The 72,089-nt window shown below is 36.6% G+C and overlaps 1 protein-coding gene and 2 long non-coding RNA genes across 4 annotated transcripts; 2 read left to right on the top strand and 1 right to left on the bottom strand.

The window, feature by feature from the left end:
* Nucleotides 1-32,025: 32,025 nt before the first annotated feature.
* LOC137406879 (uncharacterized) lies at nucleotides 32,026-58,264 on the bottom strand. The gene is made up of 7 exons (XM_068093482.1): nucleotides 58,216-58,264; nucleotides 42,470-42,613; nucleotides 40,755-40,886; nucleotides 36,912-36,969; nucleotides 33,230-33,446; nucleotides 32,653-32,823; nucleotides 32,026-32,284 (listed from the first exon to the last, which is right to left on the bottom strand). The coding sequence occupies exons 2-7, from the start codon at nucleotides 42,578-42,580 to the stop codon at nucleotides 32,026-32,028; spliced, it is 948 nt and encodes a 315-aa protein (XP_067949583.1). The 5' UTR covers nucleotides 42,581-42,613; nucleotides 58,216-58,264.
* A 9,006-nt stretch (nucleotides 58,265-67,270) lies between these two features.
* Nucleotides 67,271-68,892, top strand: LOC137406357 (uncharacterized). Its single transcript, XR_010979859.1, has 3 exons — nucleotides 67,271-67,967; nucleotides 68,261-68,376; nucleotides 68,859-68,892. It is a non-coding gene; the product is annotated as an uncharacterized lncRNA (long non-coding RNA).
* Nucleotides 68,893-68,951: 59 nt separating this feature from the next.
* Nucleotides 68,952-71,209, top strand: LOC137406356 (uncharacterized). Of its 2 annotated transcripts, none has more exons than XR_010979857.1 (4): nucleotides 68,952-69,004; nucleotides 69,394-69,654; nucleotides 69,906-69,988; nucleotides 70,967-71,209. It is a non-coding gene; the product is annotated as an uncharacterized lncRNA (long non-coding RNA). The 2 variants fall into 2 exon arrangements; XR_010979858.1 differs by having other exon boundaries at nucleotides 69,843-69,988.
* Nucleotides 71,210-72,089: the final 880 nt, after the last annotated feature.

The raw sequence follows: 72,089 nt of genomic DNA, 5'->3' as shown, positions 1-72,089 counted from the left end.
GCAATGATATACAGCCCCGCCCCAAAGACAGGCAACGGACATAAGGTGGGCGAGACTTATGGGAGGCTGTATATCGTTAGTATGGGCAGCGGCGGAACTGTGCTGATACAAAGTCCTTATTCAACATAGTTAGCTTGACAGAATTACCGTAGACCGGTAGAATTGGTAGTCGGTACCAAAATGTTTACACAACATTTGGAAAAAGTGAGTAGAACACATTTTCAATTTTTGTTATTTGATGCCTTTGAAACATTCATAATAATGCATCTATAGCTGGATTTAAAACTTTATTTTAGCCAACATGAGCAAATACAAAATAAGATATATGCCAATAGAACCGCGTAGATTTTATACTAGATTTTTTAGATTTTAGACAAGGACTAGACTTTTATCGCAAATAGCCGATGTGAATACAGGAGATAGAGGCAGGTTGTATAACGCGTGACATCATTTTGGGCAAGCCTGGGCACGTTTTTGTAGCCTGAGCGTTTTTACGGCGATCAAATTTTTTCAATTTTAATCTTCAAATATCTTGGCAATGCGATAGCGTAACACAACAAACAAAATAATGACCGATAGAGAAAAAAAATGCTTTCTTTTAAGATGAACTCAAATTTGACGCAACCACATCTTTAAGGGATTATTATAATTATTTTTAATGAGATAGAATATGAATATTAAACAGTCATGAACATGAGGCATCATTGGCTAATATTTTTAAATAGTTACAAGGTAAATTCATGGTAACAATAGTTACCAGATCTCTGGCCAAGACACTCGTTAGTAAACCCTTACATGGTTATACAACTACTATATTTGTGGTGAATGTGAATGTTAGGCTTTGAGGGTGGGTACACCCTGACCTGTTTTTTTATTACAGCTAGTATACCATCAGTCCCGGGTGCTGTGAGAGATCATCATGTGTAATCACTATGCACACAATTATTCTATGATACTGCAAGGTGGTCCAGTGGGTAGTGTGTCTGGCTGGCAATATGAATATTCTGCCTTGATTTCTATGTAGTACAATTTGTTTTACTAATGTCAATTTGCCTGGCTTTGTACAGACAGAGGCACACGGGTCTTATTATAGTAAATATCAACTTCTATTTCCTCAGTCCATGAAAATTATGTCTTTTAATCAATATTGCAATTAAAAATAATACTCATTAATCAGCATAACTACTTTATGAAGTAAAGAGCAATGACAGGCATTTATTTTCTTATTTCAAATCAAGTGGAATGCTCATCTGAACTCAAGCCAGGCCCGCCCATGGTGCACCCACTCAAGGTGAGTTCGATGGTGGCTCATGTGTAGATAAATTATAACAAGTTCTTATGTGGTACACTTAGTGGTTCATCACCCCTGCCTCACCTTCCAGTTGCCAATGTAACATCAGTATATATCGCATATAATAAAGGTGACATGATAACAAATTTGTACAGTAACAACTTCTTCATTCTTGGACTTATACAAGACCAATGATAGACTTGTATCATCTGGTTTGTTGTGTGATAAAGTGTTGAAACACTGACAACTACACATTCTAATCACTCAGCATGCAATACTTCATATGAGCATTTATTGTGGGAAATTGAAAGGTTTTGCTGTTATCAAAGTTTAGTACAGTTAAAACTAAGCAGTTCTACATGCGCTGTGTCTGTAATGTTTAAATAAATTTAATAATAAAAAAATCCAATTAGGGCCATTATATAATTAATTTTATTGTTTCAGTGGGAAATACAAAATTTTTAGTTTGTTAGGAAACGCCTTTCCCTTTCTGTAGCCTTTTCAATGAATGAATTTCAGGTGCATGAGATGTTCATACAGCAAATGTGAAAGTGAGTCAGTTGCAGGTATGTCTTAACTAGCTGAAGTAACTTTAAGATTGTCTTAGGTGAAAGTAAATCAGTCAACTATATTTATACTAGTGATATTACCAAGAGCTCACTAACTTGATTACAGTTATATGAAATGGTGCTGAAGACTGATAACATTCAATTGTTTCTACCTTTATTAATACATAATATGCACCCTGCTGCTACCTCCACCAGCTGACACTAGTGATATATTACTGATGACTGATTAGAACAAGTGTAGTAGTGTACCAAGTTCACCACAAATCTGTCTTAAATGTATACAATGTACTAGCATATGTTAAAACACCGCTCTTATTATGGTAAAATATTTTTTTGTTTAATATCATTGCAGACGTATAAAAAATTTGTTATTAGTTTTTGCTTGCAGAATAGATTTTGAGCAACAGAGTAAACAAAAAATTGTTGTCAAGGGGCGTTGAAGGTTTGCACTCCCGTAACTTATTGCAAAATTACCAAAATCATAGACTATCAGAGGAATGAAAGTGATAAACCAGGAAAAAGGTTGTCAACACAAACCAAGAATACAGCAGTTGTGATACAGTCAACAAATAAAAAGGCCAAGTATAGCTGTTCCTTTTTAAAAGGCTAAATGAGTGAGTTTGGAAAGATCTTGGAGCAGATTAAGCAATTTACATGTAGTTCATTGTTCGTCTACATAAAATCCCTATAATATAAACATTCCTGAAACGGATTATTTATGTTGTAGGAGAGTCTACTTTACAGAGTTCAGCACAAATCCTTCATTAATGTACCAAATAATTTTTCATATAAGAACATTCCCAAGAAATTAAAGTTTTAGGTCTAGATTATAAGAACATGATTCTTCAATGAACAACATCTTGCAATGAAATCCACTCGGGTAAAAATATTTCTCTAACAGTCATTTTCAAATAAAACCAAACATACTACCTGTACAGTGCACCCTCATTACTCTGATATACAATATTTTTCACCTTACAAAGGGAAGCATGATGATTTTTTGCCTCGCCATACAAATATTTTTTCACCATATGAATTCAACAAAATTTTCATCCCATTTTAAATTTGGCAATCGATTTGCTTATTATGTATTCTAAAATAAAACAACACTATAATGCTGCTCGCCGCAAATACTTTTACAAAAAGACATGATAAACCGAAAGAGACATAATAACCGATTCTTCTCAGTTCAGCGATTCTCGTGTGTAAAATGTAATACTTTCCCTTTAAAACCAATAGCAAAGTTGGGGGTTGCAATTTCTTCAAACAGAAGGTCGGAAAACTTATTTTACATTCCTAACAAAAATTCACTCAATCATGAAAACACCGCCACCTCTATTATGAATAGAGGTGGCGCTCAGTTAGAAGTTTTTTGGTAATTGTGAAAACAGCAACGTTCGGGCTTTCTTGCCGACTTAAGTTTAAAAAAGCCTGCTAAGAGTTATGGTAAAAGTGAAGATCGAAACTGATAAGTGATAATATTTTAGTGAGAAAAAGTTGAAATTCAGTAAAATAGTTCGGAGATGCTCGCATTATATAATTACAGCTATGGTTTCTATACCCCTACATACTATTTTCTCACCATACGATGCCAAGCCTGGAGCAGATAAAAATCGTATACTGGCGGTGCGCTGTGTGGTATTATTAGTTCTAGTCAGCAGTCATCACAGGGTTTAAGAATACCTTTAGTCTTGTTATGTATGAGCCACGACTGGTTTATTTTTGTATTTATGAAACGCAGAAACATAAAGCAGGGTTAGAAGATATATGGTAAGAAGTTTTTAAATAAAATATTAATGACAAAAGAAAACAAGGTTGTGTACCATTAGGAGACTTGATTGGCACTGGGCTTGACAGGGTTGGGCAGGACTTGGGCACAGGACAAAATGTATCCTCAACCCCAAGAAATGGCTCCACCATTTAAAACAAGTCCAACTACCGATTTAAGTGCTGACTTCACTTTTTACTGCAATGAGCAGCTGATTTGGACAAGCTAACATCTAACCAATGCAAGTATTTATTGCTATTACTAGGGGTGTGTAAGTGACAATAATGTTTCCGCCAGTTGTTTTCAGCGCTATACATATAAAAATACATACAAAGTGATTTTACGTGAGAGTTAACAACTTTAAACAAAATATTCCATGTGCAATGAATCAGTCAGGCAACATATAGAGTACCAGCAATAACTACCAACAATCAGGGCTAGTTGAAATGATTTGTGCCCAATAATTGACCCATGAGGTGACAACTTCTAGTTATTGTAACAATCCAAGTATAGCAAATAATAAACAAACAAAAAAGAAACTAGTTTGGTAATGGATGGAAATCAAACAGAACTTTTTATTAAATTTCTTGAGAAAGTTGCTATGAATGATTTTCTGCAGCAGCCAAGCACAGGCCTGTATTTCCTGGGGCGGCTGGTCGGCTGAGCCGCCCCAACTCTTTAAGAACTTTCCGCGGCTGAGTACAGTCAAACTCAGATAACTCGCCCTCGGATAAAATGTCAAATTTCATCTCGAACACGAGGTTATTTCGAACGGAGTTGTTTGGTCCATTCCCACGCAATGATAAATTACTTCAGATAACTCGACCTCAACATCATTTACTCCAACAGTCATTTTCCCAACGGCTATGGAGACGGTATTTATCGCTGTAGAATATCACTTTATTCCAAGCCATAAAAGCAAACATCAACTTTTAGTAGTTCTTAAGCGTCATTATTATCATCAGCGGCAAAATATTCTTGGTAATGACTTTTATAAAGGTTTGCAAAAGGTCAAGTCCTACCAAACATCCGTTTGCCCATGTCGTAGCAAAAGCGTGGAAACCTCCGGACGAACGTAAAGTAAAATCGGGAAGATTGATCTTTGTTAAGACGCTCAAAACAAAAAGACGTCTTGTGTCTGAGTGTTTTAACTGCGGTCAAGTTTTGCCTATTTTAATCTAAAAGCGTCCCGGCAGTCAAATCACCTCAAACAACTTAAATCTCAAAAAATAGAAAAACGTTGATACTTTCAAATAAAATATCTTAAAACTTCACACAAGAGTCCCGGCTGAGGCCCGACATGAGAAAAACCTGTTTGGGGCTTACACCGCCTCCTCCACACCTCCAGGTGTTCATAACTAGTCGCCTAACATTAGCCACCCCAACTTGCTACCAGTGAATACAGGCCTGGCCAAGCAGACTGTTTATAATACATCTCTACAAAAAGAATTTGATTATTAGTCAGTTAAAACATTCATGGACAACTCCAAATAACTTACATTTACATAACTAAGTAGTACAGTAATAACAATCAAAGTGCTTTAAACCACCTGATACTTCTGTTGTAGCATCGTAACATAATTATTTATAAATTTCATTTATTTGAGTGAAAACTTGCAGAAAAGGCTCATATAATATGACTTACGTTGCAGGCAGTCCCGTGAGTTTACAGCTACACAAGTTAAGTGACTCTAATAAGTTGAACTGGCCGACTACTTCTGGTAGACCATCAGAGAAAGAGTTAAGTGATAGATCTAGTTCTTTCAGCCTTGTAAGAGTGTTCAACCTAAAAAGCATATGATCCCATGATACATTTATTTTAAACAGTATGTATCTGTATACGAAACATCAATCAAACCCAAAAACATTAGTTGCTAGATGAATGCCTGACATTGCCCAGATAGTAAAGAATTATTTAGACAAAAAATTAAATTTATTTAACATAAAAAACAATTACTATTGGAACTCTCAAACTTCATATCAAGAGACAAGTGTTTTGTATAGTTCAAACAAATTACCAAAAAACATTTATCAACTGTAAAGGAGTGTAAATGCGAAAGAATTAGCGAGTAAAAGCTAGATAGTCTATTTTGCTACAGTTATAAACGATTTGATACTGATACAATCAATATGAACTGAGAAAACCAACTGAAAATCATGAATATGTTGAATAATAGCATTTAGTAAAGAAAAGCGAGTTTATAAAAAAGGTTACTGTAGCAGCAGAAGTTATCCATCAAAACTTGGAATACGACGATACTGGTACCTCTCAATACTGCGGTTTGAATCTTATGTAGTACAACTTGTTTTCCTAGCGCCACTTGACTTGGCTTCATACAGACAAACGCACACAGGTCTTATTATAGTAAATATTACCTTATATTTCCTCAGGCCTTAAACATTGAGCCCTTTAATCGTGATTACAAGTAAAAAGGATACTTGGTCATCAGAATAACTACTTTATAAAGTAAAGAGCAATGACATGCATATATTTTCTTATTTCAAATCAAGTGGAATGCTCATCTGAACTCAAGCCAAGCCCGCCCATGGTGCACCCACTCAAGGTGAGTCACAAAGTGGCTCATGTATAGAGAGATTACAAGAAGTTCTAATGTAGTACACTCAGTGAATACTCCATCCTGCCTCACCCTCAACTTGACAATGTAACAACAGTGTATATCACTGACACAACAATCAAATAAAGGTGACATCAAAGCTTTAACAGTTTCATAAAATAATCACTTTTTCATGCTTGGACTTATACAAGCCAAATCATGGAATTGTCTCTTCTGGTTTGCTGTGTGATGGACCGTTGAAATGCTGACAACTACACATTCTAATCACTCAGCATGCATTACTTCATATGAACATCTATTGTAAGAAACTGATAAGTTTTGCTGTTTTCATAGTTTTAGTGCAGCTAAAAATAAGCAGCTTCGCATGAGCCGCTTTTGTAATATTTACATACGTTTGATAATGATAAAATTCAACTAGGGCCATTATACATATATTCCCATTGTTGTAGAAGAAAATACAAATTCTTTAGAATTTGTAAGTGCAGGGCTTAGTTAAAATCGGACAGTAACTATAAAATTGATTGAATTTTAAATGTTTAACACACAGGTAACAGCACTTCTGCCCAATTTATTAACCTTTTGAACCCTGGTCGTTTTTGTCAGTGCGTGTCAGTAAACCTAAGCAATCTGCCCAACAATTCGAAGTTTTTAAACTTTTATTAGGTATAATTATAACTAAACATGCTCATAATTAAATGATATTCAGTAAAACATTAGTAAAAAGGTCGAGCAACCCACAACAATTGCCATCAAACAGAACATATGAACATTTATTGTGAGAAATTGAAAAGTTTTGCTGTTTTGATAGTTTTAGTGCAGCTAAATATAAGCAGCTTCGCATGTGCTGCTTTTGTAATATTTAAATACGTTTGATAATGACAAAATTCAACTAGGGCCACTATATAACTAATTTTATTGTTTCAGAGGAAAATACAAAATCTTTAGTTCGTTAGCAAACGCCTTTCCCTTTCTGTAGCCTTTTCCATGAATGAATATCAGGTGCATGAGATGTTCATACAGCAAATATGAAAGTGAGTCAGGTGCAGGTATGTCTTAACTAGCTGAAGTAACTTCAAGAGTGTCAGAGGTGAAAGTAAATCAGTCAACTATATTTATACTAGTGATATTACCAAGAGCTAACTAACTTGATTACAGTTATATGAAATGGTGCTGGAGACTGATTAAGACTTCAATAACTGATAGTAATCAGGGCTGGTTGAAATGATTTGTGCCCAATACTTGACAAATGAGCTGACAACTTCTATTAGTTGTAACAATCCAAGTATAGCAAATAATAAACAAATAAAAAAGAAACCAGTTTGGTAATGGATGGAAATCAAACAGAACTTTTATAAGATTCCTTGAGAAAGTTGCTATGAATGGTTTTCTGTAGTCAAGCAGATTGTTTTAATATATCTGTACAAAAAGATTAGGATTATTATTAGTCAGTTAAAACATCCATGGACAAATCCAAATAACTTTCATTTACATAACTAGGTAGTACAGTGATGACAATCAAAGTACTTAAAACCATCTAATATTTATGTTGTAACATCCTAACATAGGAGGGGCGATCGTAAAGTTCCAGGAATTGTCTCAGTACACAAAAACCGTTAATCGTAATCACTTAATTTAAACTGTCCCCTTCAAAGTATTCGCCTGAGCTTGCTATGCACTTGTCCCATCTGTGTTTCCACTGATCCATGCAATGCTGGAAATCACTTTCCGTAAGGCTTCGGAGTTGTCTCGTCACATTTTCTTGAATAGTTGGTATGTCGTCAAATCTTTCACCTTTCATTGTCAATTTGACTTTGGGGAATAGGTAGAAGTCACATGGTGCTAAATCAGGTGAATAAGGGGGATGGTTAAGCACAGTCACCTTATTTTTTGCCAAATACTGACGTACCATCAATGAGGTGTGAGCTGGAGCATTGTCATGGTGTAGGTACCAGTCACCTGAGAGCCACAAATCTCGACGTTTCCTTCTGATACTGTCTCTAAGTCTTATCAGAATGTCTTTGTACACATGCTGATTCACAGTTTGACCATGTGGCAGAAATTCAGAGTGTACCACACCTCTAATGTCGAAAAATGTTATCAGCAGCGTTTTTACATTTGAGCGAGACATTCTAGCTTTTTTAGGCCTAGGAGAGCCAGGGGATTTCCATTGAGAACTTTGTGATTTGGTCTCTGGGTCATAACCATAGACCCAACTTTCATCCCCAGTCACAACTTTTGAAATAAAGTCAGGATCTTGTGTTAAAGCATCTTTTAGTTCGATACAACAGCTAACTCTTTTTTCTTTTTGGTCGTCAGTGAGCAGTTTGGGTACCATCTTTGCAGAGATTCTTCTCATGCCTAAATCTTCAGTGAGAATAAGATGACATGTACCATAAGAAAGCCCACTTTCTGCTGATATTTCCCGTATAGTCAATCGCCTATCTCCCATCACCTGCTGCCTAACAAGGTCTGTGGCAGTTGTGGTCCTTGAAGTTGCGCGGTCTGCCCATGCGGTCATCATCTTTAGTACTTGTTCTTCCCTCTCTAAATATTTTGTGCCATTCATAACAGGCTGTTTTCTTAAGGGCAGAGTCTTCATAAGCTGTCCGTAACATTTGGAGCGTCTCAGCACCGGACTTTCCAAGTTTTACACAAAATTTTACACAAACGCGTTGCTCTTCTACTTCATTCATTTTCGAAAAATCCGACGAACGATAAAAAATGACCTTGACATTACCTACTATAACTTCATTGCGGGTGCTCTGACAAGCGTAAAACTTTGGCTATGGGAAATCCTGTGCTGCTTAGCAACATGGAACAACCAAAACAACTGCACATGGTCTTATATTTGACTAGGAAAACGATTCCGGGAACTTTATGATCACCCCTCGTATTTATAAATTCAATAGGTTTGACTGAACACTTGCATCAAAAGCCCATATAACATGACTTACGTTGCAGGTAGTCCTGTGAGTCCACAGTCAGTCAATTTAAGTGACTCCAATAAGTTCAGCTGGGTGACTACTTCTGGTAGACCATCAGTGAAAAAGTTATCTGTTAGATGTAGTTCCTTCAGCCTAGTAAGAGTGTTCAACCTGCAAATCATATAATCCCATGATAATTTTATGTTAAACATTATTATATCAATATAAATTAAATTAATATAGCAAATAAAAATCAATTAATGATGTAGTTTACTAGCATTACAACATTAGAAGTTTTTAATATCTGCTCAACAATACTTATATAAAATAGGTTGTGATTAAATAGTTCCATTTATGTTATGAAGACTTGAGATAAACTCACTGGTTTAATTTTGTAATACTAAGCACTTACAAATCCTGTTATAACAATTAAATGCTAAATGCAATAAAGTTACTGTGAGTAACTACATGTATAGTTACCAAAGTTAACATACTATTTTGTTACCAATTTTAGTGTGTATAGCACTAACACAAGATTTTGACGATTTTTACCAGGGGATGTTTCCTTATATAATTACTAGAGCTGCACAATGATTATAAAAATTAGTCACAATTAATAACTGGTCTGAACCAGTTAATCTTGCATTAAACTTGGAATTAACCTAGCAAAAACCTTCATATTCGAAAAAAATACAGCTATATATAAATTAATTATATCTAAGACTAATATTGTTAACATTATTACATGTTATATACAATGTACATAAGTTATAACTATTATTATTACATTAATGTAATAATTATTATGAGTATAAAAATAGTTTATGAAAGTCTACAATTAAGCCAGCCAAGAGATGAAGCAGCGCAGTTTATTCACATTATCCGAGTTAAGAGATGCCCTCTTCCTACATACAGTATTGCCAGCTTTAGAGAATAGCCACTCATAAGGTATAGTAGTGGCAGTGGTGGCAGCAGTCAGTAGTTATTGTCTGTGACAGCTGGGGATTATTTCTGAGTGGTAGGATGAGAATTAGTTAAATGATATCTTAATGATGGTGTGATGTGGTGTTAGGCAAATTCTTTCTAGCATATAATGCACTTCACTTTCTTGTTATGCTTCTAACAACATACAAAAATGCACTACCTAGTACGGAGGACATTTTTCTGCTTTCGTCTTCCAATAAAGTGTCAATCTTATATTACTATCATTTTAAAGCTGAAATATGATTGTGATTTTCTTTTAAAATGAACATAAAAATACATGTATAATTTACTTCAAACACTTTTTTAAATATAAACAAAATATAGGCTATGAAATATTAAATAATACTGAAATCACTTTTGTTGCTATTACCTAGAAACATGTTCAAACAACTAAAAACATGGACGCTCTGTCTATGTTGTTAGTTGTTTGAACAACAACATGTCTTTGTATTGTATAAACAAGTTTTATGTTAGTAACTCACTTAGTGTTTTTATAATTAAGTGCAAAATAATTGTGGTTGTATCTACTTGGTAAAAAATGAGGCTTGTCATAATATTACCTAGTGAGTAAATTGAATGGTAGTAACCTGCTATGTTAATGTTATATTGTGGCGGTCGCCGGGCGATAAATTTGTTTTTTTATATTTTATATACTCGCATATAATTACTTATATATATATATATATATTTTGCATGTTGTGTCCGTCTTTATTATGTGTTTTACTTGCATATAATTACTCTTATAAATATTTTGCATATTATGACTGTCTTTATTATGTGTCTTGTTGCTAATGCTTTGTTAGTTTGGCCATAGTTAATCCAAGGTGTTAGCGAGTCTGTTAATCATTTATTCTTATACGGTTTCTTACCAGGTTCAATTATACGGTCTGGGGAAAACATATACATGTATATATAGGGAGTGCGCTCGCTAGAAGAGCAGAGTAGTCACAGTTCTATGATTAATGGAAATTCCTTCAAAATAAAACGACCAGAAAACCCGATTCTCTTACATTCTATGCAGCATTTACTGCAATCTACATCATGCTTAATAAAAGCCGGCAAATTCCTTTACAACATGTTCAACAATACAAAAGAATCACATCATGATCATCACATCAGTTGCATTTTATTTGAAAATTAATTGGCTCAACTCAGTTAATCGTGTATTTGTGTTGATAGCGTTAATCATTAATCGCGTTAGTTAACATGATCATTGTGCAGCTCTAATGGCTATTATTGTTTCCATCCACCTAAATACAGTTTTTCCCCATACAACGCAACCCCTAGAATGGATAAAAATCGTGTCCTGAAGTTGCACTGTACATACTACAACTTGTTTTCCTAGCGCCACTTAACCTCATACAGACAAACTTAGCTTCATACAGACAAATGCACACGGGTCTTATTATAGTAAAGATTACCTTATATTTCCTCAGGCCTTAAAGATTGAGCCCTTTAATCGTGATTACAAGTAAGAAGGATACTTGGTCATCAGAATAACCACTTTATAAAGTAAAGAGCAATGATATGCATCTATTTTCTTATTTCAAATCAAGTGGAATGCTCATCTGCACTCGAGCCCGGCCCTTCAGTGCTGCACCCACTCAAAGTGAGTCAGATGGTGGCTCATGTGTAGATTACCAGAAGTTCTAACATGGGTACACTTAGTGAATCATAACCCCTGTCTCACCCTCCAGTTGTCAACGTAACAGCAGTATATATCAATAACACAACTATTAAACTAAAGGTGACAAGAGAACTTTAACAACTTTAAACAGTAAACACTTTTTCATGCCTTGATTTATACAAGGTAGCTCATGGAGTTGTCTTCTCTGGTTTACTGTCTTTATGATGGACTGTTGAAATGCTGATAACTACACATTCTAATCACTCAGCATGCAATACAATATATGAACATTTATTGTGAGAAATTGAAAGGTTTTGCTGATTTCATAGTTTTAGTTTCTAGTAAGAGCCTATAACCTGCAAATCATATAATCCCATGACATATTCAAGTTTATATGTTTATATATTTTAACAGTCCATCACACAGCAAACCAGAGGAGACAAATCAAGGATTTGTCTCCTCTGGTCTGCTGTCTGTATGATGGACTGTTGAAATGCTGACAACTACACATTCTAATCACTCAGTATGCAATACTTCATATGAACATTTACTGTGAGAAATTGATAAGTTTTGCTGTTTTCATAGTTTTAGTGCAGCTAAAAATAAGCAGTTACACATGTGCTGCTTTTGTAATATTTAAATACGCTTGATAACAAAATTCAACTAAGGCCACTATATAACTACTTCTATTGTTTCAGAAAAAAATACAAAATCTTTATTTCGTCAGGGGATGCCTTTCCCTCTCTGTAGCCTTTTAAAAGAATCATATTTCATGTGTTGTAGCCAATAGCCTTGTTGGACTTCCATGTTGACTGTCTGAGGCTTATATCAAATATGCTAAACATTATTTACCACTATTCTATACCCCTGTGTTCTTTGTAACCATAATCATTAGATAATCGGTTTAACCCTTTAACAGTTTGTCGTCAGTCAAAGGTTACTGAATTTTTTATTTTAGTAACATTGAATAAAATAATTTCGGGTGAGAGATGCTCATACAATTGTAAAAATGAGTCAGTTACCGGTACAGGTATGTATTAACTAGCTGGAGTAACTTCAAGACTGTCATAGGTAAAAGTAAATCAGTCAACTATATTTATACTAGTGATATTACCAAGAGCTAAATAACTTGATTACAGTTATATGAAATGGTGCTGAAGACTGATTAACATTCAATTGTCTCAACCTTTATTAATATATAATATGCACCCTGCTGCTGCATCCACCAGCTGACACCAGTGATATTTTACTGATGACTGATTAGATCATGTGTACAAAATTCACCACAAATCTGCCATAAATGTATACTAGCAATTTTTCAGACACAACTCTTATCATAGTTAAATATATTTTTGTCTTAGAACATGTGTACAAAGTTCAGCACTAACCTTTCATTAATGCAAATTAGAATTTTTCATAGAAGAATATTTCCAAGAGATTGAAGTTTTAGGTCAGGTTTACAAGAACATGATTATTTGATGAACAAAATCTTGTAATGAAGTTCACTAAGGTAAAAATCTTACTCAGTCTCAGTCTTACTCTTACTCAGTACTTAGTCAGCAGTCATCACAGGGTTTAAGAATACATTTTGTGTTCCTATAAAACTCAGAAACTTAAAGTAAGATTAAAAGATATGCGGCAAAGAATTTTGCCAACAGGAATTTTCAAATGAAACCAAACATCCTAATAAACTAGCATTTTTTCGTATACAGTTATTTTTTACATAACTAGCTAGTACGATAATAACAATTAAAGTACTTTAACCCATCTAATATTTCTGTGGTAATATCTTGACATATTTATAAATTCAATAGATTTGACTGAACACTGGCAGTAAAGGCTCATATAATGTGACTTACGTTGCAGGTAGTCCTGTGAGTTCACAATCAAACAAGTTAAGAGACTCCAATAAATTGAACTGGCTGACTACTTCTGGTAGACCATCAGAGAATGAGTTATATGACAGATTTAACTTTTTCAGCCTAGTAAGAGTGTTCAACCTACAAAGCATATAGTCCCATCATACCTTTATGTTAAACAAGAACTAAACAAAAAACTAGGTAATTGTTGCCAAATGAACACACTCGCACCCTTGCACACTAACAAAATGCATAGCCTACAGCTAGTGGATATATTCACTATAGTTACACACACATCACCAACTAATCGACAAGTCATTTGACAACTATTCTGATCAATGAGAATTGACCTCAGTAATGTGACGGCCATCGTGAGAGACCATCAGAGAAGAGTTCAATGATAAATCCATACTTTTCAGATAGTAATAATGTTCAACATGCTAAGCATATAATCATATGATACTTCCATGTTAAACGGTATCATATAAAGTACCATACTTTTCGGACTATAAACCACATCCCTACATAAGCGGCATCTGCTTTATTTTCCAAAACCGATAATAAAACAATACATAGGTCGCACCTTTGTATAGGCTGCAGATTTCAGGACGGTGCTTTTTAACACAGGAACAACTTTTCTGTTTAAAATGAAACAGTGCCTAACGACACTGTTTCGTATTAGCTGATGCTTTTTAACCTAGTGCCTAACGGAGCAGTACCGTTAGGCATTGTTTCGTTTTTTCTTTCACTGCTAGAGGCGCACTAGCCAGAGATTCCGGTTAATTCGACCTAGCGGTGAAAGAAAAAGTCACAGAATGGCCGCACCATGATATAAGCCACATAGCTCAAATCATCAGAAAAATAGCGGCTAATAGTACGAAAAATACGGTAATCATATTCTTAAAATATGGTACATAAAATATGGTAAATAAAATATGGTACATAAAATATGGTACATAAAAAAATGATGTAGGTTTCTAGCATTACAACGACAGAAATTTGTAATATTTGATGCAAAATATTATTTGCATAGGACATAATAGGTTATGTTCTATACAAATAATATTTTGCATCAAATTATATATTATTATTATATTATTATTATATATTATTATTAATATATGTATTTTATTATTAAATCTTTCTATTTTCAATTTAAAAACTCTAAATTAATGAATTTACTGGTTAAATTTGGTAATACTACAAGCTTACAAATCCTGTTATGGCAATTACCATCTGATATGGTTTACACTATAAATAAAATAGTAGGACATACTGTTGGCTATTAAACTAAAACGACTCAGATACAATCATGAGAAACTCATCCAAAAGCTAATAAAGTGAGCAGTAACATTACATAGGAGTTTTACAGGTTCCATAATATAAATTAACTAATTATTCTCCTTACACAGTCTACACAGGCTAAATTGCAGTGATGTGTTACACATGCTAGATATCAGGGATGTGTTACACAGGCTAGATAGCAGTGATGTGTTACACAGGTTAGATAGCAGTGATGTGTTACACAAGCTAGGTAGTAGTGATATGTTACCTATACTAGATAGCAGTGATGTGTTATATATGCTTTCCATTGCATCAGTATTAATATTAGGATTTTTGCAATTATTAGATTCAATAGTAATCATTACTTTTGCGAATTTAGATTTAATCTCTAAATGTGTAAACATGAAATCAAAAGGCCACCCATGCAATATACAGAATAAAAATATTTTCCACCAATTACATGGACGAGCCCAGTAATTTCTCTGTCAACTTCTTCAGTTGCAGCCATTGATTTAGGAGTTACATTTTCTCAAAGGGGAAAAAGTTCTCAGCCATTGTTAGGACAAGGAAATGCAATCATTTATTGCTAACGTTTTTTGTTGTTGGAACAACAACACCAAAATTGTTGTTGATCCAACGAAATCATCTCGTCATGGCTGGCAACAACAAAGTTGTTGCTAGCCATGACGAGATGTTTATGTCAAAGTACAACAAATCAAAAAGATACAACAAGACAGTTAACAGTTTTCAACATAAATATTCTACATGTAATGTATGAGTCATCACCTGATGCTATGACCAGACCACCCAGAAAACTCATCAAAGAGCAGGTAGCCACCATATACATATTATGGCCAAGTTATAGAGCAATTTAACCCCTGGAGAGCATAGCCACCGGATACTATGACATACTATATAACCCACAACTACCAGAAAGCTACCAGATGCTATGTTAGACTATATCATCAATAACTACCAGAGATCTACCAGATACTATGTTAGACTAAATAGTCCACAACTACCAGAGAGTTACCAGATACTATGTTAGACTATATAATCCACAACTATCAGAGAGCTACCAGATACTATGTCAGACTATATAATCCATAACTACCGGAGATCTCCCAGATACAATGTCAGACTGTATAACCCACAACTACCGAAGAGCTACCCGATGCTATGTTAGACTATAAAATCTACAACTACCAGAGATCTACCAAATACTATGTTACACTATATAATCTACAACTATCAGAGAGCTACCAGATACTATGTTAGACTGTATAACCCACAACTGCTAGATATCTACCACATACTATGTTAGACTATGAAGTATACAGCTACCAGAGATCTACCAAATACGATGTTAGACTATATAATCCCACGACCAAACGAGCAAAGCGAGTCTTTGACAGTTTCATGATAAATGCATGTGCACACAACTCTCGAAATATATTCATCAAAAACGTCGCAAACCCTTGTACCGAAATCTCATCAACAAATTTAACAATTTTGGTGTAGAGTCGTTAAACTATAATAACGATACAAAACACATAAAAACATATTTAAATATTTTACCAAGTCTTTGAAGATTGTCGACATAATCCTAAACCTTACCCATCTGATTGGATTATACACAAATAGACAGATTAATTTGGCCGAAAATCTTTATTAAACCTTGCCAAGCCTTGCTTTTATCAAAATTAGGACCGGCAAACGAACTGTTGAGCGACAGAGAATAGAACCATTAAGTCGTGCGCATTTCACGAAAGAATAACGTGCACATTTCACCAGTCTATAGCATTGGCAAATTGCCGAAGGTATCTGTAATTAACGTAGAAGTACTGAAATCGTTTCTTTTTTGCCGATTTTAAGGTAACTGACTTTTTGGAAACTTTTGAGTACAGTGCACCCTTGAGATACGATTACCCTGATATACGATTTTTTCACCTTATGAAGTCAAACATTGTGATATCTTCACCTCGCTATACGAATTTTATTTCACCATCCGAATTTGAGAAAAGTTTCGCTCGAGTTAAAATTTGGCCGTCGGTGTGCTCATAACACACGTCGAAATAAAAAGACACTGAAATATAGTTTGCCGAAAACATTCTTACCACATTTAGAAGAGACACGATGATCGACTTCTCTCATGTCCGCATGGAAAATTTTGTGTAAGATACACAAGCGGGAGCAAAAATTCAGTTGTAGCGTTATTATAGCTTTTACTATAACCTTTTAAGTCAGCATACGTATATAACTATAAGTATCTACTTTTAATTCGTTATCTATGGAATCTGAGACTGATACAAACGTTAAAAAACGAAGGATAAATGATTTCTATGTCAACAAAGTTGGATGTTGTAAATAAGAAGAGGGGACATGTGTTATTAATATTGTCAAGGACTATGATCGCAACCAATCAGCATTTGCAATTGTTATTAAAACAAGAACTCCATTAAAGCAAGCACAAGAAAGAGCTTCCGACTGAAGATTTGAATGAGCTAGATCATGCACGCGTTCAGCATTCAAAAGGAGCAACCATTTAGTAAAGGCGAGGATGTAGAAGATACAGAAAACCCCACATTCGCAGAAATATTTCAAGTGTTTAATTTACTGATGTGGACTGGTACATTAAAACAATGCATGTATAATATATATTATTTATCTCTTGTGTGGCATGTTTTTCATATTTTATTCATTTTATTTGTTTCTTTTTGATTTTATGTTTTATTTTCTTGTTTAACAATGTCTTTGCATATGGGCTTGTTATTTTCTAAGTGAATACAATTCATCGTATGTATGTATGTAACTCATATAACTAGCTACTCAAGATAGCTGAGGCATCCACATTACTTTCTGAAACTTGCTAAAGCCCTGTCCCCCATAGGGTATAAATACGTACAAACTTTGTATTTATAGTTACATTGATTCTTGTGCACATTTCATACAAAGCAAATTTCTGTACCACATTCTCTGGATCCTTTTACAAGCGCTAGCTAGCAATTTTCTGCATTGCACCATCAATTTTTTTGTAAAAAAAGTAGAATAATTTTGGACAGGAATAGACAATTTCTTGTAGCTTGATAAAAAATTCCAATTCATTACGTTTTAAATTTATTTTCAAGTGTCCATAATTAGCATTGGTACGTTTTTGCCTCCTCTCTGCGTTACTCGGTACATGTACCAACTAAAGCCACGTTACTCTAAAGGTATGTACGTCCTGTATAAGGAATAAAATTTTATTTTTCTCTTCGGTAGCTATTAAATGGTCAAGTGCGCGAGAGGCCGCTTTCTATAACTGCATCGCTCGGCCTTATTGATTTAGGTTGAAAGAGGCTTCAACCAGATAGATTAAAATTTATAGTGAAAGTGAAGATAGGAACTGCTGAAGGATAAAATTTTGTGATAAAAAGTTGATAAATACTAAAAGTTAGTTTCAAGTGTAGGTTTAGCAAGCTAAACTCACTTGAAGTGAATGCAACGTTTATGTAATGTGTACATTCTGAAGGCAAGAACTCCTTACCGTATGTACTGCATTTGCTACACACATTATAATTTTGCGTTTTATTGCAGATCATAACCATTAAAATACACTAAATACAATACAGTTACTGTGGGTAACTATAATTACTAAAGTTAACATACTATTTTGATGCTAATTGTTAATATGTACACATTATTATAAACAAAATTGTTGACTTTTACTGGGGGTGTTTGCATTGTATAATTACAATGGTCTCTATACCCCTACATACGATTTTTTCATCATACGATGCCAACACTGGAACGAAATAACATCGTATCTCGAGGGTGCACTGTACTTTGGTATTCTAACTGATGTCCAAAGCATTGAAAGTAAAGGAAATGACGATGATATTTTTTTAAAGATTCTAATGAGATTATTACAATATTTAATTATAAGTTTGGATGACTGCTGAAGTGTTATAGTCACACTACCAACACCGATGATAGGCAATATATATATATATATATATATATATATAAATTGTTTCCTCACCCCGGATACCCCGTATGGGTGGTAAATTCTGCTCTAACTCGGGTCTCCTACCAGAGACCTGGGAGTTTGAGCACTCGTCTCAAGATCTTAGCTGTTCCCAATAGCGCACTTTTCTGCAACTCGCCTGAGTTGATTGTTGTTGGTATTTGGGCAAGCCACATTTTATGCGCCGGTGTTATTGCGCCCAGTGCCCCAATGACTACTGGGATTACGGTTGTTCTTACATTCCAGCATTTTTCAATTTCTTCTCCAAGAGGGAGATATTTTTCTACCTTTTCTTTTTCTTTGCTGGCTATATTGTAGTCATTGGGTACTGCTATATCTATATTATAGTAGCCCTCTTGTTCTCCTTGTCTACCACCACTATATCTGGTTGGTTTGCTAGGACATGCTTGTCAGTTTGGATGTAGAAGTCCCAGAGGATCTTAGCGCGGTCATTTTCATTGACCTTACCAGGAGCTTCCCACCAGTGTTGTGGTGTATTAAGGCCATACTCATCACATAGACTTCTATACACAATACCTGCGACATGATTATGCCGCTCAGTGTATGCGTTCCCTGCTAGCTGTCTGCATCCACTGATGATGTGTTGGATGGTCTCAGGTGCATCTTTGCACAGTCTGCATCTAGGATCGTCTCTAGTGTGATAGATTTTCGTTTGGAGTTGCCTTGTTGGGAGCATTTGCTCCTGAGCTGCCATGATTAGCGACTCTGTATTGGCCGTTAGGTTTCCTTTGTTCAGCCACATATATGTCTGGTGAAGATCGCCAACCTTAGATATTTGTTGGTGGAAAGCACCATGAAGAGGTTTCGTATGCCAGTCAATTTCCTCATCATCAGGGCGTAGGTCCGTTGTGAGAGCAGCCGATTGAAATTCAGCTAGCAAATTATCTGAGATGGCCATGGAGGCTGCATATGCTTTGATGCTTCGCTCCTCTTCTTTCACTGTCTGCTGTACACTTTTGAGTCCCCTACCGCCATCTTTCCTATCAAGATACAATCTAATAGTATCAGATTTTGGGTGGAGTGCTCCATGCATGGTCAGCAGTTTACGAGTTGCTATATCTGTTTCTTTGATGGCTTCCTCAATCCACTTCATTATGCCTGCTGGATATCTTATTACTGGCAGTGCGTAGGTATTTATTGCCATGATTTGGTTCTTGGCATTGAGCTGGCTCCGTAAGACCTGCCGAAGGCGTTTCTTGTATTCGGTAATGGCTTTGTGACGTACCTCGGCTTCGTGGTTGATGTTGCTTTGCATAATCCCCAAGTACTTGTACCCTTCTTCTATATCTTTGATGGTACCATTTGGCATTCTTAGGCCATCTGTGAGCATAGAATGGCCTTTTTTAAGAATTAGCCTTCCACATTTCTCAATACCGAAGGTCATTCCGATGTCCTTGCTGTATACCTGAGTGAGGTGTATTAGCGAATCAATGTCCCTTTCTTTGTTAGCGTACAGCTTGATGTCATCCATGTAGAAGAGGTGGTTTATCTTGGTGCCACTCTTAAACTGGTACCCATATTGAGTCTCCTCCAGCATATTGCTTAGAGGGTTTAGGCATATGCAGAAGAGCAGCGGTGATAAGGAGTCACCTTGATAGATGCCTCGCTTAATTTGTACACTCGCCAGCTTTTTGCCATTAGCCTCCAGTTCCGTCTTCCATTTGGTCATTGACATCTTGATGAATGCCACAAGAGCAGGGTGAACATTGTACATACTGAGGCACTCAAGTATCCAACTATGGGAAATTGAGTCATAGGCCTTTCTGTAGTCAATCCAAGCCATGGCAAGATTGGTTTGCCTTCTCCTGCTGTCTTGACAGACCGTCCGATCCACCAGTAACTGATGTTTAGCTCCTTGGGTGTTGCGCCCAATTCCTTTCTGAGCACTGGTCATATAGTGACTCATGTGCTCTTCCAGTTTGTCTGCAACTATTCCTGAGAGCAGTTTCCAAGTGGTGGGCAAGCACGTTATTGGTCGATAGTTTTTGGGAATCGGCCCCTGCTTTGGATCTTTTATCAGAAGCACAGTTCGTCCTTTGGTCAGCCATTCTGGATGGTCACCTTGTTCTATTAGGTATTCCATCTGCTTAGCCATTCTAGTGTGAAGTGATGTCAATTTCTTTAACCAGAAGGCTTGAATCATGTCATGGCCAGGTGCTGCCCACTTCTTCATACGCTGCACTCTGCACTTGATGTCTTCTTTGCTGATGGTGAGTCCTTGCTGAGCCACAGTGTGTTGATGGTTCTTTTTAAGCCTCTTCAGCCAATTTGCAGTGGTGTTATGAGTGGTCTCTTTCTCCCAGATGTCCTTCCAGAACTTTGAAGTGCTAGATCGGGGAGGCTCAGACATTGGCCTCTGCAGTTCACCTTTGAACTGGGAATACACTCTAGATGGATTATTGATGAACAGTTTGTTCATTCTCTTGTTATCTCGCTCTTTGGTGTACCGCTTCAGTCGTGCCGAGAGTGCTACTAGCTGCTGTTTGGCAGATTCTAGAGCTTCTATTGTGGCTTCCCTTTTTGGACGCTCCAAACTGTGGTTAGATCTCTCACTGAGCCTACTAACTTTCTTGCGCAAGTCCTTGATCTTATTTTGTAGCCTCAGCTGCCAGGATGGAATGGCTTGAAGCCTTGTTGGCATTGGCTTAATATCCATCTCCTCCAAGATGACGGTTGCTGTACTGTAGATTAAGGCATTAGTCTCACTGATTGATCCAGTTGAGATCGACTCCAGTGCCATGTTAATGTCTTCTAACAGCTTCTTAGGTATGGCCTTGCTAACTCTTCGTAGTGGTACCCTGCTTCCATAATCATTAGCAGCTGACATCTTGTTGATGATATTTTCCGCAAGCTCTTTCACCCTTGGGTCAAGGTCCAAGTGCATGTTCTCTTCAGCCCGTGAGTCAACACATGATCGTGTATCCATGACAGTGTGTGTTGATATGCACTCCTCGTTGGTTGAGGTTACTTGGGTGAACTTTTCCCTAATTTCATCTACCTCAAGTTGTGATATGAGGTGCCGCTTGATTATGTTACTACTCTGAGCTACAAGTTGCTTAGCGGTTAGTGGCAATTCAGGGCGCATGTTCATCCACAGTTGACGCATCCTTCCCATGTAGCCCCACTTTTGAGGTTCACTCATAAAGTAGCACTGCATGAGGTCCGTGTTATCAGTCCGAGTCCATTTCATCCGTTTTGAACCAGTAGCCCATTTTTCACTGCCTTGTCCTGGTTCAGCTACAGGCAGCGCGGACCTTGTTTGACCGGGCGACGTCCGAGCCGGCATGGCTCGGACGTCGCCCGGTATATATATATATATATAAAATTGTTTCCTCACCCCGGATACCCCGTATGGGCGGCAAATTCTGCTCTAACTTGGGTCTCCTACAAGAGACCTGGGAGTTTGAGCACTCGCCTCAAGATCTTAGCTGTTCCCAATAGCACACTTTTCTGCAACTCACCTGAGTTGATTGTTGTTGGTATTTGGGCAAGCCAAATTTTATGCGGAGGTTTCGTGTGCCAGTCAATTTCCTCATCATTAGGGCGTAGGTCCGTTGTAAGAGCAGCCGATTGAAATTCAGCTAGCAACTTATCTGAGATGGTCATGGAGGCTGCATATGCTTTGATGCTTTGCTCCTCCTCTTTCACTGTCTGCTGTACAGTTTTGAGTCCCCTATCGCTATCTTTCCTATCAAGATACAATCTAGTAGTATGGGATTTTGGGTGGAGTGCTCCATGCATGGTCAGCAGTTTACGAGTTGCTATATCTGTTTCTTTGATGGCTTCCTCAGTCCACTTTATTATGCCTGCCGGATATCTTATTACTGGCAGTGCGTAGGTATTTATTGCCATGATTTGGTTCTTGGCATTGAGCTGACTCCGTAAGACCTGCCGAAGGCGTTTCTTGTATTCGGTAATGGCTTTGTGACGTACCTCGGCTTCGTGGTTGATGTTGCTTTGCATAATCGCCAAGTACTTGTACCCTTCTTCTATATTTTTGATGGTACCATTTGGCATTTTTAGGCAATCTGTGAGCATAGAATAGCCTTCCTTAAGAATTAGCCTTCCACATTTCTCAATACCGAAGGTCATTCCGATGTCCTTGCTGTATACCTGAGTGAGGTGTATTAGCGAATCAACGTCCCTTTCTTTGTTAGCGTACAGCTTGATGTCATCCATGTAGAAGAGGTGGTTTATCTTGGTGCCACTCTTACACTGGTACCCATATTGAGTCTCCTTCAGCATATTGCTTAGAGGGTTTAGGCATATGCAGAAGAGCAGCAGTGATAAGGAGTCACCTTGATAGATGCCTCGCTTAATTTGTACACTCGCCAGCTTTTTGCCATTAGCCTCCAGTTCCGTCTTCCATTTGGTCATTGGCATTGGTACATATATATATATATGTATATATATATATGTATATATATATATGTATGTATATATATATATATTGTATATATATATGTACCAATGTCAATGACCAAATGGAATATATATATATATGGAATATATATATACATATATATATATATATAGCATCATTAGCGCAATTCACAGGGCATTGCAAGTCTCATTGACAATCATGCTTATGGTTGTTTTGTCCATTCTCTGATGATATTTAATTCAGTTGAAGGAGCAGCCTTCTGCCAAGTAGTGCAAAGTCATTGCAAGTCTCATGTCAGCAGGAATGAATTCCCTCAGAGGAGTATTTTGCTTTTCTAATTTGTGACATACATTTTATACAAGGAGTAACACTTACTTCTATAAACAATATAGCGTAATTTGAGCAATTCATAGCCAAGATTGTCATAAACTCACCTATGCTTAATCCTGCTGAGAATATAATCAAACGTGTTTCTTGTCATACAAAAATAGTGATGATGGCAGTAGCCTGGGTTGGCACCTCCTCTCAATTACGAAAAAAGTGGCATGTCTTTATTTTGTAATTTCCAAAAATCTTTATTGTTAGCTCGTTTGTTGAGCTAATGCTGCTCATAGCACAACACCATTGTTGCAAACTCAAGTTGAACCAGCTTCTAAAACAAGCTGTTCTCGTGATGCCATGAAGATTTATGTAAAGATAATAAAAGGACTCGCGATATCAAAAATGCCTATTCGTATTTTATATTGGTTGTTGGTTAACGATCACCCACACTTGATCTCTCGTAGTGTTTACACCATATAGTTGGTGATGATGTTATCGCAGCCCATTGTTGCAATCTATCGCATTGCTAATCGTCGATTGGAGCTATAGTGTGCACATGCCTATAGATAGAAAAGGCCCATGAGCCTTTCATACCTTGGCCCGTTTGTCAGTTTTATGCCTTGACCCATTTGCTTCTCATGGGTACAACTCGCAACACACCTCACTCATTTTCGTTTTTTAGTGAAAGTCAGTAAACAATAAATGTATACTTTTGTTCGTTGTACAAAATGGAGTTATGTTATCGCATACATGTCATACATGGTAGGACAACTTCCGGTTTTAGCAAATCAAGTTTGGCGTTTTAGTATGCTCAGTTTTTCAGTTTGTGCGAATGTAAATCTTTCTACTTACGTCTTACAAACATTTATTCTGAGCAGAACAAAACAAAGACAACAGTACAACACCCACATATTTTGACCTCCATCTTCTGATCCATATCCTCTAATGTTCCTAAGTTTCCAACACCAATGGTCAACAAACATATCATCCATTGTTTATATCAGTTAATTCTCTGCTGCTAATTTTTCTTGACAGTTTTTCCCGTTTATCACACAGTACTCTAATTATAACATGTATTTATTACAGATTTTAACCATAACCAATACCATTATTTATAACTGATACAAATGTTGAAGCTTAATTTTTGGGGCTTGGAACGGGTTAGGGAATTTATGTAGTAAAACCAGTTTCTACTAAGGAATTTGTCTACTTACGAAACAGCTTATGAAACGAATTACTCTAGTAAGTAGAGGTTCTACAGTACATCTGTTACTTTATCCACCAGGAAAGTTGGTGGCTTCCCTGACGGAGTACCAGATAGAAGTTGTAAGTGTTCAGTCAAACTGACTTATTTGACTGAACACTTACAAGTAAATACTAATATAATATGACTTACGTTGCAGGTAGGCCAGTGAGTTTACAGTTAGACAAGTTGAGTGACTCCAAAAAGTTGAGCTGGCTGATTACTTCTGGTAGACCATCAGAGAAAAGGTTATATGACAGATCTAGCTCTTTCAGCCTAGTAAGAGTGTTCAACCTGCAAAACATATAACTCCATGATATAACTCCATAAACATACAACTCCATATAACTCCATGGTATAACTCCATAAACATACAACTCCATATAACTCCATGATACCTTTATGTTTTGTTTACTACATATAACACCATGGCATAACTCCATAAACATACAACTCCATAGAACTCCATACCTTTATGTTTCGTTTCACCTACTTGCTCCAAAGTAGGTGAAACAAAACAATAATTCTTACTTTGTCTGTTTTATCTAGTTAACCGTTTTTATCACCAGTATTCCCCTTGATCCTTCAGTGGGTTTACTGATCCAAGAAAAACAATGCAACACATTTAGAGTTTAGAGGCAAATAAGTTAATCTATTTTTACTAGCTGTCAGCCTTTCAAAGCTGAGTGAAATCACAATGACCCACAGATACTTTACCATGAATTATTCATGAAAATTCAAGCATCATCGCCTATTCCTAATTCCGTTTAGAAAACAAGCGCACACTTCGCTATCAATCTCATATGTCATTTCACTATCAAATTTCCTATAAAAACGTTTCTCCAGAGTTTAAGGTTGAGTAGGTCACAAGAGTATGGTTATTCAAAGAACAGAACCTAGGATAAAATATTGTAACAAAACTCACTTAACCAAAATAATGACTCTGCCAAGGTTTCATGATGGTCAAGCAATGTCAGGTTTCCGAAATTTGTTAGAAGAAAAGATTAATATTATTGGTTAGTTCTAAACAGTTTTTGTCTCCCTATTGGATGAAGCTAGAACAACGCTATTAGACAGTCAATTGCTTGCAGAAAGGCTGTGATAATCAAGCTGAGCCAGAATTATCAATGTTTAAATTAGTGGGTTGGACAAAATAGATTCATAAATTTTATATGAGGAGTGACTGTTGAATGACCTTGAACTCATTAAATTTGACTCCAATGCAATTTATTGCATAAAATAAAAAGCATTGCTACAGAGAAAACTTAGCAAAGTGAAAAAGTCTGGTTTCAAAATCGAACAACAAAAATATAATTATATAACATTATATTATTGAAATATGATAAATACCAACGAATAAATTATACTGTATATATTATTGAAACCCGATCTGTATCTGTAATTTGTTATCTGTTACTGTTAATGCAATGACAATTGAGATGTTAGGTTAACTTTAACACAATGTGACTTACCGTGAAGGAAGATCACTCAGCTCACAGCGGGACAACTTAAGTGACTCTAGTGATCTCAGCTGGCTAAGCGAAGAGGGTAGACCTTGGGAAAGGTGGTTGTATGATAAGTCTAATGACTTGAGCTCAGTCAGTGTGTTCAACCTACATAGCACAGAGTGAGCACTTTATCAAACAGGTGAGAATACACAATTGTACTTAGCAATGAAATTTACTTTTAATTTATCTTAATACTAGAATAATGATCTACTTAAATAAAAGAAAGTATTTGAATTTTTATATCTGAATTTATTAGAATCAAATATATAAGCTAAACAAACTATATTAAATACGTGGTTGCGTTAAAAAAGTCGATTTAACGAAATTAAAATAATAAAACGCTGAAACATCAGCTACAATTTTATGTCATTTTTGTCTTTGTAGACTAACCCTGTCCAGAGATATAAGCGTTTGAATGAGGCCATCTTTTAAAAAGCTCAGATTCCAGTCGGTGCTTCATTCGTGACGTAACGAGTGATACATCTGAAAAGAGTTCACGAGCGATAAATATAAAATTGCTTCATTAGTCAATCATCAGCAAAAGATTTTTATATAGGTCATAATAAATGTTATCACTCGTAAAACGAGTTGTCTATGATCTCAAAGTTAAGAATTTTACTCCAATATTAGATCGCATTGACATAGATATTTACTAAATTAATTAACATCATTACTTTAAAGAATTACTTGATCGACACGTTCTATTGACGAGCAGCAGAATTGTAAAAATGCTTCCAGTTCCTGCGAAGGTGACTATGAGTTTTTTGAGCATTAAGTGGTTAAAGTTTAAGACAGACAGCTTATAGTTAGAGTTGACAGGTCTTAGCAGCATTATGCTACAGAGGAAGATAGGAGATTGGAGGTAAATTTATCTTTTACTTTGAGTCTCCTATTATAGATATACTGTTGTGTTTACATTCAGATTATAGATTATATATTTCCCTATTTGAGGCTATAACGTAATTTCCTGCGCGTGCATGCGAAATACAGATGCGCAGTGAGTTAATGATGGCATCTTTTTTATCCATAGCATCTAGCAATAAAATGGCTTAGATTGATGAATACACTGAAAGTTATAATTTTAGTACTCATGAAGACAAATACTAATTAACAGAATTATAGTTTTTTGCTATCATCAATCATCGTTTTATAACGTTTTATCGTTTCACCTAGCTATATTTGCTTCAAATTTTCTTTTGCAGCTTTAGCTAGTAAATTAGATTTATGATTAGACTTTAGATGTTCACTTTTCACTTGTAGAAAGTCAGGAAAATTGATTGATCAATGCAGATCTTTAACTTCCAGAATCAAAGATTCGAATCGTTGGATTGGCGTATCTATTTATGCTTTAGTCAAACATTTATTTATTTTTAAAATTACAATCCTATCTAACTCTCAATTTGAAAGCTTTCAGTAGATATGCGTTAGAATGACATATCTATAAATGACATATATTTATTGCACTTGTTTTATTTATTGCAGGATGTTTATGTGATCCCACCAGCGAAGCGGCTTTGTCAGTGTGGAAACTGCCATAAATGGGAAAGAGAGACTTGGATGTATGCTGCATAAACCATGATGTTTTGTTTGAGTTTGTTGCAGTAGATGAATTTGTCCTAGTGTATGAGCTGAAACTATGTGAGTGGCTATGGCTTGGATGGATATTTAAAAAAAATCTTTATGCCAAAATAAATAAAAAAATTTGCTTGTACAAATTATATAATAAAATAATATTGTTGAAGGTGATGCAGAACATGTTTTGCAGAACATTGAATACGTCATAGCCCCGTTGAAACCTGTGCTGAAATCTTGTCTGATAGATGGATTTATGAAGTGTAATCAGAGACATATCACAGATACTTGGGCATAGCTTGACCATTTGTTTAGTACTTGAATCAACTAATCAAATGTGAACAGTGAAGTTTTTTCTACTAATTTGTACCAATAGTGACTTGACAACGTTGACTATTCAATGTACATGGCTTTAAGAGATGCAGTTGGTTTCACCACATACTTTTTTCAATGACGCAGCTTGCTTATTTTTATGGAGCTTTATAGTGTCTTGTGTTCCATGTTCTCAACCCATGCTGTTGAACTTGTTGAAGTTTTACAGCACATACATACATGGTTTAATTTATATTAGCTAATGAGTGCCTGTAAGTGTACCATTGTTAATATAACCGGATCTATGGTTATGCTACCGTAATACCAGTATATTGCACATTATATTAAAAACCGGAAAAAATATTTTACCCTGTTTGCAGAAGCCGATTTCTTCAAATTGGTGTATAACTCAGGCGTTGTAAACTCGAGTTTCTGGTAAAAGCAAAAAGTTCTAGATTTACAGTACATATATAGTTTAATTTTTATTAGCAAACAGGTGCTTGTCGGTGTATCATTGTTAATATAACCAGATCTACGGTTATACTACCGTAATACCAATATATTGCACCTTGTTTTTTACAAACTCGCATTTGTAAATATAACTCGGATTGCAAACCCAGGGCACTGTGAAGCTTCACAAATCCGACATATGTTTTACTTAGTAACTAGTTTCCAGTGTTGTAGCAATGGAACTGTGCCGATACAAAGATCTTTTTCTACTTACTTTGATTGACCTAATTACTGTAGACCGGTAAAATTGGTAATCGGTAATAAAATGCTTACACAGAATTTAGAGGAAGCTAATATGAAAACATCTTTACTTACTGAGGTGTTTGAGACATTGACAATAATGTATCTGCAGCTGGAATTGAAATTTTATTTTAGCCAACATGAGTAAATACAAGATAAAATATATGCCAACAGAGCCGCGTAGGACCAAACTTTTATCGCAATAGCCGATGTGAATACGAGAGATAGAGACAGGTTGTATCACGCGTTACATAACTTTGGGCAAGTCTTGGCATGTATTTTGGTCTGAGCGTTTTTACCACGATCATTTTTTTGCAATTTTAATCTTCAAATATCTTGACAATGAGTCGCCTAACACAACAAAGAACATATCAACTGATAGACAAAGAAAATGCTTTCTTTTAAAATCAACTCAAATTTGACGCAACCACATTTTTAACATGCCTTTCAAGCACAAAAATACAAGTATGGGACAAACAGTAATGGTATGCTTGTATGACAAATTTAGTTACTTTCAAGGTAAATTAACTTTTCACTCGAGGATTCAATTTGAAACCTTTTTATCTCGCTTACTTTAACCTACTCGTGTTGATGAGAGCTTATCAGGGGTAGATAAATCTTAATTTACAAATAGGTCTGCCAATTGTAACTTGCAGAGATAGGCACATGAGGTAACATGCTTGCTCAAGTAAGCCTTAAGGCTTATCTAACAAATGAAATTAATTGAAACAATTATCTGGTATCATTTACTTAATGTAGAATCAAATTGACTTGCTACATCCTAGCAGTAAAAATTGGATCGTCTCTATTTTTAATAAGGAAAATGACTCGAGTCAAAATGCACTGATGCTTCCCTTCATTATTACTTCCTCTATGATTATTACTGTGTTGATGGAAAATCCATCACGGACATTGATATCCTAGATAACCCGATATGTTATATGATGTGTGCATAAGCGAAGATGTCAGTGCAGCCTTATGTTGCGGACAGCACACATTTTCATAAGACTTTGATTTCACTTTGTATATTTAATCGGTTGATATGTACTGCAAGCAAGTAGATTAGATTATAGCTCTTTGGTTTGCCGACACACTGACAGTAAAATTATTTACGTCAATGTTATTGCAGTAATTGTGTTAAATATGTACAAACCAGTTTTAAAACTATTTAGCATAGATCATGCTTGGTTACTCCAGTATGAACGTGGAATACATGTGTAGGGAGTATACATATCTAGGGTAAATGTGTGGGATAATACATATGAGGTACATTATATGTGTAGGAAGTATGTATATGAGGTATATGTGTAGGGAGTTTACACATGAGGTCTGTGTGTAGGGAGTATACATATGAGGTATATGTGTAGGGAGTATACATATGAGGTATATGTGTAGGAGGTATACATATGAGGTATATGTGTGGGGAGTATACATATGAGGTATATGTGTGGGGAGTATACATATGAGGTATATGTGCAGGAAGTATACCTATGAGGTATATGTGTAGGAAGTATACATATGAGGTATATGTGTAGGGAGTATACATATGAGGTAATTGTGTAGGGAATATACATACGAGGTACATGTGTGTAGGTAGTATACATATGAGGTATATGTGTAGAGAGTACACATATGAGGTATTTGTGTAGGGAATATACATATAATGTATATAAGTAGGGAGTAAACATCTGAGGTATATGTGTAGGGAGTGTACATATGATGTACATGTGTAGGGAGTGTACATATGATGTACATGTGTAGGGAGTGTACATATGAGGGATATGTGTAGGAAGTATACATATGAGGTATATGTTTAAGGAGTATACATATGAGATATATGTGTAAGAAGTATACATAAGAGGTATGTGTGTAGGGAGTGTACATAAGAGGTATATGTGTAGGGAGTATACATGTGAGCTATATGTGTAGGGAGTATACATATGAGGTATATGTGTAGGGAGTATACATATGATGTATATGTGTAGGGAGTATACATATGAGGTATATGTGTAGGGAGTATACAGATGAGGTATATGTATAGGGAGTATACATATGATGTTTATATGTAGGGAGTATACATAAGAGGTATACGTGTAGAGAGTATACATATGAGGTATGTGTGTAGGGAGTATACATATGAGGTATATGTGTAGAGAGTATACATATGAGGTATGTGTGTAGGGAGTATACATATGAAGTATGTATAGGAAGTATAAAAATTGATAATATATTTTGTGTTATGAGTACTCTGAAGGAGTCCGGGAAAGGAATTTGAAATTACACTAATTAGATGAACATTACATAAACACTACTGTACATACTACATGTACATTCTCAAGAGCTCACACTATAATGTTGCATGACAGTTTACACTAGTGTAAAACATATTCATATAGGATAAAGCATCTGAGAACCTTTTATAAGTAGATTCCACACAAAAAACTGAACTGACTATCAAACCAAATTATTTATATTAATCATAAATTTATCATAAACTATGCATCATGTGACCAAAAATCATATGAGCCATTTCCTTCAATAACTATGTTGAACAGTATAACAGTTTTAAAAATAGTTAACACACTCATTTCTCAACAGAATGTACAAAAAGTAATTTTTTTTTAAACAGAGTGGTAAACTTCAGGAATGAAAATAGGTTAGATCAAAGTTGACAAAACAATGAAATGAACTTTTACAAAATTTTATAAATAAAGGTCTAACACACTTGTTGTGAAGACAAATCTCCAAACAATGAATTCCACTACAATTGTTTATGATAGTCTAAACAATGTTGCTATAATTATGAATAACAATCTGAACCATAGCTGTATATCCTAATAATGTGAACAGTCAAAAATTTCTCGTAAAAACTATTAATTAACACCACATTTGACAAGAATATGATAAATATAAGAATCTACACTGAGAGAACAATAGCTAAAGTACAATTGGAATGACGCGACCTGTCAATCAAACCAACCCCCCCAACCCCAACCACAGTGTCTTCAATAATGTGTTGAAACTCACTACTTTTTTTCAATTTTATATTTTATATTGTCAGTTATGTCTGCAGTCAGCGGGCGTTTCTTTCGGTCTTCATTTACCGGCGAACTGATGATCATGGAGGACACTGGCTCGGCAATGATTTTTCTCCTCCTTGGCATGTCCCATTCCTGCGGTTTTGATGTGCAGGCTGGTTCCCTGGGAACTTCTTGCAGGCCACTGGTCAGCCAGTCCGTCAACTTGAGAACTAGTCCCAGGACATGGGCACATTCCCCTCCAGCTCTGAAATTTAAATGTCTTATTATGAAATAACGGGCCTCAATGGTGTTTATCTTGCAATGAAGGTCAAAACAGAAACCATTAAGTGCTAGAATACTGTAAGACAAAAAATTAAATGTATCAATTAATGCAAATCTTGACAGTAACCTGCCTAAAATAATATTAATAGACGTGTTGCACAGAATTCTTCCAATCTCCAATTTGCTTTATCAAAAATCGTAAAAAAAGTGTCAACATACAAATTATTTGGTCTAATCTTGACAGGTGCTGTACCTGGTATAGATCGGACTCATGGAACAAAAATGAGGCAGTCATGGTGAATATTATTAAAACATACACTTATTTTTGTAATAATTAAATAGTTAATTTACCCAGCTTTACAAGAACAGTGTGCATCAGTGACCTTCAGCAGCTTCTCATTCTTTCGCTGTGACCGGTACGTTGTCGCCTTTACAGTACTTTCTTCATCACTTTTCTCAGCAAACACATTCACTGATGCAAAGAAGCTTTCATTTGCATACTTTCTTCTTTGAATTCGTTGCCTAAGAGTTGGAATGTACGGTAAAAAGCTTTCGCCAAAATTACTCGGTAAACAATATAAACTTTGTGTAGCCGCCATTTTGGTTTATGCGTGTCGGAGGTCAATTAGTTGCTTGGTCACGTGACGAGTGGGTGGAGCTACTCTGGAAATCACGTTGTGTCAATTAATTTGATTCTAGACTTATGCAGAAAGTGGATTAATTTATAGTTTATGATAAATTCCTAGAAGACTGGAATCATACAGAAACTGTTAAACTGAAAATAAGGGTGTTAACATATTTATAAACTTTTTGATAATTAGACAGAGCTCTTGTTAAAACTGTTATTAATTTATTCTGTAGTCAGCCCACTAGACAAGCCCCAGGTAAACTAATAAGTTGTATAATAACTATGTATATCTGTAAATACCTGAGAGGAAAAGAATCCTTTGGAAGACAGTGCAGGGTGAGGTGAGTCAGCTTTGGAGCAACTTGACTAAGGTCAGGAATAGGCAAGTCCCTCACAATCATATGGGTTATATAATTCTCCCCCAGCTCTTTCAGGTTGTCTTTATTAGTGAGTCTGTGTGGCAGTTCCTTTGAATTCTCAGAAGGAATATCGTCCCCAGTGTGCCGATACCAGATACCTACACAGAATATCAGAGTTCAGAGTCATCAAATTTATTTAACAAGAGAAATCGTATACACATGTAACTTTTAGGTTTTATAATTGTTACGTCATCTCTTCACAAATTACAAGAAAATTTCAATAGCTCGTTATTCAAGAAAAAGCGTGTAATTCTTAAACATTATAAAGCATTTAACTTTTAGTTGTAAATTAATTAAATAACAAAATGTATTGACTATGCTTTCGGGAATAGGTGTAGATTCAAGGTTTCAAATCGGTTACGAAAAAGTTAAGAAATTTCACTTATTCATAATATAAATATTGAAAATTTCTTGAGCAAAGCCAAAACTGAATTTTGACTTAAAAAAGTCAATGTAGAATAACTAAAAACCCTTTAATTTGTAATCCAAAATATTGAAATTGATTTATTGAAGCCTTTGCAAAAAATAAATAGATAGGATGCAGTATACCAAGAAGTACTACAAAAAACTCGTGCTGTGAGAAAACACAAAAAATTAAAAAGTGGCTCACACCGTGTAAACTTTTCATAATTGACCACTTTTAAAACTTTGAGAGTCCAAACATTTTTTGTGATAGAGACGTAGACTGAGTGATGGAGGAAAACGATGATGAAGAGGTAGTAGTGGTAATAGAGCTGTAGACTTGGTGATGAAGGAGACGGATGATGCAGAGGTAGTAGTGGTAATAGATATGTAGACTTGGTGATGGAGGAGACGGATGAAGCAAAGGCAGTAGTGGTAACAGAGATGTAAACTTGGTGATGGAGGAAATGGATGATGCAGAGGTAGTAGTGGTAATAGAGATGTAGACTTGGTGATGAAGGAGATGGATGATGCAGAGGTAGTAGTGGTAATAGAGATGTAGACTTGGTGATGGAGGAGACGGATGATGCAAAGGCAGTAGTGGTAACAGAGATGTAAACTTGGTGATGGAGGAAATGGATGATGCAGTGGTAGCAGTGGTAATAGAGATGTAGACTTGATGATGGAGGAGATGGATGATGTAGAGGTAGTAGTGGTAATAGAGATGTAGACATGGTGATGGAGGAGATGGATGATGCAGAGGAAATAGTGGTAATGGAGATGTAGACTTGATGATGGAGAAGATGGATGATGTGGAGGTAGTAGTAGTAATAGAGATGTAGACATGGTGATGGAGGATATGGATGATGTAGTAGTAGTGGTAATAGAGAAGTAGACTTGGTGATAGAAGAGATGGATGATGCAGAGGAAGTAGTGGTAATAGAGATGTAGACATGGTGATGGAGGAGATGGATGATGCAGAGGTAGTAGTGGTAATAGAGATGTAGACATGGTGATGGAGGAGATGGATGATGCAGAGGAAATAGTGGTAATGGAGATGTAGACTTGATGATGGAGGAGATGGATGATGTGGAGGTTGTAGTAGTAATAGAGATGTAGACATGGTGATGGAGGATATGGATGATGTAGTAGTAGTGGTAATAGAGAAGTAGACTTGGTGATAGAGGAGATGGATGATGCAGAGGAAGTAGTGGTAATAGAGATGTAGACTTGGTGATGGAGGAGATGGATGATGCAGAGGTAGTAGTGGTAATAGAGAAGTAGACTTGGTGATGGAAGAGATGAATGATGCAGAGGTAGTAGTGGCAATAGAGATATAGACTTGGTGGTGGAGGAGATGGATGATGCAGAGGTAGTAGTGGTAATAGAGATGTAGACTTGATGGAGGAGATGGATGATGCAGAGGTAGTAGTGGTAATAGAGAAGTAGACTTGGTGATGGAGGAGATGGCTGATGCAGAGGTAGTAGTGGCAATAGAGATGTAGACTTGGTGATGGAGGAGACGGATGATGCAGAGGTAGTAGTGGCAATAGAGATGTAGACTTGGTGATGGAGGAGATGGCTGATGCAGAGGTAGTAGTGGCAATAGAGATGTAGACTTGGTGATGGAGGAGATGGATGATGAAGAGGTAGTAGTGGTAATAGAGATGTAGACTTGGTGATGGAAGAGATGGATGATGCAGAGGTAGTAGTGGTAATAGAGATGTAGACTTGGTGATGAAGGAGATGGATGATGTAGAGGTAGTAGTGGTAATAGAGATGTAGACTTGGTGATGAAGGAGATGGATGATGCAGAGGTAGTAGTGGTAATAGAGATGTAGACATGGTGATGGAGGAGATGGATAATGCAGAGGAAATAGTGGTAATGGAGATGTAGACTTGATGATGGAGGAGATGGATGATGTGGAGGTAGTAGTGGTAATAGAGATGTAGACATGGTGATGGAGAAGATGGATGATGCAGAGGTAGTAGTGGTAATAGAGATGTAGACATGGTGATGGAGGAGATGGATGATGCAGAGGAAATAGTGGTAATGGAGATGTAGACTTGATGATGGAGGAGATGGATGATGTGGAGGTAGTAGTAGTAATAGAGATGTAGACATGGTGATGGAGGATATGGATGATGTAGTAGTAGTGGTAATAGAGATGTAGACATGGTGATGCAGGAGATGGATGTATGCGACCCATACTCCCTGCCAAACAGCGGGAATAATTTCTGCAGCACTTTTCGACTCTCACAGGTGACCAACAGGCTTGTCATGTTTATCAGAGGATATGCACTTCTTTGAGTTGAGATTAAAAAATTAAACAATTTTTACTGTGGGTTTTGAGATATCATTGCTCAAAATGACAGCATTTCAATAATGATGAAATAGACGCGTAAGGACAATAGATATGGTTTTATTGAATGTGTGAAATATATTTGTGAAAATATTTCGCCGAATGAGGTTGCATGAAAGTGTAAACAGAAGCCATATTGTTCAGATACGTCCATTCGAGCTGTTTTGGAAAGGGATTGTAATCTATGGCAATTTTGTGATGGCGGCGCTTAACTGTTTGTTTTTTAAGCTTTGAAGACGTTTTAATAACATTTCCACACATTTTGCACCTACAACGCAGCAGAAAAAGACATGGCGAATCTGTTGATACCAAATAACTGTAATGTGAACCTTGTTGCAAGTCAACCTTTAAAATATTGTATTAGTAGTAATTGTCAATAATAAAAGAGATCTGACAATCATTATAAGATCTGGTAGGCAAGATTCAACACTAATAAGTTAATTTTACTGTTAAATTGGTTCATTATGAGATGAAATTACATTCATTGGCTGATGAAGTTCTTTTTGATTGGTTATCGGCAAGAGAAGATCAGTCGGTTATGGAACTGTTTGAAATTCAGCCAAATGTTTGTTTGTCAACATTCTGATATAATATTGTTCTGTATTGCCAGCTGATCAGGTTTCACCAAAATCTAATGTACACACAGCTTGAAACAATAAAATGATGGACTTTGTTGAACAATGATGCCCAAAACATAGAAACTGTAGATATGACAAAAGGCTAATTGACTGTAAAAGTGGAGATGACCGGTCGCTTTATAAAATTTTTGCTAGAGAAATGATAGGACTTCTAACTCACCTCGATAATTATCCCCAGCATCACCAACGTTATCAAGTCGAATGAAAGGATAAATTTTCTACAACATTTAGACTATCATGATGCACGTGTTAGGTACATTTGTCAGCAAGTAATTACCTACTCGGTGACCCACTGCTGCCAGATTTCTAACATCATAAATTGTATGTTAAGGAAACAAGTGATTTCCTTAGCACTAAGTCAAAGATAATAGATTGTGGAGAGATTAGACCAGAACCGGAGGCATGTCACCATCTCCCTCTACTTTTTCTCCAGCAAAAGGAAGATGTATTAGTTGAAATGAAACTCATGTAACCTATAGATAACATTGATTGTATTAGAAAGCGAGACTTGATATCTTGTTTCTGATCAGCTGAATACATAAAATTCTGCTCTCGGAGCAATTGAAAATTTGAGTGACTTGGTTAATATTACCAGTTGTTCATATCATCTCTAATGGCCTGTGCTGAAAGACTGCAAGTCAAGTAGTCAAGAGAAAATAATAATTGACAGACTAGACATTGTGAGATGCTGCTCTAACAGTCTAGAAAAAGTTTCCAGTAACCATCATCATCTGCCATCAAACCATCAGTTGGGTTAGTAATATAACTTAGTAATTCAACTGCAAACAACTGCTGATCATCATCCACCATCAAAACATCAGTTGAGTTAGTAATATAACTTAATAATTCAACAGCTAACAACTGCTGATCATCATCCACCATCAAACCATCAGTTGAGTTAGCAATATAACTTAGTAAATCAACAGCTAACTACTGCTGATCATCCTCCACCATTAAACCATCAGTTGAATTAGTAATATGACTTAGTAATTAAACAGCTAACAACTACTGATCGTCATCTACTATCAAACCATCAGTTGAGTTAGTAATATAACTTAGTAATTAAACAGCTAACAACTGCTGATCATCATCCACTATCAAACTATCGGTTGAGTTAGTAATATGACTTAGTAAATAAACAGCTAAGAACTGCTGATCATCATCCACCATCAAACCAGCCGTTGAGTTAGTAATATGACTTGGTAATTAAACAGCTAACAACTGCTGATAATCATCCACCATCAAACCATCGGTTGAGTTAGTAATATAACTTAATAATTCAACAGTTAACCACTGCTGATCATCATCTACCATCAAACCATCAGTTGAGTTAGCAATATAACTTAGTAAATCAACAGCTACCTACTGCTGATCATCCTCCACCATCAAACCATCTGTGGAGTTAGTAATATAACTTGGTAATTCAACAGCTAACAATTGCTGATCATCATCCACCATCAAACCATCAGTTGAGTTAGTAATATAACTTAGTAATTCAACAGCTAACAACTGCTGATCATCATCCACCATCAAACCATCAGTTGAGTTAATAACATAGCTTAGCAATTCAACAGCTAAGAACTGCTGATCATCATCCACTATCAAACTATCGGTTGAGTTAGTAATATGACTTAGTAAAAAAACAGCTAAGAACTGCTGATCATCATCCACCATCAAACCAGCCGTTGAGTTAGTAATATGACTTAGTAATTAAACAGCTAACAACTACTGATCGTCATCTACTATCAAACCATCAGTTGAGTTAGTGATATAACTTAGTAATTAAACAGCTAACAATTGCTGATCATCATCCATGATCAAACCATCAGTTGAGTTAGTGATATAACTTAGTAATTCAACAGCTAACAACTGCTGATCATCATCCACCATCAAACCATCAGTGGAGTTAGTAATATAACTTGGTAATTCAACAGCTAACAATTGCTGATCATCATCCACCATCAAACCATCAGTTGAGTTAGTAATATAACTTAGTAATTCAACAGCTAACAACTGCTGATCATCATCCACCATCAAACCATCAGTTGAGTTAATAACATAGCTTAGCAATTCAACAGCTAACAACTGCTGATCATCATCCACCATCAAACCACCAGTTGAGTTAGTAATATAACTTAGTAATTCAACAGCTAACAACTACTCACCATCATCCACCATTACACCATCAGTTGAGTTAGTAATATAACTTAGTAAATCAACAGCTAACAACTGCTGGTCATCATCCACCATCAAACCATCAGTTGAGTTAGTAATATAACTTAGCAATTCAACAGCTAACAACTGCTGATCATCATCCACCATCAAACCATCAGATGAGTTAGTAATATAACTTAGTAATTCAACAGCTAAGAACTCCTGATCATCATCCACCATCAAACCATCAGATGAGTTAGTAATATAACTTAGTAATTCAACAGCTAACAACTGCTGGTCATCCTCCACCATCAAACCATCAGTTGAATTAGTAATATGACTTAGTAATTCAACAGCTAAGAACTACTGATCCTCATCCACCAGTAAACCATCAGTTGAGTTAGTACTAAAACTTAGTAATTAAACAACTAAAAACGGCTGATCATCATCCACCATCAAACCATCAGTTGATTTAGTGATATAACATAGTAATTCAACAGCTAACAATTGCTGATCATCATCCACCATCAAACCAGCCGTTGAGTTAGTAATATAACTTAGTAAGTCAACAGTTAATCACTGCTGATCATCCGCCATCAAACCATCAGTGTAGTTAGTACTATAACTTATTAATTCAACAACTAACAACGGCTGATCATCCTCCACTATCAAACCATCAGTTGAGTTAACAATATAACTTAGTAATTCAACAGTAAACCACTGCTGATCATCCACCATCAAACCATCAGTTGAGTTAGTAATATAACTTAGTAATTCAACAGCTAAGAACTGCTGGTCATCATCCACCATCAAACCATCAGTTGAGTTAATAATATAACTTAGCAATTAAACAGCTAAGAACTGCTGATCATCATCCATCATCAAACCATCACTTCAGTTAGTAATATAACTTAGTAATTCAACAGCTAACAATTGCTGATCATCATCTATCATCAAACCATCAGTTGAGTTAGTGATATAACTTAGTAACTCAACAGCTAACAACTGCTGATCATCATCCACCATCAAACCATCAGTTGAGTTAGTAATATAACTTAGTAACTCAACAGCTAACAATTGCTGATCATCATCTACCAACAAACCATCAGTTGAGTTCGTAATATAACTTAGTAATTCAACAGCTAAGAACTGCTGGTCATCATCCACCATCAAACCATCAGTTGAGTTAGTAATATAACTTAGCAATTCAACAGCTAACAACTGCTGATCATCATCCACCATCAAACCATCAGATGAGTTAGTAATATAACTTAGTAATTCAACAGCTAAGAACTCCTGATCATCATCCACCATCAAACCATCAGATGAGTTAGTAATATAACTTAGTAATTCAACAGCTAACAACTGCTGGTCATCATCCACCATCAAACCATCAGTTGAGTTAGTAATATGACTTAGTAATTCAACAGCTAACAATTGCTGATCATCATCCACCAACAAACCATCAGATGAGTTAGTAATATAACTTAGTAATTAAACAGCTAACAACTGCTGGTCATCATCCACCATCAAACCATCAGTTGAGTTAGTAATATGACTTAGTAATTCAACAGCTAACAACTGCTGATCATCATCCATCATCAAAACATCAGTTGAGTTAGCAATATAACTTAGTAATTTTGAGTTTGTGAGCACAAAACAGAGGTTTTGTGCTCATAAAACAAGAAAATTCTCTGTTAATTTTTATAGTTGCGAGTACACTTTTTAGAGAGCACCAAGAAATCAGGCTGTTTCATTGGTGAAACCAGAAAAATCATTTCTACGCACTTCCAAAAAACCTACGACGAAAACCGTTATATTAATACTGTAGGACTTTTTTCATCCGTACCTGAAAATATGTGCTGGCAACTATGCTTGTAGAATCAACAGTCAATGACTGTTCAACATCCTCAGACAAACTTTCAGGTGACTGTTGCTCTCCACATGTCTCTTCAGAACTTGTGCTATGAGTAGACCGAGTCTGAAATATGATCTCAACCCTTCAGCATTACCCTTTGGTACATTTTAGATACCTTTTAGAAAATATTTTCAAGTAATGTACTCATATGGTTCACATCCAACTTAAGAGACTTATAAACTGTCACACTTGTTACATATCAGCTATTTTCAATTTTCATCTCCTGTTACATGGGTGCTGCGAGGCAGCAACCATCAATAAGTAATCGGTCAGGAAATAATCATAAAATGGTTCTATATATTTGTCGCTGACATCAATTTCTAGTCAAGCTAATAAACCAAGTAACAGAATGGTAACCCATCATCTGCTAACCTGAGTTGTCACAGAAGAGTAATCAATCATCTACTAACCAGAGTTGTCACAGATCAGTAATCAACCATCAATTAACCAGCGCTGTCACAGAACAGTAACCAATCATCCATTTACCTGAGTTGTCACAGAACAATAACCAACCATCTGTTAACCTGAGTTGTCACAAAACAGTAACCAATGATATGTTAACCTTAGTTGACACAGAACAGTAACCAATCATGTATTACCTGAGCTGTCTCAGAACAGTAACCAATGATGTATTACCTGAGTTGTCTTAGAACAGTAACCAATCATCTATTAACCCAAGTTCTCACAGAACAGTAATCAAAATCATCTACTAACCAGAGTTGTCACAGATTAGTAAACAATCATATCTCAACCTGAGTTGTAACATAACAGTAACCAATCATCTATTAATCAAAGTTGTCAAAGAACAGTAACCAATAATCCGGTAACCCGAGTTGTCAAAGAACAGTAACCAATCATCTATTAACCAGAGTTGTCACAGAACAGTAACCAATCCTCTGTTAACCTGAGTTGACACAGAACAGTAACCAATCATCTATTTACCTGAGTTATCACAGAAAAGTAACCAAACATCTTTTAGCCTGAGTTGTCACAAAGCAGTAGCCGATCATCTATTAACCTGAGTTGACACAAAACAGTAACCAATCATATGTTAACTTGAGTTGACACAGAACAGTAAGCAATCACCTATTAATCTGAGTTGTCACAGAACAATAACCAATCATCTATTAACCAGAGTTTTCACAGAACAGTAACTAATCATATATTAACTAGAGTGGTCACAGAGCAGTAACCAATAATCTAATAACCAGACTTGTAACATAACAGTAACCAATCATATGTTAACCATTGTTGTCATAGAACAGTAACCAATCAAATCGGTTGCCTTATTTAAGGCTTTACAACATTCCCTGCACAAACTTTAGACAAGTCTAAGTAACAAGATGTCAAAGAAAATATCTATCATAGAATGTGGTACATCGCATGTATCTGTTCAGTCTCATGTGTATACATTAACTTGGAGTTATCTTCTACATGCAGCCTTTAGCGACGTGTGACTAATACAATAACTATTCTCTCAATGACCTGAGAAAAAATATAATGAAACATTTAACACTCTGTTTCCCCAATAAAATAACAGAAAGCTGAATGCTCAACATGAATAAACAATTATTTTTTATTTTCTTAAAAGCTTCAAAAAATTATTGTTAGTTAGGAACCCATTACAGCCATAAATAAGCACTCACTCTGTGGGTCTTCCGTAGAATTAGTTCAGACAAATGCTTTCTGTATTTAGCCAAGTCTGATGGCTGACTGGCTCTATTAGTGGAATTGCTGGCCAGCTGCTTTTCAGACATGACTGTAGAACCATGAATACGGAATCACCTTGCCTAAAATACATTGTCCATTCAGCATTATTTCATTATTTGCAGGTAACCTTTAGCTGTGGTAGAGTTTTCCTATCAAAATATTTTCGTGTGATGTGCAGATTTTGGATGGAAGTTCTCTCTATGTAGGTATAACTTTGAGGAAGACAAGTTGTCACTCCGAGTGTTTCAAATCAGCTAAATAATGTACAAAAGTGAGGATTCATACTATCATATTTATTGTATTATATTTATTCCATGATAGTACAGATGTGTTTCGCATTTTATTCTGATGGTATCTGTATTAAGTTCTGAGTCAGTGTTTGTTCAGCAGACTATTGTATTGCTTTCATCTTGTTGGCTAGCTTTGTAGAAATCGCATTCTTTCCGCTTCTAAATTTTTGCAACACTCATCAAAACAAGAAAACGTTATTAAAAAATCTCCATCGCACAGCTTCAACAGCCAATATAAGATCAGATTTGGTATTATAAGACAATAGAGTGTAAATATTAAAAAAGAATGTATCAGCATGCCTGATTTGTTAACGCACTATTAGCTCAAGCGTGATCAGATTGCTTGGAGCCATCTACCTTTCAGCTGCCTGTGGATGAGGTAAGTGTTGTTACTCTTTAATTTATATTACAGCGCTGTGCATTCAACTCTGAGCTAAAAATCTCTAATTTTATACAAAAATCATCATGTTTGAAGTAAAAAATTTGGTATGTATATGCACAAATCTTAGTGTTTTTCAGTATTCATTCTGTTCAGTCATAGCCATAATTTTAGGAATGAAAAATCCACTTTGCACTAGATTTGGACTTTGAATCTCCAGCTCCGCACACTGGCATTTATCCAATACACTACGCTGTACAACGAGCTGTATTATAGAATACATTGTGCACATACTTATTACACATGAAAATCTTTTATAGTTTAACGCTTAACACTATAACTAGCGTTATGCGTGAAGTCGTACCAGAAAAACAATTTACTGAGGCGTGAAGAAAATGCTTAAACTCACTTGGCTGACAAGTCTATTGCAATCAGTATAAAGCTGTAGCAGTAGCACTGCAGCTGGTATGATATGAGTTACACAGAAACAAACGCATTACACAGAAATTAACACAGTATACAAAAAACTTCAGTTAAAAGTTAAAATGGTAAATGTTGTATATGTGGATTAAATGTAAATTTTCTGTGCAGAAACTTGTCCTACGGCCAAACACGAGCAAAGCAAGTGTTTGGTAGCTTTATGATAAATGTGTATGTGCACACACACCTTCCAAAAAGTAACCATCAACGGCCATACCCAAACCCTTGTACCGTAATCCCATCAAAAATTTAACCATTTTTCTGTGGAGTCGTTTAAGTATAATAATGATACAAAACACATATAAACCTATTTAAATATGTCTTTGAATGTCTATTTAAATACTAAGTCTTAGAAAAGTGTCGACAATATTCTAAAACTTACACATCTGATCGGATTATACATAACTAGAAAAATTAAGTTGGCCTAAAATCGCCATTAAAACCTGACAAGCTTTTTTAATCAAAATTAAGACCAGCCAACAAAATGCCCATAAAGCTGTGCGACAGATAGTAGAACCATAAAGCCATTTGCATTTCACGAGAAAAACATGCACATTTTACCAGTCTATGGCCGAAATTACCGCCGGAATATCGTTTGTTGCTCTCTATCAGAAAAGTATAGTTCATATTGGAAAAAGTTTGTTTCCTATTACAACGGTGAAATATTGAGAATGGTAACTTTAAGACCTTGACATTAGATTTTACTGAACTATACTTTTCCATATTATTAGGGAAAATGAAAGATTTGCACACCTTCACTAAAATCCAATTTCAAGATCTTAAAGTTGCATCGGCTCCTACAAACCAACTCTCAATAATTTACTGTAGTAACAGGAAACAAACTATTTTCCAATATGAACTATACTCTTCCCTCTCTCGAGTTCGAAACATCAATGACTAAGTTGCTAACAACTTCGCTAGGGAGCGCATCACTCGAATAGCTATTAATGACCAAATACTACAGCGTAAAAGAGCGAAGACCAGACTGTGCGACCTTTAACAGGGCACTGCATTTATCTAATAAAAGTATTTCTATTATTTTCTATGTGAACTTTTTCTAAACACTTTATGTGTCTCCTTTTCTATATTTCTATTATATATTTCCTTTGTTATTACTTTGTATACAAAAAACTTTACATATACTTATATAGGGCCTACATATAAATCTATTTACAACATTATTCTATATCATATACCATTATTCCATTTATATTACTTTATATACAACTTTATATTCCCCATATACTATCGATTCACAACATTCCTAACACTTTTCTAAACTCACACTTCTAAAATATAACTCTTTCAACTTTATATATCTATTTATATTACACTACCAAACACAACTGTAATATCAAAAATCAACCAATTACTTATATACCTGGATTCAACCCAACTTGACTTCCAAAATAAACTGTCAGTTGCATCTTTTTGGAATCGTGCTCCCTCAAATTTATTTTATATCATCTCGAACAACTCTCATTACCCTAAGACACTTATATTTCGCTAGTATTTAGTTTCGTGAGTAGCATACAGAGTAAAAGTTCGCTGCAACTTAATTTCGCAGCTCTGATGAGCGCGAAAATATAGTGATGTGAAAATAAATGCAGTGGAATAAACATCATTAGCTTCCTCAGGTCCAGTTCACTGGTACGAAATATTTTTCAATTTGGGACTACCGTACTTTTCGGACTATAAACCGCACCTCTATATAAGCTGCATCTGTTTTATTTTCCAAAAAACGATAAGAAAACAATACATAAGCCGCACCTTAGTATAGGCCGCAGAACAAAGGTCTGTGCTTTTTAACGTGGTAGCAACTTTGCTATTTAAAACGGAACCGTGCAGAACGGCACAGTTTCGTATTATCCAACGCTTTTTAACTTAGTGCCTAACGGGACAGTACCGTGAGGCATTGTTTCGTATTTTCTTTCACCGCTAGAAGCGCACTAATTGTAGATTCCCGTTAGTGCGCCCTAGCGGTGAATAAAAAGCCACAGATAAGCCGCACCCTTATATAAGCCGCATGGCTCAAATCATCAGAAAAAAGTAGAGGCTAATAGTCCGAAAAGTATGGTAGTTTGTATTTGTGAACCGAAGGTAGAAATGTGTAGGCGACATCAATAATGCAATTTGATCGCTTGTTGCCAGTTGTCTCCTGGACTATCAATGACGTCAAGGTCCCTGCCGGAGTGACTGATGTTGTACCAATATTAGTATTCAAGTATTTATAGCACGCGGTGCCGCGGTGGCCATGGCCCCGAGTTGTTATTGCTTTTGGTTGGTAATAAAATTCATCACCACAATAATTATTATTCAATTTTATGACTTTCCCTACCAGACTGTCATCCTCATCAGTTACAAATTCAATGACTAAACTAATATCATCATCTTCCTTATTTGTCTAGGCTTTTCCAAAAAAACTTATTATCTTAATTTGTTTTGCCGTGCTACTCAGCCGGTGTATTAGTTATAATGAGTTTAGCAGAAATTGCCGAATGAGCCGAACCACACACGAAAAATTGCCTGCATTTCTAATATGACGATTTTATTGTGAATGTCAATGAACAAAGCCATTTAATTTCGCGTTTTCGCTCGTTCGTTATGATAGCTTAGTTTCATTCATGAAATTTTCGTGAGAGGATGTTGCCGCGAAAATGCGAAAATTAGATGCGGCGAATACATAAGTGTCCTAGGGTAACACTATAGTCTGTCAAATCCTGTTGACAACTACTTTTTCAACAACCAGCAGTACCCTTTCTTTTTTTCATTATTACTTTGGTCATGGGCTGTATGACAGGGGAATCTCTAGTCTTATTACTCGTGCCACACCGGGCATTCACCTAGTACAGTACAGAATTAACACTTCACATAGTTGTCACTGCAAAACTAGGCACAAAACCTTGAGCAAACCTATTTATATTATCAAAAATTATTGTTCTACTTTTAAATATTTACACAACACCTAGACATAAATTCTCCTGTCAAACTGTGTACGGAATATTAAAAATTTTAGGATATTTAAAAGGTTTTATAGTTTTGCAGTGAGTTCTATGCAATTAATATAACAGTGCTACCAAAACCTTCAAGCATTTTATATGAATCTATATATCAGGTTAATCGCTGTGACCTACGGCATTTCATATTTATTGTATGAACAGGATTACTACTAACTGTGAGAACAACTCTCGTTATTTAAGCAGGGCACTACATTACTAAGTTTGTGGGTTACTCAAGGTCTGGTGTTTGGGGTACCCCTGAGCAGTCTAGGTAACAACTTTATTTGAGTAGGCCCTGGGGTTTGAGTATCAGTACTCCAATATGGTTCTTGTCTTTTTGTGTACAAAAACAAGGACCATCATTACAATCTTCTTTCCATCGTACAAACCTCTTTGATGATATGAAAGGGGTGAGTCCATTTCTCAGATAATCCGCAGACCGGGAAAAAGTAGAGAAGTAGCTTGTGTAAGGAGACAGAAAAGCTACAGATGATTGGATAAAAGGGAGCATATACTATAGCTCAGTACTAACGACCTTCTGATGAGGATACCTTGATATTAGTTGTTTAGAATCAACATACTGATTTTTCAGGCCAATATTTTGTGAATAATGCAATAAATACCGCGAATGTTTTTTCTGTCGAGTCCATAAAAAACTGAAAAAACATTTTTGGAGCCATCCACAAAACAGTTATTGAATGAATGAGGAGGACTTCATTACTCTTTAGTTTATTGGCAGCGCTGTGCAATCAACAATGAGCTAAAAAGCTATTTTGTTTAAATACAATATTGATCATATTTCAAATTTTTCGCTATGTCACACAATTTACTTCGATAAAAACAAATCAACAATAATTAGAGAGATTATAGTATTTTTATCAATATCAAGTGGAAAAAATTTGACATCTCTATATAATTCTTAAAAAACATCACATGATTTTCACTGTCAAACTAAATGTAAGTATGAACCTCGATTAATTTGAGATCTGAGTTGAACAAACTTTCCTGTAGCATGGAAGAGTACAAAGTGTTGGAAAAGAATTCGAACATCCATATCACTAAGACTTGTATTTCTTTTTCAAAAACTTCACCAGAACTCGATTATAAGAACCCCTGTTAAACTCTGCATAAATGTTAGAAATTCCAATCAATTTGGGAAGGTTGATGGATGCACTCTGATTTTACACAATTACTGCCAATCACTTGGGATACCATATGCAAGAGTGCTATAAATTTTGGACTGCGCTTAACAATGGCACTCGAGTGCAATTTTGGGTACACCCTGTATAATGAACCTTAGTGCGCCATTCATGGCTTTTCTCTTTTCGGGTATGAGCACACAAACTTAATTTATATATTTGAGTAAATTCAGATCTATGGCATAGGAGCACGCTTCAATTAACGGTTGGCCTGCCAATAAAAAAAAGTCAGAATGACTAGTAGCTCAGCACCCGAACTCCAAGTTGACCGCTGAAACCAAGAACTACTAATGCTCTTGCTAAATGTCTGCCTAATCATCGAGCTGCTTTCACTAATCATTTGACTTTGCTTAGCAGGTATGTTGCAGATCCTTGTAATATAGTTCAGATTCTTTCACTATTTCACTTTTGCTAAAACAGGTTTTTGAAAGCTTGCAAACTATATTTTTATTCAAAGCAGTTTCTTCAGCTTAGTTTTACGCCAATAATTTCCTAAAAAATGTTCAATGGATTGATGGTTGTTATATTTATTACAAGATCATTATCCGTCGACCTCCTTTCAGTCTGGACCTATTTACTTTAAAACTTATCTTAAGTGACATTGTTTAGGGTGTGCAGTGACGGCTGCAACCAGCAGCTTAACTATCATGTCAATGAAAGTTAGCTGAAAGAAAAGGCGCAACTCAGTAATATCATATCTACATATATCCCTGGGGCAGAAATATGTTTAACTATCAAATCATATTGTGTTGCATGCAGGTAACTGCAGGTATTTGTAGTACCAGTGATCCTAATAAAGCGAGCTTATAGCTTTCAGTTATATATTGTTATAAAATATTTCCTAATTTTTACTTAAGCCTAGACAACAACATGGGAGAACTCAAGTTGATGCCGAACAGACAAATAGTTTGCTCGAGGTGAGCTTTTTTAACATCAAGCAGTATTTCACTAAGACCATCCTTTCAACATCAGCTTAGATTGTTGAAGTACAGTATAGAATTCAAAAATCCTCTCAGAGTACAAGTGCCTGCCAAACATTACACTGACAAACCATCAACTACAGTTATTGGCACACAACAACCTCATTTGTAAAGCTCACATGAGAAGACGCGTGGGGAAATCCTTGCAAATGTACTAAAGCAAAGGCCACCTCCTGACTAGCTACTCATCGTCTTAAGGCCGCCTAGACCCGATGTATAAAAGCAATGATTCATGTATAACAAGATCTCAAGTTTCGGAAACAGGGGTCCTAAGATGAAATCTGCCCGAAACTAGCTGTTTCCAAATTATAATGGAAGTCCATGCACTGTCTATAATGATTTAAGCTATTTGCCCGCTTTAACCTATATGGTTCATTTACATACATTCGCAACATTCCAATTTACATATGCAGTAGATGCTCCTATGACGTATATCTTTAATAACTTAAATTCCATAAAATGTCAAAAAAATTATTAGGTAAATTTACGCAAGTCGGTAAAAAATCTCAAACTTTTATTTTGCATAACGAGAATGTCGTAGAAACCCGTGTATTTCTCGATTATTCATACAAGTACCTTGACAGTCTGGTTGGGAATGAATTCGATATGTTGATAAAGCACAGAGAATCCGTAGATGCACTATTATTCAGAAATACTTGAAGACAATCGAGAAATGAAGGTGTTAGTGTTGGAGTGTCAGCCTACCAAGCTGAATCTCATGAGTTGGAATATTGTCGAAGACTATCTTATATCATAACTTTGAACACTGGAGACAATAGACAGACAGATAGACGCCACTTATTATAGTGAAGTATATTTTTGTTTTGCTTTACTGTAGACATATAAAATAGTGTTTTTTTAATTTCTAAGTCTAGAATAAACTTTGATGTCTAAAACAGTAAATCGTTGTAAATTGACGTTAGAGGTGTGCGCTCCCCTAAACTTATTGTGAAATTACCGTAACCATAGTTCATAAACCGAGTAAAAATAATCAGAAAAAGGAAAAAACTTTGACAATACAAGCAAATAATACGGCTGTTGCAGTAGTCAATAAATTAAAATGTTCTCTATTTTTTCTGAAAGGCCAAATGAGTGAGTTTGGAAAGATCTTGCAATGGATTAGGCTGCTAACATGTATTTTACTGTTGTAACAACATAAAAGCTCTATAGCATAAATATTACTGGAATAGATTATTTACGGTTTAAGCGCCTCTACTGTAACTTGTATTTTGAAAGGTTATTTCAAAGCACTGGTAATTTCAGCTATGGCAGCTGGGGTGAAAGAAGATTTTAAAAAGCCCATTCAACCAGTATTCGCTATTGAGAAAAGCCAAGCAAGTGATTTTTTCACCATAATGTTTCCAAGTGTTAATTACATCACAGACCACTGCCCGGAGACTTGTTTAAAATGCCTGATTATTTAGCTTTTGCAAAACTTGACCGTTTTCATCTTTGTTACTTTTCATAGCTTTTTATACTTTTGATGAGCACGGTGGGATAGAAAAAATATTGTGATCTATTATACTAGCAAGTTAATGTGTGTTTTATATTTGTTGTATGTTTTCTGCTTATTGTTTTATGCTACTTGAATACAAAAACTGCCCAATAACAAATAGTGGAAATAATCCAGCAACAATAACAGTTAATAAACAGCAGAGTTGGTCAATTAGTAGGCATATCGGAATAGCTTTCTGTATTATGTTTCTCTCAACTTTGTTATTTGATAAAAGCTCTGTTCTAGGTAAAACCTATTTGTTACCATAACATTCGACTTGATGATAACAACTATGTTAGGTTGTAATTGATTGCAATGGCTGGACAATTTTGTATTATGCTTTTTTAATTACTTTTTTAGCTATGCTGTTAAAGATGTGGTTGCATCAAAAAGGTCGACTTAATGAAATTAAGACCAATAAAAGGCTAAAACATCAGCTACAATTTGATGTCATTTTCATCTTTGCAGACTAATCTTGTCCAGAGATAGAAGTGTTTGAATGAAGAAATCGTTTAAAAAGCTCAGATTCGAGCGGGTGCTTCATCCGTGACGTAACTAGTGATACATCTGAAAAGAGTCTACGAGCGGGAAATAGGTCGTAATAAATGTTATCACCCGTAAAACGTGTTGTCTGTGATCTCAAATTTAGGGATTTTACTCTATTATTAAATCGCATGGAAATCGATATTTACAAATTAATTAACTTGTTACTGTAATAAACTACTCGATCGACACGTTTTTTTGACGAACAACCGAATTGTAAAAATTACTGTAAAGTTACTGCGAAGGTCACTCCCGAGTTTTGTGAGCATCAGGTGGTCAAAGTGCTACAGAGGAAGATAGGAGAATGGAGGTAAATTTATATTTTACTTTAAATCTCCTATAGATATACTGTTATGTTTACATTTAGATTATATTTTCCAGTTTGAGGTTATAATGTAATTTTCTGTTCGCGCGTCCGAGATATGTACGTACAGTGAGTTCTTAATGGCTTCTTTTTAATCGATAGCATCGAGCAATACAATGGCTTAGATTGATGAATATACTAAAGGTAATAATTTTAGTACTGATTAATACATGTACTAATTAGTAAAATTATAACTTTTCGCTATCACTAATCATCGTTTTATAACTTTTTATCATTTCACCTAGCTATATTTGCTTCAAATTTCCTTTGGCAATTTTAGCTAGTAAATTATAATTATGATTTGACTTTAGATGTTCACTTCTCATTTGTAGAAAGTGAGGAATATCGATTGATCAATGCACAGCTTTAACTTCCAGAACCAAAGCTTCGAATCGTTGGCTTGGTGTACTTATGCTTTTGTTAAACATTTATTCATTTTTAAAATTAAACTCGCAATCTATCGAACTCCCAATTTGAAACCTTTCAGCAGATACGCACTAGAATTACATATCTATGAATGATATGTAGCTGATCCATTGCATTTGTTATTGCAAATGCAATGGGTCAGCATTGCATTTTCCATAACAAATTTATTGCATTTGTTTAATTGATTACCGGATGTTTATGTGTTCCCACCAGCCCAAGCAGATTTGTTAGTGTAGAAACTGCCATAAATGGAAAAAATATACTTAAATGTGTGCTGCATAAACCATGATGTTTTGTTTGAGTTGCTGCAGTAGATGAATTTGTCTTATTGTATGAGCTAAAACTATGTAAGTGGCCATGACAGATGAATATTTTTAATAAAAGTTTTATACCGAATCAAAAAATTTTTGCTAGTAAAAATTATATAATAAAGTAATATTTTTGAAGACAATGTTCTGCAAATCATGTTCTGCTAAACATGCTTTGCAGAACATTGAATGCATCATAGCCCTGTCGACACCTGTGCTAAAATCTTGTCTGATAGATGGATTTATGAAGTGCAATCAGAGCTGCATGGACAGGCACTTTTGCATGGCTCGACCGTTTGTTTAGTACTTAAATCAACTAATCAAATGTGAGCAGTGAATTTAAAACTACAAACTGATACCAATAATGGCTCGATAGCGTTGACAGTCGACTATACATTGTACATGACTTTTAGGGATGTAGTTGGTTTTGCTACATATTCTTTTCAAAGACACAGCTTGTTCATTTTACTTAGGAAAAAACTAGTTTTCGGTGTAGGCAATGATATGCAGACACCACCTCCCCAGAATAGGCGATGGGCATCATGTGGGCGGGGCTTTTATAGGGCTGTATATCATTAGTGTGGGTAGCGACGGTACTGTGCCGATACAAAGACCTTATTCTCCATAGTTTGCTTGACAGAATTAGTGTAGACCGGTAGAATTGGTAGTCGGTACTAAGATGTTTACCCAGCATTTAGAAGAAGCTAATGTGACAAGTTTTTAAATTTCCTTGTTTGAGGCGTTTGAGACATAGGTAATAATGTATCTGTAGCTGGATTTAAAATTTTATTCCAGCCAACACGAGCAAATACAAGATAAAATATATGCCAATATAGCCGCGCAGGACTAGACTTTTATCACAATAGCCGATGTAAGTACGAGAGATAGAGACAGGTTGTATCACGCGTTACATAATTTTGGACAAGTCTGGGCGTTTTTTTTGGCCTGACACTTTTACCGCCATCAATTTTTTTTCCAAATTAATCTTCAAATATCTTGAAAATGAGATCGCCTAACACAACAAGCAACATATCAACTGATAGACAAAGAAAAATACTTTATTTTAAAATCAACCCAAATTTGATGCAACCACGTCTTTAACGTTGTTTGAATAATTACCATTTTATTTTGCTATGGAAGTACATAAATCTTGCTGTACATTCTATGAAAACAGCAGTGATGTTCATAGTAATACAAGACTAGATAATAACTTGACTTAACAGTAGGACATGGAGACAGGCCGGCTATAATGAAGTTGAACGGCTTGATTATATTATAGCAAATAGTGTATAAAAACTATGAGTACTAAAAAGCCATCAAGAATAATATTTCTAATTGGTGTTAACTATGCAGACTGGAAAATCCAGTGTCATTTGATGTTGATAAAAGAATTATGGAATATTGTTGACGAATAAAGCGAAACGGAACGTTTATTATATGTAGAGATAATGCTTTAGCAAATATTGTTTAGTCAGTAGATGGCTCACTAATGTTGGCTAGAAGGTGCTACGGGTTCAGCCATTGTACAGAAAAAACTTCAATATTAATGTAAAAAAGTTGTGATAACAGGCTGTTACTAAAAGGAATTCTAAATTTATGATATCCAAAAGGTGGTAACTCAATAACTGAGTGCATCAAAGCAATGACTGAATTATTTCATGAAGGAGGATGGCACAGCTGCCACTTTTCGAGTGGAGCTTACCAAAAAGATACAATGTTCTGGTCTCTTCAACCAAAGCAAGCAGTGATTTACCCAATACAGACATTGTAATAGAAGGGCTGCCGCATGGAAAACGAGCTCAGAAAAAGTCCACTTTGTTGTGATGCTCTTAATGAAAATGCATTGATGAGTAGAAATAAAATGAGTGCGGGAAGGAAAAGCGCACAAAGTTGCCACTGTTAGCAACTTGGGCATATTCAATGATTTTGTCAAAGTGCCCGATCAATTTCAAGCCTGAAAGTTAACAAGAAAAAGATCAAAACTTTTTTTTAAATTTGAAACAGAAAGCAAATGGAGCAAAGGTACTTTGGAAAATACAAAATGGTAGCAATAATCATGCTAGTGTTCTGATAGCAAAACATGATCCAACTATGCTAAATATGGCTAATGTCAACAATGAATTGTTAATTCATGACCTATGTTTCAAATTGTGTCATGTTTCAATCAGAAACAACTTGAAGTAATCGGCAAGTAAAAGTAAAGATTGACATGAAGCATCAGAGTTAGCAAGTGAAACTCACATATATACATGTATATCATTGAGACATTGCCAGCTCCTGGCTTGCCTTACAATTTGATCAGTCAGTCTAAAGCAGCTGAACCTGAAAAATCTCCCAATTTAAATGAGAAGAGACGTTAAATAGAATATTGTGCACAAAATCACTTGCCTATGAAAAAGTATTTTAGACTTCATTGGATGAGCTGTGGGTCACAAAAGCTATTTGGTGAAATTGTGGTTGAAACTTAGAAGAAAACATTGAAACCTAAAGCAAACATTGTGTTATAATCAATAAGGAGTATTGACCTTGGCCATGGCTTTTACCTTGATGAAAGCGATGGCAAAAGTAAAATTGCCATTAACTTTCCACCAAACCATGGCGAGTTAATTGCCATTAACTTGCCAAGATTTAATGACAATTTAAGTCTTTTAATGGCAAGTTAATATACAACTAGACATTTATAAATATATTGAACAGAAAAAGTGAGGTCTTATCAAGATGTGTAGAAATGAAACCTGTGGTAGAAAGGAGTCATTGGAATCATTTAAACGGTCATCGATATGATAATGGTAGAGAATACACATGTAACTGCAATGTGAAATAATCTTTAAAAAAACAGATATGAGTTCATCGTACCAAGGATCTCTCAACAAAAAGAAACACTTAACAAAACAATGTGTTTCGAATGCTATCTACGTAATGAGAAACTTCGTAAAATCACCAATGATTCCGACCCCTTATGATTTTTAGACCAAATTCAAGCCCAAGTAGCTCATATAAAAATAATTGGGGCATAGAATTTGCACATAATCTCAAAGATGAATGACAGAAGCATAGTGCAAAATCATACAATGGATTCAGCTTGGTTATGAAACTGCTGCCAAAGACAATAGTGATTATGATCAAAAGCAAGGAAAGGGTATTCACAGCAAGGATCTGAAATTTGAAAAAGCACGTTTGAGCATTTGGTTGAAATGGAGAAATTTATGGCTCAAAGAACAATAATGGGTTACAATGTCAATCAAAGATGAGCCAGTCAAACCAGTAAATGAAGAGGTGTAGCAGCAAGAACCACAAAGAAGATTTAACATGCTATGACAAGCCAGATCTCTATGATGATGAGGTTGCTATGGCCGACTGTAATGAACCCTTCTCAATCAATAATAAGAGGGATAGAACTGATGAAAACATTGGTGGTGATATGATGGATAAAGATGTGAGAAATCTCAGGATAAATCTAGCATATGTGACAATGAATTTTTTTAATGGTATGATAGAGGGCAAAGTGCATATGGAAAAATATGAGGCATTAGTAAAATGAAAAAAGCACCTAGCATTTAAAGCAGTCATCGAGATGGTTGCACAGTGCACTGGATAGTTAGCTAAAAGCAAATGGTTTTACACGGACCAGCAAAGATCTACACATTTACACAAAAGACATGAAGCTCTTGCAATAGTTGTTGATTGTCTAGCTATTGCTCAAAAAATGGAAGACTTGATTGACCCGTTCAAAATACTGTTTTGCCAATAGCTTTGATTTGAAAAATGTAACTAATCTCAACTGCTTTTTGGTCAAAAAGACGAAACCTCAAATGCCAAAATATTTCTGGGAAAGCTGTAAGATTGTGTCAACACTGATGAAAATTGCAGCCAAACTGATGAAGGCCTCTAAAACGGAGGAATAAGATGATCACCCACAATACCAGTTGGTAGTAGAAAGCATGCTCTATCCAACTGTTAATACTTGGCCAGATATTGCCTCTGTTGTGAACATGGTAGCAAAGTACACTGGAAAAACATCCATCAAAAGGATTCCCCATCAGACTGTCATCAAAATCATACTAACCCATTTAAAAGGCTACAACTCTACAATCTGATATTGCTGAACTATCGAATAACACAACCGATCTCATAAATGAAAGATATAAGCCATGTACTAGAACACAATAAAATAATCAAATGCTGGACCACAACAAAACCTGGTAGGACAAAAATTCTGAAAAATGGAAACAGAATGTTTTAAGGAGCTACAGACTAATTAGAGTAACACGAGACGTTTTCCTTCAAAATATTTGTTTCCAAATTATGCAGCAAATTTCATGATTGAGAGTTGTGCATCTACTTGATGGATTACAAATTTTTTTAAGCCTAATGTTCTTATTTTTTTATTAAATGAACTGTATGAACTGTGAATAGTACTGTATGAAACTTCACAGTTCTGAATGAAGTATGAAAAAGTTTAACACAAGTCATGCTGCCTAAAGCACCAGAAAAATGACACCTAATCACAGGCTGCAATTAACCTGGCCATTTTTCAGCTAAATATATTTCAAGGCACAGAATTTTCTTTATATTTACTCAAGTAAATATAAAGAAAATATTTACTCAAGTAAATAAATGAAACTCAATGCTAAATGAAATTTCCTAATCCAGATAAGGAGCTTTAATAGCAGAATTGCCATAACATAATGCGGTTTCTTTTTATATCAATACAAGTTTACTAGGCTTCCCCATCAGTCCATTGCTGCTCAGAGGGAGTGTTTAAATTACCTATATTATCTATGTACATTTACAAACAAAAACGAGAAAATAGAATCACATAGCCTACATTTGGTTGGATTCATAACTAAAGACAACTTCAATGTCAGATAGATAATTGACGAAACATGAAGATAAAGAGAACAAATTTATTTTAAAAAACACAAGAGATAGCTAGAAATGATGTGTAGGATGCATTCAACTGTTCGTTTTTTAGCTTTTAAGAGCTTGTAATCATGTTTCCACATATTTTGTGCCTACAACACAGCAGAGTAAGACATGGTGAATATTTTGATTTCAAATAATTGTAATGTGAATTTTGTTGCAAGTCAGCCTTTAATGAAAGGACACCCATTAGTAGAGGAGCGTATGATTATTGCTATGCCCAACTGAGTGAGCGTGCTCCTTTATATACATTCATGTCAACCATTCTGGATAATAGAACGGAGTAAAAACCGTATAACAATGAATATAATTGGGTCGCTAACGCGTTGGCATGGCTATAATACACTAACAATTTAACATTAACAATATAAACGAAGGCAAAACACAATCACGATCCATTATAAATGAAAGTATTGCTTCAATCCTCCAGCTTGTGTTTTACATATTTGATGCATTCAGTTCCAACATTATTACATTAGTTAGACTATTCACTAGTTTTTTAGTTAGACTATAGTTTATTTGCGTTCTTTTTTATTTTTTGTTATACACCGCTTTTAGTTAGTTTATTTGCTGGGATACCTTGTGAAAAACATATTGTAAAATATGACTATTGATTACCACAATGAAGATTGTTCATATATAAAGTAAACACAATAGCGATACAATTTAAACGAACAATTTAGTGACGATACGATATAATAAAAAGAGCAAACACAACACGCAAGATATATAGGAGTATTTATAATCATAAGAAAATCATGGCCCCAGCATCGCCCACAATAAGATAAAAATATTTTCTTAAGTATTTGTCTCTGCACACAAAGTAATTTCAACATACAATGTCTGAAATTTCTCAAAAAATAGCAGTTTTGTTTGTAAAACAAAAGCTAGTAGTTGAAAAATTAAAGCAATTATGCCTTTCGCCACTATAACAACAGATAATAAAAAAACGATACCTTATTTAAAAAGTGTTGTTTAAAAAAATCATTCGGTTAAAAATTATGTAAGGCATCTTTTAGTTCATACGGAGAAAAACCTAATCCAAATACGTAGATGAAAAAACCGAAAATGTGTGAAATGGAAAAGCTAACATGGCCATGATAATTAAACATAAATGCTAAAAATTTACATGTGTTTATCGAAGCTTTTATGTGAATTTGCACACTCATATTATTACAGTAACTTCTTGAACATTAGCATAGCACACGAATAAACAGAGTTTCCTAATAGCTGGAACGTTTACCAAAACTAGCATTATAGTTTGTTCTATCACAGTTTAAGTTCAAGATGGCTTACCAGATAATTAGTCGTGGAAGTGTCGAAGAAAAGTTGCATGTATACCAGCGCCGGTGCAATTTGCGCTTGCGCGAAACTACATAACGACGGTAACTCATAGTTACGAAGAACGATGGTGTAGTAGTGGGGGACAGGCCAGTGTCGTATAGTTTTACAGAGTCCCGTACCAAAATCCGGAAACAAAAACGCTCGTTTCCAAACAAACCCGATCGGCATTCTGATCTCTAATGAAATTTTTGTTCCTAGCTTTCAATACTTCACTTTTTTGCAAACAAAGATATGGTGAATTTAGACCTGTACAAAACCATTTAAGTAAGCCAAAATTTTCCTCTCTAACCATATACAAGAAGTGTAGTTTCCGACCATTTTTATTCTGATTAATACCTGTCTAAACAAGAACAGGCGCCAAAATAATTTGCAAGGCGCATTCGATCTTTTGCTTCGTAGACGCGACTGCGGTTTGTATATTAAAATGGTAAATTGCTGGGCAGTTAAGTGCACAAACCGATCTGAAGCTGGTTTGCAGTTTTATCAGTTTCCTCGAGACAGTTCATTAGGAAAAATATGGGTTCAAAATGTCAGTAGGTTGGACGCAAGCAGCAACCCAAGAGCCCCTAAACCTCTAGAGCCAGGCAACGCAGCTGTAATCTGTGAGGTGAGTTTCCCTTTTCGTAATAATAAAAACAATAATAATTCTGATTTTTTCCTACTACTTTTTTTCTGGAACAGTAATGACATTTAGCTAGTTGGTGATTTAGGCTAGAGGGAAATTAAAGAAAGAAATGAGTTAAGTATCATTGATTTGGGTGAATTGTAGACTAAAAACAAGTCTTTATCACCACCACTATGACCATGACATGGGTCTAGGTCTAGGTCTAGGTGTTTTAAGAACCTGTAAATCCCGAAATCGGGCAAAAGAAGGCCGTTGAGAACTTTATTTAAAAATAGTCAATAAAACATAAAATTATGGTAAGCCGCGCAAGTTGCGCGATGTTCTAGGTAAAAAACTATTCATATAAAACCCGGTGTTTGCACATACAGCTGAAGGAGCACCCCCCGTAACCAATCTTGTTTCATGACTGTGAAGAACATTTTGTATTTGGTTAAAACTTTCGATAAGAGATTCATGGCAGTCGTCAGATAAAATCTTTAGCATGAGAGACATTCTTGCATGTTTGCGTCTTAGTTCTAAAAGTTCTAGATCTATAAAAATTCTTGCCTCTGTAACACTCTGCCTACCTTTCAAACCAGATATAAACCTAACCGCCCTTCTCTGAACTGCCTCCAATGATGCTACCTGTCGCATCAAATGAGGGTCCCATACTTCACTCGCATATTCCAATATTGGTCTACACAGAGTGAGATATGCAACCCTTCTAACCCTCATCGGCGCATTAAACAAAACATGTTTCATCATTCCCAATCGCTGACTTGCCTTAGATATGATTGAGTCTATATGTAAATCCCAATTAAAATCATTTGATATAAAAACTCCGAGGTATTTAAAACTGTCTACTAAAGATAAAGGTCTGCCACTTAGGTAATACACCACATCTGGGTTTCCGCTACTCTGCCTTGCAAAACGAACGATTTGGCATTTATCAGTGTTAAAATTCATTTTCCAGTTATAGGCCCACTGGTCTAATATGTTTAAATCCTCCTGGAAATTCACTGAATCCTGAAGGGTGTTTACCTGAGAAAAAAGTAAAGCGTCGTCTGCAAAAAGCTTGATAGCAGAAAACTTTAGATTATCGGAGATATCATTTATGTACACCAAAAATAGGGTGGGCCCGAGGACAGACCCTTGTGGAACGCCCGATGAAACCAGCAGGTCAGAAGATGCAGCACCCTCTATCACTACTCTTTGGAGTCTGTCTGACAGAAAGTCCCTAATCCAATTTACCATGTACGGGTTTATGTTTGATTTTATCAATTTGTCGATCAACAAGCCGTGAGACACCTTGTCAAATGCCTTAGAAAAATCCAGTACCGCTGCATGTACTATATTATTGTTATCTACTAATTTCATTATTTCATTCACAGTAGAGACTAGCTGGGTGGAGCAAGATAGGCCTTTTCTGAAACCGTGTTGGTTAGAATATATGACATTTTCCAGATCTTTATTGATGTTACTAAGCACAATATGTTCTAACAATTTGCAAGCAATGCATGTCAGAGATATGGGCCTAAAATTTCCCGGATCTTCCCGACTGCCTTTTTTATGTACCGGAACTACATTGGCCACTTTCCAGATATCTGGAAGTTTTCCAATGTTCAACGAGTACTGGAATATGCTCGCCAATATCTTACTAATAATTTCAGGTTCTAGGCAAAGATCTTCTTTTCTAAACTTATCTGGGCCCGGGGCTTTCCCGCGCTTAAGAGTATTTAGAAGTTTGAGAACTCCATCACTTGTTACTTGTATAGGGCATTTATCTGCAGAAAGTTCAGTTTGAGTTGTGGAAAAACAGTCACTATTTGAAAAAACACCCTGAAAAAATTCGTTAAAAATCTCAGATGATTCTAAGGCTGATTTATTTTTGAAAACCGCAGTGCCTTGTGAGTTTTTTCCAGTTTTCCGCCTATAAAAAGAGTAAAATGGTTTGCTATCACCCCTTTCCAAGGGTTCAAACAGCACTCGGTGGTAATATTCCTGCTCCATTTTACGAAAACTCTTTCTGTTGGTACGCCTAGTTTGTTTATACTTGGAGAAATCTACTTCTAACCCAGTGTGCTTACTTCTGTCATAAAGTTTTCGCTGTTGTTTCACTGCACGCCTGGCTGAGTTATTAAACCATATTGGCTCCCTGTTATCATTTTTCTTAGGGATACATTTAGGAACAAATCTATTGACAGCTCGATTCATGGACGTCTCAAAAATCTGCCAGACGGAGTTGATACTCGCTTTACTTTCAATTGCCTGTACTATCTCTGTCAGAGAATCAGTCAAAAGTTCCTTAATAGCAGTAGAATCAGCCTTGTGGTATAATTTGATAAAAGAAGGCTGTTCATGAGATGTCTTAAAATTTGCTGCTACACAGAGTTCAACTAAAAAATGATCGCTGATACCGGGGTTGATTATCCTGTAGTCATAAATAAAACTAGACTTATTTGTCATAACTAGATCTAAAGTGTTTCCTAGCTGATGTGTTTGTTCCATTATAATCTGACGCATATCATGAGACAAGATGCAGTTCAAAAAAGATCTATGCAATTGTTTTTGATTTGAGTTTGATCGAATTTGTAGGTTGCACCAATCTATATCTGGAAAATTAAAATCCCCCACAACTAGTACATTAGACCCTGGAAAATCAGAGGTCATAAAATCCAGCAATTCCTCAAGTGGTGCAACTGCCTCTCCTGTCAGCCCAGGCGGAACATAACAACAAAGAACAAAAAATTCATTTTCATCTCTAGGACATCCAACTTTCACACAAACAGCCTCAACGGGTAAGAAAGATCTTTTGAAAAAGACTTGTTCTTGAGGCAAACTGGCTGTCAAAGCTAACAAAACACCACCACCATGACAATCTCGATCATGTCTGTATATAATTTTTTGAGAAGAGCTCAGAATCATTTCATTATTAAATGATGGATCAAGATGGGTTTCGGTTATGCACAATATATCATATTCCGAAGACAGAACTTGGATATCATTCAGTTTGCCTCTGACAGATCTAGCATTGAGCAGCAAGATTTTAATCGATGTTATTACTTGTTCACTTTTATTATTTTCCCTTTTTTGATTTTGTACGCAGAATCTGGGTCTGCCTCCCTCGTTTCTTTCAACTCCTTTCGAAGCCGAAAATCCTCTTCTTGTTCTTTTTTAGAAAGATCTTTTCTAGCAAAAATACCTGACAGCTTCATGCCATTAATCCTGCTCAACAACTCAAACATTTGATTTTCAGACCTGGTGGATATTCTAAGAGGGCGAGGTCGCTCTTTGTGCTTTGAAGCATCGTACCTACCTAACCTATAGTTGTTATTTTTTTCTACTTTCATGTCAATATGGCAATCTTTAATGATTTTGTCTACTTGCTGTGCCCATTCCTCTCTATTGTCACTCTCTTCTATTCCAAAAAGGATCAGGTTCTTGGCTCTAAATTCAGAGTCTTTGTCTTGCTTTTCTTTATCCTCCAACTGGGCTACCAAGGAACTAGCCTGCCTTGCAAAATTCTCTTGAACTTTAAGACTATTTTGCTCCAAAGCTTTTGCAACATCTGCATACGACTTTTCAAGAGTCTGATGTTGGTTATTCATCTCATTGAATTTATTTCTGTTTGTTTCTAATGTCTCAGTAACCTCAGCAAGAGTCGTCTTAATATAGTCACATCAATATATGTTTCAAGAAGAAAATCAAGCAGCAGCCTTGTTATATGTGTTATCGAAGTATTTGACTTACTTGACAGCACAATAACATCAATGATTAATGACTACAAGTTCCACTTCAATCTAAACTATGCTAATGTGATTTATTATGTTTAGGTAATGGTTGCTAATAACTTGACCCTGATCTTTGTGCAAGCCTAGCTATGTTGAATGTTAAAGGTGGATTATGATAGTCAATTATACTTTATTCTTATGAACCAAAACCCAATACACAAGTAGCAAAATTCTAAAATATAAGATAGATGACAAGTAGTAAAACTAAGTAAGATATAAATCTCTTACGCCAACAGCAAGCTTGTGTCTGCCCTTAAAGCTCAGTCTTACACGTCTGTAAATGTCACTGCCAAAGAGGCTGAGCTACTAAAAACGCTAGTTTTTATAGGCATTTAGGATAGCCTGAGGACGGTATATATAATGTTCGTATCATATACTATGTTGTAGGAGTAAGTCCATTGGAAGGAACACCGTCTTTGGATACGTCACATGGAGAGCGCCGAAACTGTGGCTGGATGCTAGGATTACATAATATTGTTTCCGTTTGCACCGCAATATGTCATGGAAAAATACTGGCTTAGGGTGAGGGTAAGTTCAGTTATTTTTGGTAGTGCTTGGTGATGGGTGGATAGATATAATTACTCCCAAATTCCTTGGCGGTTCCCACAGGGGGCGTTGACGGTGTTGACTCATCAGTTTCTAAGATTGATGTATTCTAATTCTGACATTTCCAATTAGGGAATCTTTTGATGTCTCTTAGGTGTCTTGATGCTTGTGGTTAGTTGTGGGAAGTTGTGGTTAGAATAACGATATTTAAAACCCATGTACCCGAGTTAAAAAAAAATTATATAATAATTCGTAAAACCAAAACCATGAATAAAATTCAAAAACATAAAGATGTTAAAAGTGGAAATAAAAGTCTTTTTTTTTTGATTTTCTCAAAGCAATAAGGTTTAGGTTAGTAGTAGAAGTATATGGTTGTTAGTTTGCCATATGGTTTATGTGAGTGTCAATTGTCCTTTCGGTGTCGCGTATTTTTGTTCTGGTTTTTGTATTGCGTCTCCCTTGGCAAAGTAAACGGGTCCTCCCGAATGTCGGTATGTATGGGTGGCTGTATGCGGCGGGTAGTCATTGGTCTTATGGTCAAGAAAGAAAGCTAAATCTTGAAATAGAAACTTCACATAACATCATATCAAAAACTGGCGTGTCTTTTAGAATTCTAAAATCACAAAATAAGTGTTATAACATGCATGACTCAGTTGCGTGTAAGACATTTTCACTTTCCACTGCTGGAGCTACCTACAGAAAGAAAAAATTGTCCAAGCATCTGCTTTCATCACTAACCTGTCTTATCCTAAAAAAATAGAAAGTCACAATAGAAATTAACAGTTTTAAATGAGTTCGTTTTCTGGTATGTGCCGTGTCTATTTCACAATAAGGTCTATCCTAAAAATTCAAAAGTCAATTTTTTGTTACATGAGTGAGACACGCCAATAATGGCTATATTTTTTTTCTTTTTTTTTAGTGGCTAAATTTAGCTTCCATCTCAAGGCTGAATGAATCGTGTATTTAATCAAGTTAGGTAATCAATCAGCTACTTATTGATAAAACCATACAGCACGGTGTACCTGTCAAGGAAATGTAGGTGTTAATATGCGGCAATTGGTGTACAACAATTAGTGGTAAGCATGGGTGTTCGCAAAGAATCCATAACGACAGCAGGGTATAAATACAGAGCGGAGGCTCTCAGCAGCATTCCCAGAAAACATGGCAAGCAGAACGTTTATTGACGCTGTAATAGCTGAGTTATTAGCATTCGTGAGGAGGTAAGTTGGTTAGAGAATAAGCGAGCAACTTTTAGATTAAAGTGGTACAATGTTATTATGTCAAGGTACTCACCAATCATGTATGGATCGGGTTCTATATGGGTAGACTCAGTGAGATAACCGAGAGGGAATTCCCTGGTGCTCGAAGGCGTTCCACCTCGGATGCCAGCACACAGACGGAGGCCACCTCATCAGGGCTGTTTAGGCCTGTGCAGCGGGTTGTGCCGATGGCTAGGAGGGGGGTGTCATTCCGGATGATGAGGAGTGTCTCGGGGCGGGGAGGAAGGCTCCTCCGCCACTTGGAGGAACAAGCTAGGTGGGTCTTCGTGGCGTGTTTATGTATATCTGTATCATCTTGTCATCCTCCGTATCTGAATCAGTGGTCATGCAGAAGTTCCATGTTTTCATTATAGGCTACAAGCTCCGCGAGGGCTCCCAGCAGGGGAGGAAAGTTTGGAGGAGGAGGAGGAGGAGGCGGAGGCGGTGGGGTCAACAAACTCGACAGAGTGTGGGCCGCAATGTCTGGCCTGGGTACGGAGAGGCTATAGGCGGTGCGTCCACGGGGCTCGGTTTTGTACCGATTGCGGTAATTTTACCCACCGAGATCTCTGGTGTGAGTGTGCTAACGGGGTGTAATTAGTCCTTCTATTAATTTTAGCCTTTCCTTCCTCTACTGTATACCTCAATACCTCGCGTAATAAATCTTGTAAATAGCTGAACTTGTTTGCATGTGTTTCAATCGGCTGTCCTTTGTAGTTTACCGGAAGAAGCTGCTGTGGCTGTCAGGTTGGGGTGGCTAGGAGAATAATGGTTGTCAATTAGTCATCATCATCGTGTCGTTGATTTTGTCAGTCGTAGCGGGGATATTTCGTAATAAGTCATGTTAACCTTGAATCTAGTTAATCAACGCTTGACTGTGTGATGATGTATTAAGTGTAGTTAGCTTGTAGTTGTTCTATTCCTGTCTGGAGGTCGCTTCAATGGTTTGCGCAATCGTTGATCTTGGAAAGTGGGCGGAGCTACTGGTTGGCTGGTGGGAAGATATTGGCCAATGATGGAGCCCATCTGGTGTCATATGATCAGTATACTGTCCTACGGCGAGTTCTTAGTCTTGTTCCCTTCATTCTTCTTTGTGTAATTGAAGGGAAAACATGTACAGCCACAGGGTTGTGTTTTTCTTGATTATACTTTGGCCGTTGGTTTGGCCTTATCCCATCACAGAAGCGGTAAGTTTATTTCTTTAATCATATGCGTATGAGTGATTACTAGATGATAGTAGTTCGTGCCTGTGGACAATTTTTGGGTTGAATCTTTTCCTTTTAGCCATGTGACCTTACTAGGTGCACTTGTTTCGGCAAGGTCAGCGCCTGTATAAGCTTGACGACCGGTGCACCCGCTGTGGATATTACTAGCAAGGATGCTTGGGGTACGATTATGGCTGGGGTGGGCACCATCCTAGCGCGTATCACTGTCCCGACTGCTTGTAAGTGGGAACTTCTTTTTTTTTTTTGTTATTTTCGTCCGTTTTCTTATTCCGTCGTGCCTGATGTCAGTGCTAATGCTTCTTTCCACTATTGGTTCCTTGTAGTGCCTGAAATTTCAACTGATCCGGCCTTACGCCAATCCTCGGCGTGGCTTTCTCGCCTTATAATGGGAGCAGATGTCACGTCTGATCTTCCAGTGGTCGTCGGTAGGTTGTTAAACTTGTCTTAATTGAATGAAACTGAGGTACAAAAAAAATTGTTCTTCTTTTTTTTTTTAAATAGTTGTCTCGAGCGTGTAGTGGTTATTGTCTTCTTTTAGATCCCAGGCTCGTGGTGCCTCTCTGTTTGCGGGGTGTGGCGGTGATTGTTATTGTTGTTATTGTTGTCTGTTGTTATAAACGAAAAAAATAAAATATATTGAACTTGTCTTGTTAATCATAATCCTTGGGGTTTAATTCTTGAGGAAGAATTTGTCTTTAGTCCAAAATCTTGTTCCGATCGTGTAGGTAAGAACTACAGCTATTCGTAATATTCGAAATCTTCTATCCGCTTGGGCTTCGGGCTTCTTCGGAGTCCATGAGCTCTTTCTTTCGTTCTTGTTCATAGCTAGGTGATGGGGCCTGGCTATGTTCTGTTGTTGCTTTCATGAATTGTGTTTGAGGTTCATATTCGCCATCTGATTTTTGATTACTTTCTGTCATCAATGGTTGATTTTCTGTTTCAGATAAGTCATCGTACTGGTCTTCTCCGTAAGGATTTATTATTTCTTCTGGAAGCTGGAAACGTACTCCCGTGCTCGCTGGTAGTTTCATGTCTTCTTCCATCATCATATCTTTTGGTAAGTCTGAATCAAGTCGTTCGTTGTCTTCATATGGAGTGGTCTTATCCTGTACCTCAGTTTTATCTTGTCCTGTTTCGTCTTGTTCACTATCTGTTCCTTTTGGTGAGTTTAATTCGAGAGTGATGTCTGTGTGTTCCCCTCTAATTAGTGGTCCAAAGTGTGGCTTAAGCATGTTGAGGTGTACTGTAATTGCTGGTTGGTCTGGGCGATCGAATGGCTGAATGGCTGCGTTAGTCTCGGTCCTGCTCTTAATAACGTAGGCATTTTTCCATCTCTTGATCAGTTTCGACGTCTTTTTCTTATAACCCCTTTTGTCATAGTAGAAGACATAATCTCCTACTTGTAGTGAACTGGGTGTAGCCTTTTGATCGCAGTAGCTTTTCTGTCTGGCTTTTCCCCTTTCCATTAGCTCTCTAGCTTTTTCCCAAACTGCTGTCATTCTCTCGTGTAATTTTGACTTGTATGTGCTGTCGTCCGCTTCAATTGGCTCTGGTGATGGTTTTGTCAAATCGTAGGGTAGTCTCATTTCTCTGCACATTAGCAGTGAGCTGGGTGAGGCTTGTAGAATAGTGTGCTTGGATGAGTTGTGTGCGAGTTGGCAGAATGGTATGTATCGAGGCCAGTCCTTATGGTCGCTTAGGTTTACGAAGTGTGATAGCATGTTAGCTATTGATTTGTTGTAAATCTCGACTTGTCCGTTTGTCTGTGGTCTGTAAGGGCTGGTGAATCTGTGTTCCACTCCTAGAAGTCTGTTAGTTTCTGCGATCATTTCGCTCATGAAGTTTTTAGCACGGTCGCTCAATAGAATCTTTGAAGCTCCATATCTGCAGAATATCTGTTCTGCATACACTTTAGCAACTGTTGTAGCTAGTTGGTCTTTAGTTGGTATAATCTCTGCCCATTTTGTGAAGTGATCTGTGAAAACGAGTATGTGCTTCATTCCACATGAGCTCTCTGTTAGCGGTCCTTGAAAGTCGACAGATAGGACTTCAAATGGTGCTTTAGCCATCTGGGTGCCAAGTGGTACTCGTGTCGGTGCGTGCGGGCTTTTCCTTTGTTGACAGGAGATACAGTGTCGGATGTAGTCTTCCACTTCTCGTGACATAGCTGGGAACCAATATTTCTCCTTGAGCTTCAGCAAGGTTTTCGTCACTCCTGGGTGCATCGCTGTCAAGCTGTCGTGGATCGCGTAGAGTAGAAGTGGCCGCTGCACTGCAGGTATGGCAAGTAGTAATTTCTCATCCTGTTTTCGGTATAAAACTTCTCTTTTCAGCACAAAATTTTCACTGTCTGTAACTATTTCTCTTCTTCTTGCTTTTCCTGTATCTTGTGGAAATTTAGACTTTGCGAGATACCTCCAAATGGGTCCCAGAAAGAAATCCTTCTTCTGATCTTCTCTCATGTCAACATCTATCGCTGAAGACGGTGAATCCGTGTTAATGGTTGTGACTGCTCTTGATAAAGCGTCTGCCACTTTATTCTGACTGCCTATCTTGTGTTCTACTTCAAAGGTGTAATCTGAGAGTTGGATAGCCCATCTGGCTAAGCGTGGAGATAACTCGGGCTTCTTCAGGATGTAGGTGCATGCCGCATTGTCTGTGAAGATCTTAAAAGGTACGTTCATCAGGTAAGCTCTGTAGTATTTAACTGCAGTTACTATGGCGAATAGCTCTTGCTCGCACGAGTCCCATTTCTTCTCGCCTTTGGTCAATGTTCTGTAGTAGAAAGATATCGGGTGTTCTTTTCCATCAGCCTGCTTTTGAGACAGTACTGCCCCGATGTTGGTAGATGATGCATCTGTAGTTAGAATAAATGTCTCATCAAAGTTCGGGAAACTAAGTATAGGGGCGGTGGTGATGCGTGACTTTAAAATTTGCATTGCCTCTTCGCATTCTGGACTCCATTCGAACTCTTTGTCTTTACTTGTTAGCTGTGTGATGGGTGCAGCAATTTTTGAAAATCCTTTTATAAATGTCCTGTAGTATCCGAATAGTCCTAGCAGTCTTTTAGCTTCCGTCTTATTCCTAGGTGTGGGGAATTTATCTATCTGCGACTGCTATACCTTCTTCTGATATGATGTGTTCTAGATACAAAATTTCTCTTTGGCAGAGTTGGCTCTTAGATGGTCTATACTTCAGTCCGGCGAAGCGAACACGGGTGAAGCCGGTTCTCAGTAGATGGATGTGTTCCTCAAAAGTCCTTGATGTCATCAGCCAGTCATCTAGATAGACACAGCTGCTGCCTTCGCTAATCAGGTCCGCCATGATGGCCAATGCTAGTTTTGTAAAAGTAGCTGGGCTGCCTGACATCCCTTGTGGCATGGTATTAAACTCATAGCATCCGAATGGGGTGATGAAACCTGATTTTTCCCTTGAGTCTTTGTGTAGAGAAACTTGAAAGAATCCTGAACACAAATCTATCGAGCTAAAAAAAAATTTCCCATGCATGATCTCTATTGCGCTGTTGATTGAAGAAATGGCCATGGACTGTTTCACCGTGGCTGCATTGAGTTTGCGGTAGTCTACACAAAATCTCCAGTTGCCATCCTTTTTTCGTACTAAAACAACTGGTGACGTCCACTTGCCTGTGCTAGGGGTAATGAGATCCTTTTCTTGCATCTGATCAATTTGTTGTTTGATTTCAGCTCGCACTCCTACTGGTATGTTATATGGCTTGCTCCGTATCGGCATGGTACCTGGCAGTGTTTCTACGACATGCTCTACTATTGATGTTCGCCCAAGCTCGGTGATCCCTTCTCCTGCGATGTCTGTGAACTCGTCCACGAGCTCTCTCAACTCGTTGAACTGCTGTTCCGTTAAATTCATCTTCAAGATATCCAGCTGGTCACTCGGAGATGAGCGGAGCTTCTCCAGTTCTGCAGGAGTTGTCGGCACACTGAGCAATCGTAAGTCCTCATCTAAGCTTTCTATGCTTCCAACCATGGTGTCTTTCTTCAACTCAAAAGGTGTGCTGGTTGGGTTGATAATAGGGATTATTATCTTACCTTGGTCAACTCGGGTGGCTGATCTGCCAATCATCAGTCTTTTCAGAGTGTCAGTGTTTCCTTCAAATAAGCATTCTTTTCCTTCGTAGTCGCTATCTACATTTGCTACGATTGCCACTTCTGTAAATGGTGCTACTTGGACATTGTTGCAGACGTATGCTGAGCTGGTGGAGCAATTCTTTCCCATGGCGATGGCTGGTCCATCATTGATGTGAAGAGTACATCTGTCGAAATTGTAAGTAACTGCGCCAAGTTTGCTCATTAAGTCTGTTCCTAGAATTACCTCATGTGAGATGCCATCTGCTATGTAAAATCGATGTTTTTCATTCCATTCGCCTCCGATGTTCAAAATCACTGTTGATCGTCCGAGGATTTTCAGAGTGTCTTTGGTTACACCCGTAGCTGTCAGGTCGCTTGTTTGCAAGTGTAGACGCAATTCGTGAGCGAGCCTTGTGTTGATCAGGCTTATTGTGGCTCCTGCGTCAGCGAGTGATGTGCAAATAAATCCGTTGATCTTTACATCTATGGTGGTTCTTCTACAATCTTCTCTTGAAGCGCTAGTGACACCGTTGATCTGCTCGTGTTGTCTCTGTGGACCTTGCATACCGTATGTCTGTGAAAAGTATTCTTCTCATGCTCTCAAACATTCACGTTCTTCATTAGTAACTTCGGGTCGAGAATATCGGGGTACGTAAGGTTTATATGATGGTGGTGCACTGCTTAAGTCTTCTGATGATGAGTCGATCTCTGAACTCTCTGGTGGTGCGGATGGGTTGATGTCAGATTCTGTTTCGGATTCGTCTTCTCTTTCTGGCATATCGATTATTTCGAGTGCCGTCTCTACGTCTAAAGCATTTACCATGGCTCTCTTTCTTGCTCGGTATATAAAACATCCTTTTGTGATTCCTCCGATGACTGTAGATAAAACCATTAATGTAAGAATGATGTTACAAGCGAACGTCCATAGCTCGTAACCTGAGGCTACGTGTCCTCCGAATAGAAAGCTGAATAGTGATGAGCCAAACAGTTTCTCTCTGCTCTCTATGGTGTTGTAATGTAGGGTGTTATGGCGGTTCGTGACGATTCCCATAGCCTTTAGTACTCTTTTCTGTCTGTCTAAGGTAGATAGGAGTTCATTCAGTCCTCCGTAATTGTCTGTGTTTGACCATCCTAACACGTGAGCTCTGCTAAATATGGTTTCTTGTATTTGTAGAGGCTGGCTGCCGAGGTTGATGTCCGGAATACTCAAGTTGGTGGTCTCCCTCATTGATGAAATCGTTCCGTTTGGGAAATACTCAGAAATGTTACCTTCCAGCATCATCAATGTGCCTCTTTTTGTCCTGCAATTGACTGTATAGGTGTCTGGGTGTATCACATTGTCTTTTGGATTAAAATATCCAATCTTTTCTGTGCCAGCTATTTTGATCTTCATCGGAATAAACTCTGTGCAATTATTCTCTTCCATTGGCAGTACTTCGTATTGACTGTAGTTAAGTATGGTACAATGGTAAATTTGAAGGAAACCAGGACCTGCTGTAGCAATAACGTTTGGTTTGTCCAGTAAATATCTTGCACTGAGTGTTGGGTGCTCTCCCAATAGCATGGTAATTATCTGTAGGGTCTCTGCTAGGTTGTGGCAGGTGTAGAAGTAAGCTGACCAGAATAGATCTTGAGCTATCTTAGTTTGCTGGTACGCAAGTGATTGTAACATTGTATTGAAGAGGGCAGCGTCTCGACCTTCTACTGATACTCTTTCTTTTATCGTGTCGTTGAGAGTAACATTCGTTAGGGGTGTAAGAAATTTTACCACAAGGCCTTGGTCCGAAAGCGAAACGTTAGAGTTGTTGCAGTCCATTTGCGAGTTCAGTCCTGAATTATAAAATGTTAGAGCTAGATCTCGTTTCTTAGAGACAAAGTGTGCGTCGAGAAATTCTCCTGATTCGTTGAACCATGGTGTGTATTCACATGTTTCAACTATGTCCAGGTCCCACATGAGCATCGATCCGTCATTTAATTCGCAATGTCCGTCGTTGTAATTGCAGTGACTGACGTCTCCGGCTGTGCTTTCGAATTCATCCGATCCGTGTTTCTTGTACAAGTAGGTCTCCACGTAACTGCATTGCTTCGCGCTGAAGGTTTTCTGTTGGCAGCACCATACATACATAGCATTGGTTGGTTTGTTCGTAATATACATTCCATCTCCTCCATGTAAAACTCCTGCTTGGCACTTCTTATGTATTACCATGTCGGTGCATTCTTCTAATGTTACTTTCTGGGTGCTGCTTGAGGTTGTCTTGGTCTTAATGTCTCTGAAAAACGAAATTTGTGTCGTAACG

Source organism: Watersipora subatra, chromosome 10 (assembly GCF_963576615.1).
Source record: "Watersipora subatra chromosome 10, tzWatSuba1.1, whole genome shotgun sequence".
NCBI lineage: Eukaryota > Metazoa > Bryozoa > Gymnolaemata > Cheilostomatida > Watersiporidae > Watersipora > Watersipora subatra.
This window is presented reverse-complemented; position numbering and strand designations above follow the sequence as displayed.

Coding starts and splice junctions, on each gene's coding strand:
- LOC137406879 (XM_068093482.1), bottom strand. CDS start 42,580: ATGTCTGAAAAGCAGCTGGCCAGCAATTCCACTAATAGAGCCAGTCAG. Junction 32,824..33,229: donor AAGGATTCTTTTCCTCTCAG/GTATTTACAGAT, acceptor TCCAACTCTTAG/GCAACGAATTCAAAGAAGAA. Junction 32,285..32,652: donor CACTGTTCTTGTAAAGCTGG/GTAAATTAACTA, acceptor TTTAAATTTCAG/AGCTGGAGGGGAATGTGCCC.